The sequence below is a fragment of the Elaeis guineensis genome, chromosome 1, assembly GCF_000442705.2.
Source record: "Elaeis guineensis isolate ETL-2024a chromosome 1, EG11, whole genome shotgun sequence".
NCBI classification, from domain to species: domain Eukaryota; kingdom Viridiplantae; phylum Streptophyta; class Magnoliopsida; order Arecales; family Arecaceae; genus Elaeis; species Elaeis guineensis.
Genome location: NC_025993.2, coordinates 106,109,901 through 106,181,989, shown reverse-complemented (window position 1 = coordinate 106,181,989; position 72,089 = coordinate 106,109,901). Strand labels below are relative to the sequence as shown.

The 72,089-nt window shown below is 39.1% G+C and overlaps 6 protein-coding genes across 6 annotated transcripts; 5 read left to right on the top strand and 1 right to left on the bottom strand.

The window, feature by feature from the left end:
* The first annotated feature begins 4,778 nt into the window (after positions 1-4,778).
* Positions 4,779-6,709, top strand: LOC105038311 (uncharacterized). Its single transcript, XM_010914075.4, has 4 exons — positions 4,779-5,049; positions 5,133-5,300; positions 5,398-5,575; positions 6,139-6,709. Exons 1-4 carry the CDS (start codon positions 4,822-4,824, stop codon positions 6,261-6,263), a joined length of 699 nt encoding a protein of 232 aa, XP_010912377.1. The 5' UTR covers positions 4,779-4,821; the 3' UTR covers positions 6,264-6,709.
* An 8,527-nt stretch (positions 6,710-15,236) lies between these two features.
* On the bottom strand, positions 15,237-24,032 carry LOC105038310 (two-component response regulator-like APRR5). Its single transcript, XM_010914074.4, has 8 exons — positions 23,731-24,032; positions 23,470-23,631; positions 22,627-22,757; positions 22,376-22,489; positions 21,680-21,851; positions 21,155-21,587; positions 16,174-17,032; positions 15,237-15,548 (listed from the first exon to the last, which is right to left on the bottom strand). Exons 1-8 carry the CDS (start codon positions 23,963-23,965, stop codon positions 15,438-15,440), a joined length of 2,217 nt encoding a protein of 738 aa, XP_010912376.1. The 5' UTR covers positions 23,966-24,032; the 3' UTR covers positions 15,237-15,437.
* A 10,272-nt stretch (positions 24,033-34,304) lies between these two features.
* Positions 34,305-35,507, top strand: LOC105038309 (NDR1/HIN1-like protein 10). The gene has a single exon (XM_010914073.3). The coding sequence runs from the start codon at positions 34,478-34,480 to the stop codon at positions 35,330-35,332; it is 855 nt and encodes a 284-aa protein (XP_010912375.1). The 5' UTR covers positions 34,305-34,477; the 3' UTR covers positions 35,333-35,507.
* A 15,433-nt stretch (positions 35,508-50,940) lies between these two features.
* LOC105038308 (NDR1/HIN1-like protein 1) lies at positions 50,941-52,182 on the top strand. The gene has a single exon (XM_010914072.3). The coding sequence runs from the start codon at positions 51,101-51,103 to the stop codon at positions 51,740-51,742; it is 642 nt and encodes a 213-aa protein (XP_010912374.1). The 5' UTR covers positions 50,941-51,100; the 3' UTR covers positions 51,743-52,182.
* A 4,465-nt stretch (positions 52,183-56,647) lies between these two features.
* LOC105038307 (NDR1/HIN1-like protein 1) lies at positions 56,648-57,767 on the top strand. The gene has a single exon (XM_010914071.4). It carries the CDS (start codon positions 56,960-56,962, stop codon positions 57,614-57,616), a length of 657 nt encoding a protein of 218 aa, XP_010912373.1. The 5' UTR covers positions 56,648-56,959; the 3' UTR covers positions 57,617-57,767.
* A 3,916-nt stretch (positions 57,768-61,683) lies between these two features.
* LOC105038445 (NDR1/HIN1-like protein 12) lies at positions 61,684-62,635 on the top strand. The gene has a single exon (XM_010914258.3). It carries the CDS (start codon positions 61,874-61,876, stop codon positions 62,486-62,488), a length of 615 nt encoding a protein of 204 aa, XP_010912560.1. The 5' UTR covers positions 61,684-61,873; the 3' UTR covers positions 62,489-62,635.
* Positions 62,636-72,089: the final 9,454 nt, after the last annotated feature.

Genomic DNA, 72,089 nt, shown 5'->3' with positions numbered 1-72,089 from the left:
ACCCGGTAGGAGGCGAAGCCCGACTCGAGCATCTCCTCCTTGTACCGGTCGGAGGCCCGGAAGTCCTCAACCACACGATCGGCCGACTCCCTCGCCGACCGTACCTCGTCCTCAGTATGGGCCAGCTCCTCCCTCGCCAACTCCGCCTCGGCCCTGGCAATTTCGGCGTCGATTTGGGCGATGGACAAATCCTCTTCGGTTTCCGCGAGCTTCCCCAGGCTGGCCCGAAGTTGCTCGCGTTCCCCTTGGAGTTCGGAGGTGGCACTGTCCCGTTCGCGTCGAAGACGACGCACGACCCGACCTTTGTGCTTGGCCTCCTTCTTAGCCGACTTCAGTTCGGCCATAAGCCGGGAGACCTCGTCCGTCAACTTGGCCTCCCGGTCGACCGACTCCTGCAGTTGGTCGACCAGCATCGCTCTTTCGGCCTCGGCCGCCGCCGACCTTTCCTTGAAGGCTGCCCGAACGTCGCCGAACCTTCGGTATCCGGCCTCCAACTCGGACATGGTGAAGATCAACTGCCGACGGAAAAAAGCTTTGTCAGAATTATGTGGCAAGCGAAAATTCTTCTAAGGAAAAAGGTGACGCGAAGCTTACCTCCACCATCGACGGGTAGAACCGCGACAGCATCTCGGTCACCTGCCGAGACCGCAACGACTGAACGTCGGTAGGGAGGAGGATCCCCTGGCACAACCTCCTCGCAAGGTTGTGGTCGGCCAAGGCCGACGCACCCTCAGGGTAGTATGCGCTGGGGGGCATTGATCTCTCCTCCTCCGAGGGCTCCATCGGGGCTTTCCCCCGATCAGCTGCCCCGACCGACGGGGCTGGCAGCGATGGGACGCTGGAGTTCGACCCGGTGCCCCCCGTTGCGCCAGCGGACGCCTCCGGACGATGTTCGGCTTCCCGAACGACATCCGGCTCCACCCGCGGCGGCGAAACCGCCGACACTCCTTCGGCCACTTCCTCGGTCGGCCTCTCCTCGACTCGGACAGTCGGAGCCGCGAGGGCTATGATCGGCTCCGACCCCTCGGTCGCCGACGCCTCCACGGTCGGCGGGACTGGGGCTGGTCTCTTGGAAGGGCGCGAAGGGCCAGCCCCCGACGCTGGCCTCTTCCTCGCGGCGGCAAACTGACGAATTTCGGCGTCGGTCGGCCTCATCCTCGGCGGTGTCCCTGCAAAACCTACCAATGTCAAAGGCCGGACCAGAACTACCCTAAAGCCGAACAAAAAGAAAAGCTGGGGGATCGGGCGATACCTATTCGGGGGACCAAACTCAGGCCGGCATCATAGAGAGCTTGCTCGGTAACAAGCTCCCTCTGCTTCGGGACCGACATGTCTTTGAGTCGGTGGAAGTCCTCCCGGTCGTCCACGTCGACCCGACTGTTGTCGTTGGCCTCAGTTCGGGGTACACCCCAGCGAGAAGGAAAGCCCCAAGAGGAGGAAGAGGAAACAAAGAAGAACTGGTTCTTCCATCCATGAATGGACGATGGAAGACCGGTTATGAAGGCAAGACCCTTCCGGGGGTTGAAGAGCCACCACCCTCGGGCTTTAGGGTGGGGTCGGAGCACAAAGAAGGCCCGGAAGAGGGAAACGCGGGAGTCGGTCGGCAGGAGCTGACACAACAGCGCGAAAGAAATGATTAGCCGGACAGAGTTCGGCGCCAGTTGCGCCGGACAGAGTCCGTAGTAATCAAGCAGATTCCGGACGAACTCCGGAATCGGAAGTCGAAGACCCGCACGAAGGTCCTCAACATACAGCGCCAGGTCGCCGGGCGGAGGGTTGTTGACCCGACCGCCGGCCCCTAGAGCAGAGAGCCGAAACTGCTCCGGGATGCGATAGTGCTCCCGAAGCTGATCGACGTTCGGCCCCGAAAGCGAGGAGGCCTCATCTTCCGGAGCCGATCGGGTGTCGTCGGTCGGGTTCCCCGACCGAGCTCCCTGAGTCGGTTTCCTGGTCATTGTGCAGGAACCGAAAGAAGAGAAAGAAGAAAAGAAAGGAAGAAGGGGAAGGAGGACCACGAACCCGATGGACCCTCCGGAAGTAGAGAAGAGCTCTGCCCGCGACGACCGAGAAATCGCCCGGACAGAGTTTCCCCAGCAAATGGCAAATGTGGGTCAGGGTCCGGGAGGTCCTATATATATAGGGCCGACCGACGGCCGAGATGCTCCCGCGCCGACCAAAGTCCTCCAGATGCGCGACGCGTGGCGCCCGCCGGTTGGCTGAGGATTCGGCGCGCTTCGCCCCGGGACGCCCGCACCGCCCTTATTAAATGCCGGAGCGGACGCTGGCCAACCACCATGACACGCGGCGCGCAGGGGTTGGCTCCGCTGTCGGCCGCCCGCGCCGGTCCGCATCCCCGATGGGACACCTCACCCGCGATCGGCGCCGAATATCCGATCGACTGACGCCGTATCGTCCGGCGCCCGATCTTCTGACACCGACGTGACGACTGACGACGACAAGGCGTGGCGTCTGACACCTGACGCCGGCGCGACTTCTGGCATCGACTAGACGTTCGGATCACTTGGGATTCGTGAGATGTCTGACAACGGATCAGCCGGCGGTACGGTCGGATCTGCACATGCGACAAATCCACTCCCAGTCGCCCGGCCTTGCTACCCGAATGAAGGCATCGGCCAGCTCTCCACCCGACTTAGGAGTGGAGGGGGGCAACTGTTGGGGTATACCGACCGACGACCGACCGACTATCGGAGGCCCAACCGGCTGGCGGCCCGACCACCGACCGGCTGGCGGCCCGACCACCGACCGACCGACCGACTATCGGAGGGCCCGACCGGCTGGCGGCCCGACCGACTAACCGACGGCCCGACGAACGACTCTGACTGGCCGATCGTAAGTCGGGCGACAGGCCAACGGACGCCATCAGCGGCTAACTGCGGCCATTCCACGGTCCATTCCCGACCGACTAAACCCAGAGGTCCGGTAGCCGACCCACTTGAAGCTCGCCGACCGACGGAGGAGTCCGACGCCACTCTGCTGGCCACCGACCTTGGGTCGGCCGACTCCACCAACCGCCGTACGGCCGCCAGACGTTGTCAGCTCTGACACGGACATGCGGCACAGTTACCTAGGGGCATTGTCCCGCCGAGAGCCGGGTCAACCCTGGTGATTAGACGGCTACACGGCGACATGACGTTTTCACGGCGGCTCTGACAGCCTACAGTGAGTTGACAGTTCCTCACTTGTCCGCGCCATTAATGATGGCGCCATACCGCGCTCCACTATATATACCGGGGAAGGCAACAGTGCAAGGGGTCGATCCGTCCGTCTCTCCCACATACGCAGGCTCGCTCCTCTCTCTCTCTCCCTCTCCCTCTCAGAGCTCTCTGTCTGCATTTCACTGTTGCCCAGTCACCTCTCTGACTTGACCGTCGGAGGGTCCCCGCCGAAGCCGCCTCCGGTCAGTGCGGACTTCCTTTTGCAGGTGCACGCTTCTCGGCGATCGGGCGACGAGGCGATTGGCCGCAACAATATATATTTTCTTACGGTAGATTATCTCCTCACATAGACCCTAAGCAAAACTAATTCGTGATACCACACCGAGTTATTTATGTTTTACCAAAAAAAAAAACTAAGTTATTTATGCACGATTGTTGCATTCCAGGAGTCCTTAAATGTAAAAGAATTAAAGTAGGGCTTCGGGGCATTTAACCCGCCGGAACCTTTTACCCTTTTCCATCGGGAATTTCCTAAGGGCGACAAGCGTTACCCACCGAAAAAGGTGTACGAATTCGAAAAAGGACGAAAACGCCCTCACGCGGCTCCGAGGGCTTTTCCGTCATTTCATTCCGGCGACGCAACCGCCATTTAGGGTGTGGACTCGCAGACCGGACGTAGTTGTATCCTTCGCGCGAAAGGAGGAAGAACCTTCCTTCCCAACCATCGACTGTTGGATCATCCACCGCTTGCTTTGAGATCCATGCAGACTGATAATGATGGATAACGGACGCTTTGTGAGGTGTGCAACGGTTGATCCAACGGTGGATCTGCGCAAGGGAAGGTGAATCCTTCTTTCGTGCGAAGGAAACAACCGCGTTCCTCGCGAACCGAGGCGGAGACGGCGGACCCACAGGGGTCACGTGACCGTACGTCGACAGCAGACGACCCTTCCCTCCCACGCTTCTCCACTCCGGATCCGCCTGTAGCCCTAGGCTTTCCTCCCTCCCAACCGCATCAAAATCCGCGTCAAAAGCCTGAATACAAAATTTTTGGCTGCAAAAGGTGGGTACGTGTCCCAATATTAGCGCATTGTCGAACTATTTCGTATCATATGTGTAGTAGCAGCAGATAACCTAGAGAAACTTGTAACGGTGATTTTTCCCGCTATTACTGGCACTCAAAATTCAAACTATTTATCAGCAACGTTACCATTTTCTGTCCTCTGGCAGCGGGACCATGTCAAGGGAGTTCAAAACAGAGTCAAATTCTTAGGTCCCAAACCAACCGTTTTCGTACCCACGACTCGGCCACTCCTCCACCTCGCTTCCTGAGCGTCGAAAAGGCAAAATGTTTTGGGGCACCGGCCACATCCACACGAGGATTGTTGCCCGAACGCAGAAACGCCGGCTTTTAGCTTCGTGGAAAACATCTTGCGCCACACGGGCGCCCCGCAGCATTAGTACTCCAAAGAGGCCCCCAAAAGTGCACCTATATCCCTTTCCTGCCCCTAGTCTATTCCGAAATTACCAGACGAGTCCACTCCCCAAACTCCCCCACTCCGCCGCTATATTTACCCCCCTCTCGTCCCCTTCCCTACCCCCCACCATCTCCCTCGCTTCCTCCCGCTTTTTCTTGGTGGTTTCCATGGCGGAGTTTCCACCGAATCTTGACGACGGCGAGCTCTGGCTGCCGTCGGAGATCTTCCCGGACGTCGGTGTCTGCCACCACCGCCATCGCCAGCCCGTCGCCGCCGGCCTCCGCTCCGACCTTTCCTACGTGGACGACCTCGCCGAGAAGCTCGCTGCCTTCGGCCTCCTCGATCGCAGCAACCTTCTTCTCCCTGCCGTCCGACGCAACCCTCATCGCGCCGATGTCCGTTTCCATTCCCCATCTCCACTTCTTGATCGGCTAATCCTTGCTCTTTTTCATTCTTGTTTTCTATTTTTGGGTTGCAGCGGTTTCGGTTTGAGAGCGGACCCGCTACCCGTTTCGGACCGATGGCGGAGAGGGAGACAGGAGCGGGAATGGTGTACGACGGGTTCCGGCCACCAGCGGCGGCGGCGCGGCGAGTGGTCGCTGGGTGGCTGCCGGCGTTTCCGTTTTCTCCGGCGAAGCCGGCTCAGGTATTTAGGCGTTTTTTTTTTCTCTTTGTTATTTTTGGGGTTTTCCTTTTTCTTTATTTCTCGCTATTTTTTAGTGATGGTTTTGTTATTCTTTAAGGTGGAGATATTTGGGCCGGAGAGAACTGTGGTTCTGGCGAGGCAGCAGCAGGTGCCGGTCCAAGCCCCATTGGTTCCGGTCCGGACCGGCGGGTCGGGGAGAGAGTGCGGAGGGACCGGCGTCTTTCTACCTCGGGTGATCAGTAACGAAGTCACGGCTCCAATGAAGAAGAGATCTAGTAGGATTAAACCCTCTAGCTTTCCCCTTTCTTGTACTTATGTTCTTAACTTGGCCTCCTTTACCATGTAAATATATTTGTTGAGAAATAAGTTTCTATACGTGCTTTTTTTTTTCTTTCCAAAATTGACTTTTAAATTTTTTGCCGAGTTGATGTGTCGTGATTACTGCATTTTAGTTCCCTACGGTTGTTTGCTAAGAAATTCTTCCTGCTATACTTATTAGCTGAAGTTTTTCAAATTTTGGTGCTAAAGTTTTAAGTTTCTTGGATTTTTGGCTAGTAATTTTTTTCCTCAATGTACTTTTGCGAAGTACTGCTTTTTATACCAGCTTGCATCGTTCATCTTCTCTCTTATTGGTATTTTCAAAGTATTTGCCTGTTAATGTTCTTGTTTTATAATCTATTTTACTGCCTTTTCTCCAAACTTTTGGTATGGTTTCTACGTTTTTAATCATATCTCCTTTTCGCAATCCCGTAAAAATCTAATTTTTAAGTGCTTCAATTATAGTGTATGGTAAATAAATGTTTTGGCTGCCTGCTCATTGATTTGATGTGTTCCGTAGGCACCAAAGGTGGAGGAGAGCAGCGGAAGCAGCCCACAGGGATTGCGGCAATGGGGAAGCAAGGAATGGCGTTTCATCAGGCCCCCCCTCCTGAGATGGGTCTGCCTCAGGACTGGACCTACTGAGGGCTGAGGCCCAACCCCCGGACCCATCCCCTCTGTCAGTCACTGTGTAAAGGAAAAGACCCCTTGTTTTGTTGTTTTGTTGTCTTTTGAGGAATAAGTACAAGGAAAGCGGAAGAGGGGAGAGGGGAAAAACATTTAGGGGGAAGTTAAACAATAGAGAACAAAATGAAGTGGGAAATAACTAGCTGGATCTGCAGCAATGGAAGCATGTAATCAGAACCAAAGAAAGCTGCAAGTGAAGAAGGAAGCCATAGGATTGGATTTTTTCCTTTTTCCTCTCTTTTTTTTTTTTTTTTTTTAACTCTTCTTTCACTTTCTCTTTTGTATCCTTTTAGCCCTTTCTCCTGCTTTGTGTGACTTATCACTGTATACATATATATAAATAAATAATATAAAATTAGGTTGGATGTTTCAAGTTGAGAATAAACTAAATTTTGTAAGGCTAATGTAGTGTGTTGGGTTTTCTTGTCTCAACTCGGTACTCGGTATTCAATGCACACATAGTGGTGGCAGTCTGGCCCTCGAACTAATGGAGTTGCTTTTTCCTCCTTTTGGGGGTGTAGGATTAATGGTGACATGGAGAGAGAAATGGCAGGTATTGAATGCTCCCTCTTTGTGTACAGGGAAAGCGGCCAGTGCGCCTCGGTACCCTCCCAAACCTGGTCAAGGGCGTCCCTTGAGTTTTTTATTGTGGACCCATGCCCAAGACCTTAGAGTGGTGTTTTTTAGTTTAATTTAGTCTCTGAGACAAGTTAATGCATGGGGTACTGTGGATACTTGGATGCTAAATTAGTCTCAATGCTTTGTTTTCTTTTCGTTTGTATTAAAATAATAAAGATCAAAACTAAGAGCTGCTTGTTACGAGGGGAATGGAAGAAAAACTGTTTGCAAAGGGGTTGTTTTAGCAACTCAATATGATATTTCGGAGTCACTGGGATGGCTTGGCCTATTACCAGGATCATGTTTAAATTAGTGGCCAGGAATATGTTTAAATTAGTGGTATTTGTCTCCTAGGAATCGAGCTTTGTCTTTGTATTTGAAATGGCCCCAATGGTGGGGTTCCCAGTGAATTGGATGCATGTAAGGAGAGTCACATCAGTTGAGAAACAATTTTGACCGCCATTTGTGGCTGGTGATGCTGGAAGGCTGCAAAGGACGTGTGTTGCATTGGTCGTAGCTTTCGATTAGGAAGTACTGTTATGGTCAAAAGATAAGCATGAATGATTAGCTGATATCACCCACGAATTTGGGTCACTTTCAGGAACCTTTTAGATCCACTTGAATCACAAATGGTGCATTAAGGGGTGGTTTTGAGTAAATTTTCATTTGCTAGCAGGGTTCATGCTTCTGGAAATCACACTCAGCAAAGAAAATGGTATGCATTGTGATCATAGTGTGAGGGTCCATGTGAACATATATTTAATCTCATATTAGTTTTGTACGGATAAAGCTTGGATGCATATACAGGGCCAGAGGAATATAAATAACATGTGCCTAGCTTTTTCGGATAAATTTTTGAGTTATAAAAGAGTAACAGAGTGGATCTAATCCATGATCCATATAAACTAGGAGATAGTGTAACAGAGGTGCAACTAGATTGATCGTGAATCGATTGTAATATTTGTGATTGAATTTAAATGATTTTGAATCTTTAGTTAACAAGTATATCAAAATTTAAATAATAAAAATATATGAATAAGAAAAGTACATGAGGATGCATATAAATATTTTTTGTTTGATACTTGTACAAGACGAAGAAATCAAGTAACATCTTCTAACTAGTCTTTTTAGGTAAGATCATAATTGTTATACTTGAAGATTGCCTTGTACGCTGATTGGACCAAGGCACCAATAATGTTGAAACCTTGATAAGTACAACTAATGTTGAAATCTTGGTCGATAACCAAGATATTGACTTGTTTTGCGGGTTTATTTATTAGTTTCCTTACAACATGAGAAGCATTATAACAACATGCGTGATGGAGAACAATGGTTAATGATAACAAAAATATTAGCATTATCCCACAAAAACACGAGCCATAGGTGAATGGTGGCATTTCTCTTTCCAATTAATCCTATATATATTTTCAATAATATTATATAAATATAATCTAATTTATAAATATTGGAAGCATAAGAAGATACCTATTATTTATATCAAAACCACCACAGCGATGATCAGTTGGAAGAGTCTGCTCTCATCTAAGTGTATGTATAAAAAAATGAAGCAAAATTTTGCATTTCCTCGATGTCCTCTCTCTCTCTCTCTCTCTCTCTCTCTATATATATATATATATATATATATATATATATATATATATATATAGAGTCAGGATAGAATTAGGTTGATCGGATATGAACTCAAATCCGGTCAAAACAAAATTCTATAATAAAAATCTTACATCAATAATTCAAGCCGTTAAATATGATCTACTATCTCAAAACTGCTTGCATATAAAAAATCATATAATTTAGAGACTCCTGGCTTATGCATCACGTTGTCAAAAATGAGACAACCTAAATAAAATTGAATTAGGTTTATTTTTTGATCACTTGATGCATAGGTTGGGGGTCTTTAAATCATATAATTTTTTATGTACAAATAGTTTTGAGGTAGAAAATCACATCCAATAGCTTGGATCATCATTGTAGGACCTCCACTGTCCAATTTTGATCTGATCAATTTTGAGTCCAAATTCGATCGATCTTATCCAAGTCTACCCTCTATATATATATATATATGTATGTATAGAGAGAGCCAAATTAGAATCAGATCGATCGGACTTGGACTCAGATCTGATCAGATCAAAACTCTATAATATGGGTTCTACAGCAATGATCCAAACCGTTGAATATAATCTATTATTTCAAAATTATTTGCATAAAAAAATCATATGATTCAGAGACTTTTAGTCTATGCATCAAGTAGTCAAAAATTGAACAGTCCAAATAAAATTGAATTAAATATATTTTTTAATCACTTAATATATAGACTAAGAATTTTCAAATCATATAATTTTTTTTTACGTATGAGCAATTTTGAGATAGTAGATTACATTCAATAATTTAAATCATTATTGTAAAATTTTTATTATCTAATTTTAATCTGATCTGATCTAAAATTAAATCTCATCGATTATATCTGATTTTGATTTAAACTTAAATCTTATCGGCCGTATCCAAAACTATATATATATATATATATATATATATATATATATATATATATATATATCAGTGCAGCGCATTTCAATCTAGTTAAGAGTACCGATATTGATATCGATTGCTGGCCATAATCACTTTTCAAGTGCACCACGGAACATCATTACATGTGTCATGTACGAGACATGCATATTAATGTTCGAGGAGTACAATGGAAGATCTATTGGCACAATTAATTTCTTCTGCGGAGTATCAGACGTAACGCTCGTCCATTTTTTAAAAGCATATTGAAGTCTATTGTGCCTTTGAAATGGTACCATGGCTCGCTTTTTAGCGTAATGGAGCTAACGCTCGTGTACATAAGATATAGGTAAATGGAGTCCGGCACTTCGACAGAGCTGCTTAGAAAACGTGTCTCCCGGTGAGTTTCTCCCCGCAGTGAGTTCTTTGCCAATTGTTGGGTTTGGAACTTGAAATTGTACCTTGTACATGGTGCTCTTGTGTTTCCATCTTGATTGGGGTGTAAGTCATGTACTTCTTTCACTTATGCCTACGCTCCCAAAGTTTTAGGATATGTTTTTTCTTTTTTTTTTTAGTAAAAAAGTTATAAGATATGTTTGGTTCACATCCGAAATTAAAATCAAAATTGAAATAAAAAATAAAATCAAAATATTTTTAAATAAATTTATGAAAAATCAATTAAATAGAGAGTTACCTTTTAAGAATCAATTTTTTTATAAAAAAATATATCTGATGAAATGGGATAGAAACAAAGGGACTTCAGATTAGATTTTAAGAAATTGAGATATGTTATTTTTTTTTGAAATAAAAATAAGAATGGGACTTTCTTAAACAAAAATTTTGAACAGGAGCTAGTCGCTCGTTCTCATTCTCATTTTAAAATCTAATTCTTTCTGACCAAGTATGCTGTTGATTACTTAAGCACCGGGTTACTTCTTTGGTCCTCCGGCAACAGTGTGCATTGTATGCCATGAGCTCCAGTAATACTTCTCATGCATTTTGATATACAAAATGAACAAATGTGAGAAAGGCTAAGAAAGATATATATCTAATAAGCTGGTGTTTGTTGGATTGACAAAGGAGATTATCAAGCATCTTCAATATGGATTATAAGGGCTTACAAACAGATAAAAGTCAGTGTAGTCCTAAGTCGGGTTTGTATTCGAATACCATTAAACTGGACATGATTTACTAGGCATCGAATCTGATCCAAAGACCCAGCTGATGGCTGTTAATTCACGACAACTTGCAAAAAAAAAAAAAAAAAAAACGCATCCTTTTACATCAAAAGATTCCAACCAGCATGATACATATCAAACGAGCACAAGGGTGCCAGCTGCTTGAGTTGGTCGAGTCACTAGGCATTGGATGATACTGACCCAAATTCAATTTTCTCCTTACGGATTTCAAACAAGGTTCCTTCCATTGATCTTTTACACACAACAAAAACAGGAAATTTTGAACCATCATAATGTAATGTTCAATGGAGTTTAAAATCAAATCATCATCATCATTATTATTTTTGAATGAATCTAGTGATTATGCAACTCTTTGTTGTTCATAATCTTTCTTTGGTTTGTGAAGCATTCCAGTAAGTATGCATTTTTCTCTCGAGGCTCTATTTTACGTGTGAATTTATTTTTCTTAAAAATGAAAAGAGCATGACAACATTGTGCTTGATTCATTCTAAAAGTCGTAGAAGTGTTGCTACTGCTTTCTCCAACATATTAGATCATTAGAGTAGATCCACACAAAATCTCTTATCTATCAGATACTTTACACTTATTTAGATGGTTCGAAGTTTTGAAGGCTAAGGACCCTTTGATGCAAACATATGGGCCATCCAGTGTCTTGGACCCATAACAACAATCAATGCCAGTTTTGTTATTATTTTTTTGGAAGTAAAGAACACAGTGGTACTGAGGGTGAATCTACTTTACCGGTACTTGATAATTAGGGCAAGAAAAAAAAGCCATGAAGACAGACAAAATATTGGAGGGAGAGAAAGCATCCATCACTACAATGGCATCCAAGGTAAAAAGTGATGTTAGCTTCTAAGCATCCCCCACTGGATTAAAATTCTTTAGTTCTTCCTTTACATATGTGATAGACGTGTCAAGTCTTGTTTCAGGGGAGGTAACATTGTGTCAGAAGTAATTATATGAGATAATTGATCATTAATTACTTCAATGGACATGCTTTGCTCTAACTTGGCTTTGGCCCGAGCTTTTTGGTTTTATCTTGTTGTTGATGTGTATGTTGCTGAAATTAAAACAAGAGGAAGGTGAGATGAAGTGATCAGCTCATTTTACAGACTTTCATTAATCAAGAACAGTCATGATTGGACATGCCTCATGCAATACATGAGACAGCGCCTCTCATGATATTGCATGGACTCCACCCTATCATGGTTATTATTGGGATCCCAGAACAATCCTCATTGTGTAGCACAAAGTTGAAAATGGGCTTCATCTGCTAGTGAAGATATGAAATCAGTCACTTTCCCACATGTTTTAGTTTTTCCTATTAAACTTAATGGGAATAAAAATCAATATTGAATATTATCATTTTTTTTATTTTTTTATTTTTTTTTTTGGTTGATGAAGATGCAGCATCGGAACTATCCACGAGGTCATCCATTCTAGTATTACTTTCATCTAAGCACACTTAACTATAGAGTTCTAATGAAATTTGGTGCATTAGTTTCAGTATGATTGCATCTAGAGATTATCGTTTTTGGACAGAATAATCGAGAAAGGAGTTTGGAAATGGCAATTGTAATGGATCTCCAACAATTGAAGGGATCTTAGGGATGCAAATGGCGAAACTAGATCTCCAAAGATTGGATTGGTGCCATCTCCGCCTTTCCCTTTCGAGCTCTCATTACTTGACCACCTTATCTTATCACATGCCAACACAAAAGGACATGAATCAACATGTCTTGTCTGGCTAACTTTTTTGTATGTTGGCGAGACAGTTCCATCGGACTTTTGCTACGCTGTTCCTTCAATAACTATCATGCCACATCATCAGCCAAGACCATGCATGAATGCTGCATGCATATTATATCAACAACAAATCATCATAATGTCTCGAACATACAGCAAAATAAGAAAGAAAGGTACGTAAATCATTTATGAATTGAAGTGGGACCTATTCTAACTTTAGGATGGAGATTCGAGCATGATTCATATTCGAGGACGAAAATGAGAGAAGTGTGGTCTGAGCTATTACGTAGCTTGGTTGAAACGTAGTGCAACGGGACAACGCCTGCAGTCAGAATAGGTCTTTGGTCCAGAGTCTCCATGACCAGTCTCCTTAGGTTTTTTGGGGCAAACGTCCAAGGGTTATTCAATTAGCGATACCGTACGAGCTAGAACGTTAAATATGTTGTGGTACGACCAGTTCCTCCGGTCAAAAGGTCTACGGACCTAACGATCCTCACGGTCACTTTAGCGTGGGGTTTTTGTCCCATATTTTTACCCCTGGTAGTATTCGCAAGTAAATTTTTTTTTTTGGTGCCAATCGCCTATGACACGTGGCAGATTATAAAGTACACGATTTTAAATTACAGCTATATTTGCTTTTTACACGATTTAACTCTCAGTTTTTATACTTTTCAAAAAAAAAAAAAAAAAAACAGCTACAGTATTTTTCCACGTACCCTACTCGAACCAATGCTTTGACCGTTATGTTGGCGTTTGCTTGCTCTGAGGGATTTGAAATTATTTAATTGTAAAAGAATTGACTTATGACAGCTGTTGTCACATTATTGTAGCAGAAAATAATGAGTAATATAAAAGAATTGATAAAAAATATTTTTAGGTAGCATAGATCTTTTGATGATAATATTGGTACGAGAATTTAAATTTTAAGAAAATAATAAGTATAGTTTTTGCAAATATTAACCATTTTCCAGTATCAGAAACCTTTATAACGGGACAATAATCAAACAGTAATTGTTATTTAGATACCCGTCATTAATATGTAGAATGCAATGAAGGGTGCTGTTCTGTTGATAAAATCACCTCAGCTGAAATCCAATGACCCAGTTTTAATATTCTCTTGATCACAATTTCGACTAGGTTTCCTTCATATTATAGAGTGTCTTGTATTTAGAGGATATTGTTGCTAAAAAGGCCTCCCTGCCCACTCTTGGCCCGAGTGATTGAGCCCACTACCGGGACCATCTTTTTTGGGGTTTTGGGGACTATTTTTTTGTTTGTTTACGCTTTCGAGTATTGACGAGATTAAAAATTTTGCAAGGAAAATTTTCCTGCTATTTTGTCCTCTTCCACCCTTATTGAGCTATTCTCTTGATCGTCTCTGCACTTTAATGTAGGCTGTAGAATGAACCATGTATATCCTCGCCTCTTTGTATTTTCCGATTGATTTGCTAAACCTGGATAAATAATATAATGCAATTGACTAAAAATAACCTTATTGCAATGGTCGTTTGTTAAATCACATATCATTCGTACTATATCAAATCAAAATCCAACAAATTTTATCAGCCACACTCGCCTCAATTTAAATGCCACACAGGGTCACAAGTCCATGCAATGCAGCATGTGCTGTTGCCCGGTAGCAGGAAGGTTAATCGAGTTACAAACCACACATGCCCAAATCTAGCTACATATACGATAACACCAGTGCCCAGCCATATGTTGTTTGTACATTTCAGTAGCAACATCTGAGAGTGGGTTGGTATAATATGCTTGATGGTCCAGCACAAATTTAACCTTTAAGATGTAAAATAGCAGAACTAACTGGGTCAAATCTTTTATCAACCAGAATATAAAGAACAACCACAATTCACAAGTGAGTTGATTTGTAAGACGGAATCTCTCGAGTGTTGAAAACCGTAAGTAAACATGCTGAAGCCATTGGGGACTGGTAATATGAATAGATCCATATCAGCATGAGCTTGTAGAATGTCGAAGCCCATTGAGGATGCCAGGTTCTTGAGCAGATTTGCTTGATACCTTAGATCTGATGCTGCACTACATTAGTCAGTTCAATGTGCAAATATAATATAGGTGCATCAAACTAAGTTTAAAGGGTGTGTTCGGGTGAGAGGTGACAAGCCAAACAAGCGGCTAGCCAATGACATCCTGCAAACAAGTCACTGATGAAGAGAGGTGCGTGCACAAGATTCTGTTCAACATGCGTACAGCAAATAAGTGCAGCAGTTTATGCAGGAAAATCTTTAAAACTACTGTTCTTTAGGTTCAAGGAATCCACAGGCACATCTCCTACGGCATTGTTCGAAAAGATTGTCCATCAGGAAGATAAATTTCTAACAAAAGCAAACTCAAAATGACTACTGAAATTGTTTCAGAATGGATGACCCAAATAAATATAGAATATATGTTGCTTACGCCATGTTACAAGCATGTCAATTTTAGCACACCACAGCACCAGTGATCGTGACAGCTCTGCCTGACAAGGTGATCATAAACTGAAATAGACTCTAGAAGGAGCACTAACATCTCATGCTGATCATTTTGATGGCCGGTATATGAAGATGAAGAAGAATGTACATTGTTTGAGGAAGAAAAGTACATCAGAAATCTTCAAAATGCACACCAAATGCAAACACATAAAACGCCACATTCTTTCCCAGATAGATTTGAATGATATTCTTTGTAAGGTAACTGATGTGTGGACATGTTAAATTGAACTATAACCAGCATTTAGATTATGAAAGTGACTTCCAACTAATACCTGCACTGCAAGGGTCTCAAAACAGAGGATGCATGTCATAGAAGTGAAGCTGTACAACTATCATTGGATCTTAAAATTTTTATTCTATAGTTCTCTTTGAATGCATGTTCACAAGAAGCCCCCCGTACATAACAAACTCATGAAGTGAGCTTGGTTTATGTCAGACACAAAAGTGGTACATGGACAACAGGAAAAAGTTCCAGCAAAAGCCGCTTGCCCAGGAAACCAAGCCTCAAAAGAAATTTACAATTAAACCACTTGGAGTCAGTTTTCTGCTTCCGTTGTTGGAGTGTAGTCAGAAACTTTTTGACGCACAAACTGCCCTCTTACTCTTGGCCGTTGCTCGGCAAGCATTTTCCTACTATGATATCTGACCTGTCAAACAGAACAATAAGGTTACATATCGAAATTCTAGCTCTCAAGGAAAAAGTTCTTCGAACTACCATGAAATCATCATGGTCTAAAATTTTCTCCAAAATGAAGTGCTTAAATTTAGGAGCATTCAAATCAAAATCAGTTGATGACACAGATATTTACTGGTTTTGGTCTGGTCTGTCCAGTTTCAGACGGAATTGGACTGTTTTCTATATCACCCTTTTGATTAACAGCACTTTGTCACCTAACTACAATTTCTCATAGTTACAAGAGATGGAGATTAGGACTTTTATAGTTAGTTGACCGTCAAAAAAAAAGCCCACATATTGTACTGCATGTTTATGTATCCTATTGGTGATTTATATTTGCATCTGAGAATAGGTTCATAACTAAATCACACAATATTCATCTGCTACAGTCTAGCAGTTCAGGCTTCCTAAAAAATAAATTCAGCAAAAACTTCAGAATCTCAGTTATTTTCACATCATGTTCAATATGTTTTCTAGGAAAAAACTTTTCAGCTTCAGAGATCAATAGATATTCTAAATTCAAAGTCCAGGCTGGCATGGAAGCTAGCCAAGAAACAAGCACTACTACAAAGGTATGGCTACTATTTATCCATTACCTTCTTCTCGAAGCATCTGTCTTTCCGTTTCATGCGGAATTTGATCAAGGCAGCCTCACGGCGAGAATGGTCACTGTCCAACCCTTTCCTGCTGCAGTTCTGGACGCCACTTTCATTCCCACTCTCCAAAGCAGTTCCAGCATTTACAGCTGCATCTGTTGTTTCACCACAACAATTGCTTCCGCTGCCTTTGAGAATGTCCTGGCTACAGCTGGCACTTTGGTTGGCTGGTTCCACAGCAGTACATGACAAATCACTTGAATCTCCTGGTTTCATATCGATATACTGTCTCCAGTGATGGAACTGATGATTTTCTTCATGGTGGTGAAATTCAATGCTTTGGGGATGATTGATAAGATGATGTTCATGATGACCAGACTGATCAGAAGTAGTTTTAAATGTTGCCTTCTCAGCTGCTGCTGATCTAAGAGGCTGTAAGGAAGTCTCAGGATGGAACACTGGTTGAAAGAGAGCACCATACCCTGCACATAAGCTCGGGTATGGTATTGCTCCAACAGGAATTGGCAGTGAAATAAACCCAAACTGAGGATGTTGAAAAACCATATCCTCTCCTTTGGAGGAATGACCAGCTTGGTCCTCTCTTGATGGAGATGGACAAGGCACAAGGCCAGCATCCTCTCTGTTGCTTTCAGAAGATGCCTGAAAGTACATTGTAGCTTCACCTGCATTCCCTTGATGGGATACCATCCCTTTAGGAGAGAGGGAAATATTCCTGTCATTGTTAGAGCCATGACTACTGACATGCGATGGAAGTTTATCAATATACTCTATTGTTCTAACACACACATCTGAAGAGACCGGCTTTTCACAGGAAGGATGAGTCTTTTTATCACCATACCTGCAAAAAAAAGAAAAATGAAAAACCAAAGCTTGCCCTCATAAGGATTGGAGCTAAGCAAAAAGATACTGTTAAATGCAAACAAGAACAACATACAGCACTAAATTTAGCCAGATGACAATATTACCACTAAAGGATAAATGAGTGCCAGACTTACAACTCCTTTAGACTACCAGCTATGGGATCAATAGTGATGATTACTATGGATATTCGATCATCAAATTACATTTTTTAGGTTTTGCCACTATTTGCAGCTACTTATATTTTTATGCTATTAACCAAGGTCCATAGCACCGGAACCGGCACCCATGTCGGTAGGCTAGTGGTATGGTATGGTACGCTTCTGTGTTGTGCTATTCTGGTGTGAACCGACAGGAAAATCAGCAAGGGAGGGGGAGAGCAAGAGGGAGGATAGAGAGAGAGAGAGAGGGAAGAAAGCGGGAGAGCACGACAGAGAGGGAGAGAGAAACAGAGGAAAGGGGAGAGGGAGAAGAGAGAGAGAGAGGGCATCAACAAGAGGTGCTGCAGGAACAAGGCGATGGGCAACATTTTTGACTTTATATTAAAAAAAATTCAAAAAAAGAAAATAATAAGTGAACTGTCAACTTCACTTAAAAAACCAAAATAAAAAAAAGAAACAGGCCGAAGCCCATTTTCGAAACAAAACAATGGCTCCGCCCCTGTTTCGATGGATGGGTAGAGAGGGCTTCGAAAGCCCTCTCTACCCTTTCCCTCGGCCCTGTTCCAGCTGGTGCCACTCATTGCTGCCCTCTCTTTCCCTCTTCCTCTCTCTCTCCCCCCCTCCCTCTACCACCCTCCCTCCCTCTATTTCCTTCTCCCTCTCTCACTGCTCATCAGTTTCTCGATTTTATTGCCAGAACCGTTCCAATCCGCCGCCAGTACAGCTTGACATGCCCCGAACTAAGCGGTTCCAGATAGTTCCGCCTTTCTTACTGTTAACCATATGTATAACAACATCTCTTCTAATAAGAAATTCGAAAAACATAAACAAAAAGTCAAAGAAAGAACATGGCCCATTGTTACTATGGGCTAGAGGCAACATTCCAATGTTAGAAGCAACTGAATAAGTGCCATCACAATGCCTCAACCGATATACAAGTTTTTAAGAAACTCTAGGAGATATCCAATAACACATAAGAGCACCTTAAAATACTGAAAATTCAATGATTATTTTATTGCCACTCTTACCACATATCCAGATGTTCATCTCATGTCATCACATTGATATTGTCAAATTGATATAATTGATCTTATCTCCTGATGTAGAACAAAAGACACTACAAATAGATTTTAGTAGCCAGTGAACAATATCTACATTTTATAATCATTATCTATTCATGGGCTTACTTATGTTAATCAGTTAATGGTATCAGTTTATTTAGTTAAGAATTCCCCCCTTTTAACAAGCTACAGGACTAGGAATATGTCAGAGGAAAACAGGGAGACTATCATCTTGCAACATCCTGAAATAGTAAGCTTATTTTTCATCCCTATTCAGCATTTTGTTCCACCAGCATGTTTTCTTTGATTCATGGGATCATCATCCATCAACCAATCTGAGGACCACTGATAATATGGCAAGTTCTAGGTTAACAAAGCCATTGGACAGTCAATCTCCAGTTAATACAAGAATTACTTTTGCCTCCTCAGAGTGAAATACGTTCTGATAAGCCTCTTCCCTCAATGACTAGTTCTCTTTACAAGCATCATTGCAGATTTTTTTCCATTTCACTTATGTAAGAATACCTATCACAATTACTTCACATGTTACACGCATCTTTACTTTACAAGGTTTGAACATTGAATTCTATAAAAATGTATGGCTGGCACTTGCAAATATATCATGCCCAAGTTTGGCGACACTGTACTTGCAAAGTACTGATGTACAAACCGCTGATTAACAGTAAAAAGAGTATGAAGATTAAAGAATAAAAAAATCTAAATTTTTAGCTGTTGTTTTACAAGAGTCATGATGCAAGAAGAAGAAGAATGGTTGTTGAGAAGAAGAAAGAAGCGATGCATGGAGGTCGAGTTGTGGTTTGGGGAGTGGGGGGTTGGGCATGGGGTTAGTGGGTGGTAGAAAGGAGTGTTTGAATGGACAGGGAAAAACAAAAATATGAAGAATAAGCGCAAAACAATCAAGCCGACCAAGAGAGAGTTTCAGGTTGCACATATATACATGTGTCTATCATCTAAAAACGTCTTTTAAGTACTCTTCCACACCAGAAGCCCTAGCCAATGGATGTTCCTCTTCTTAATGCTCCATCACAATAATATTTTTTTTTTGTCACAACTTGATTCATCTAGTTGCTAGCTTGAGTATACACATCGACAACCTAATTGCTACCGTATCTATTGAGTGATGCCTACACCCATAAATTATGTTACTTCCTTAAAGCCATTCAATGTTCTTGATTGCTAACTTGAGCATACACATCAACAACCTAATTGTTATGGTATCTTTTGCATGACTCCTCCCATAAATTATGTTACTTCCTGAAAGCCATTCAATGTTCTTGATTACAAGCCTCTCTACGAGGTTGCTTTTTTTTTGACAAAACTAAAGTTTGCATTGCTACCGCAAGGATGGATAATGCAAATCTAAAAATGGTAATAAAGTATGTCAGTTAATTGTACAAAAGATGAAAAGAAAAAAGGAATAAAAAGGGGGCAGTTTATGGATAAATCCATAAATTAATCTAGATTTTTGGCTTTCACAACCTCGGTTTTTAACCATAAAGCATATGAACAGATTTATGGATGCATAAAATTAATCTAGATTTCAGTGTTTTGCATTCTTCACATTTGACCGAAAGCATATGAATATCACTAAACAAGCGGAGAGACAAAAGCAAGGTCAGGTATGGAACCTGGAGAAATTACGGATTAAAAAATAATGAAATCATTTTGATGATGTTCATAAGACTCCGCAAATTATTTTAGTATACACATAATCATTTACAGATAATCAACAGACACACACAAACATGTGTGTGCATGGAGTGGTGAACAGAGTGCACACCATGTGATAGGCCTAGCAAAGATGAGGATGCAGTGGAACATGTAAGGAAACTAGGATGAGCATAAGTGTAGCGAGTCCATTGAAGAATCATAAGAGGAAATCCAATAGAGCACAAATTATAAACTACTCGAGTTACTTTGGACAAGTATGACTAAAGATAAGATGGTATAATTTTGGAATGGCTCTTGTAATTAGGCTGAAGTTTTTCGAAAAGAGATGGTGAGGGTGAGAATGATCTACTTGGAGACTGGTAGTGTGACATAATTTAAGAATCCCTATTTTCAAAAATCTTTAGCCCATATAACTTCAAGAGCAAGAATAATTCTTAAAGCCAACCCCAAATAATTTAAGAAAATATATTTCTTAAATTTGTCAATAGCTAACATCTCACTTATGATTTCAAAATGATTTCTTAAAAATTACAATTTTTGCTTCCACAACCTCATTTTGACTTGTAAAATCTACCTTAGAGATAAACACATTTTTCCTAAACCTAATCTTGACTTTTGCTAGAAAATTTAACATAAAAATCGAGAAAAACCTCTCTGCTCACTAAATGGCCATGAGGGTTCCATGGTAAGCACCTCTTGTCAAAAGATGATTGAACCATAAAATCATTACAAATTCAAAGGGGTGATGTCAGGTTGTGAACCAATCATAAAACTTTCTCAAACATTGACAAATTATATTCATCATTAAAGCCAACCCCAATAATAGATAGAGCATTTTTTTGGGCAATAGTCAAGGTGGAACATACATGTTTCAATAAATGGTGAAAAAGCTGATACATGATATGCCTATTGGCACTGGAATAGCTAAAGTGAGGTGTGTACCATATGTCACTGCATTACCAATACCAAAAGGCACACTGGCACTGGCATGGTATGGTACAATTGCTCCTTCAATCCTTAGTAATGTAAGCAGTTGTTGCTCATTTTATGCATAAGACTGGATATCCAGATCACAAAATTCGATATGTCTGACCATTAAACCATAGATATCTAACATCTTAAAATCAACAAGCAGCTCTGCTAAGTTGCATAAGAGGGGACTGTATATTAAAAAGGACTATAAGTTACCTTGAGAAGGCTGACGCATTTGAATGATTTAATACACTCTTTTGTTTAAAATCTTGATTCACACATCCATTGAGCTGTGACCTTCTCAAAGAAAGTTCCAGATGTAGTGAGGAACCAAATTCTGATGTATTATTTGCATAAGGAGATGTTGAGGCTTCACCTAATGCATCCTCCCTGAAAGCATACTTCTCCAAAACAGCAGAATTGCATTTGTTAGCTACCGGCTCAATAAAATCTTTCACATTGTTTGGAGCATTATTTTGACAGTATGTATTTGGATCAACATGGTCACCCTCTTTAGATCCCACAAAATCCTTGTCTTCCTCCTCATACCAGGATAAATGATAAGAATAATTCTTCTTTTGGTTTTTTTCAACTAAAGAAGCCTCTTGAATCGATAGATTTACTTTATTTGCAGCCCCTACAGATTTATCTGCAAGAATAAAGTTTTACCAATATCAGAAGCATAAAGTAAATTTTGTAATGATGGGAAAGTGTCAAACATAGAATTCTGACAACCTCTACCTTCCCCATCATCATCATCCAATTTCAATGCATTTCCAATTACTGGTGTGCCAATATCAGGTTGCCCTGGTCTTGCCTCCAACTCCCTAGAAGAACTCCCCCCTTCAGCAAGATGAGTCCCCCCACATTCCTTGTCACTCTCAATTTCCATCTCCAGCTTATTATCAGAGCTCTGCTCAAATGTCACATGATCCAGTCAAATATGTCATTAATTTAAGATGTCACAAATGTAGAAACACAAGCCAGACTTCCATATCCTTAAGGGTCTATATGGACGCCTGGCTATTATTCATCTTATATCCTCCCACAGAATTGGGAGTTGGCTTAGGAGAACAAACAGAATTCTTCAACCCCAAGGTTTTCAGCATATAACATGTAATAGTTTAAATAGGCTTCAGAAAATATCCACAGACAGCAAAATAAATGGTCATTGCAGACCCTCTCAATAGTGCTATCCTCTGCCACCTCCAATGTGCCAATTCCCATGCATGTTTGAGATAGATGTAACCATGCAACCAGATAGATCCTAAGAGCTTTTAAATCACAATGGCTGTTATGACGATCAAGAGCACAAAACTTTTGCCCTTCTAAAAAGTTGCTCAAGTTGTTTCAAAAAGAACAAGAATTCACTTTCCATGCCATACCATGCAGAGCAAAATTAATCCAATGCAACAGTAGTGGGTTACTGATGCTCACCTGAGTTTCACTACCTTGATTGCTGTTTTCCCCAGTCTTGGATCCATCTCCAACATTTGCGCTTATGTGATTACTTGCAGCATTATTTTCAGATGCATTTGCATAGCTACTTGACTGCAAGAATAGTGTAGTTAGCCAACACCTTCAGTGATACTCCTGGCACTAAGCCAAACAAGGATTGATTGAAGATATGCTTTGAAAAGATAGAGACAAATAAAAACTTGCTGATTCAATAAACACCGATAACATACACAATGTCTCCTCCAGACATGGTGCCATAGGTTGCACAACTCGTTCTTCCTTACTGGTTTCACAAGAAAATCCACAGCACCTTTTAGCATGCATTTAAGCACTACACCGATTGCATCGTGAGAAGACATCACTGTCAGACAATACACCATATTAGATGGAGCCAGAGTGAGCAAAATATCGAAGATTGCGACAAGAATTTGATTTTTTTTATAAGTTCTCTATTATTCGACCATATCAAAAGACAACAGTCCAAGATGTAAGAAGTGAAGTCCATAACGGGATGCGATGAGCTTTGATTTTGGTGTTTATATCATCAAGTAACCAACTTTGCAACCTAATCATAATAAGTAAATAAAATTATAAACGTTATGTTATATATTTTTTTTAAGTGACTTCTAGTCTCACAGAACTTAGCTTTGGATGGAAACCACTTAAGTTTGTGTTCTAGTTTGTTCGAAGAATAATTGGTGAATATCTTTGAGCTCCCTGGTACAATAAGAGATGGAGCCACAGAGATAAGTTTATCAACAAAATTATCCAAGGGTCTGTTTCCCGTGTTATCTTTTATCCGGCTTTATCAAAGAACTCTGCACCTAAGTTGTTTAGATATGAAGTAAAATTCATTAAGCCCCCGAAAATAATTAGGCCTTCGATTTCAGCTGTTATACAATAAACTAGCTAATTACAAAACCATCTTAACACAAATATATATATTAAATATCATACTCTTGACATTAGATTCTTCCAAAATCACTCTCCCTTTCAGGCTTATCTTCTAATAGGAGGCAGTTGCAACGTGGATGAAATAAAGCTTGCTCTATTAAATCAGTTCGACAACTTACTGATGACCGGAATGTTCTTGCACTCCTCCGTGCCCACAATCTTGGAGAGAAGGCCGATCCCCGAAAGCGAAGGCATCGCGACTTCGGTCAGCACAAGATCGAAGCTGTAGTGCTTCTCCTTCAAAACATCCCATGCCTTGAGCCCATCTGCCACTGCCACCACTGCGCCCAACCCAACAATAAAAACGACCTCAAATTTCTTCTCTATCGAACCAAATAAGAAGAGGGAAAGAAAAAGGAGAAGCGGCAGTGGAGGGTTACCGTGGTAGCTGCATTTCCGGAGGAGCGCGGCGACGATGTGGCGAGTGGAGTCGTCGTGCTCGACGAGGAGGACCCGGATGGATCTTCTCGGGAGGAAGCTCTCCCACCGGATCACCTGCCGCTCGGAGCTCGGGTTCGCCGGCCGCCGCCGCGGTCCCCTGCCGGAGGCCGATCCCCCGCCGCCATGGCCGGCCGGCGCCACGGTCTCCGCCCCGTCCGTCGCCCCGGTCTCCATCGAAGAAGAAGAAGAAGAAGAAGAAGAAGAAGAAGATAGAAGGGGATTTGGTGGTCGAAATGGTGGGAGACTTAAAGGGAAAGGAGAGGGGTGCGGGGGTTGGAAATATCTTGGAACGGTGCCACGTCAGCGAGGGGAAATCAAATCGAAAGCCTCGTAGCGCGGGGTGGGATGTGGGCTACATGGCCGCTCCCGAAGCCACTACTTGCTGCCTCACTAGATATTTTTGCTTCCGGCGTTTTCTAACATTCTTCCTTCTCGACTCGACCGCTCATTTGATTCTTCTCTTTTTCTATTTATTATTATTTTATTTATTGTTTTATTTTCTAGGGAGGAGCAGCAACGGCAATGGACCGCCACAGGTTCAAGCTGCTGGGCTCCCACCTATCTCGATCAGATTTTTGCACGTGAGCTGCACGTGCTCCCTTTCTCTTGCTTTTGTAGATGCTAGGCCGATTTTCTTTCAAGACTAATTGATTTTGTTTCATGATGTTGATCATTAAATCATAATCTGCATGGATCGCAAGATACTTCAAACTTATTCATCTTGTATAACCATTGCACGATCCAACGGTGAATTCTCACTAAGGAAATCTTTTGCCTACGTAAGTATTCTCGCTAAGGAAATCTTTTGCCTATGTAAGTTGCCCTTGAAAAATACAATGATAGCTTGGATATCTTGCTCAAACGTATCACTCGTGGGAAGCTTTCTTCTTGCTCGTTTTGGGTTAATATTGTGTAGCATGTTGTACAATAAAGTAATGAACAAGGTCCGTGGGTATTAAAGGTTTCTTTTTTAAACTGAAATAAGATTTTTGAATAATCTTTTCTTTGCATGTGAAGTTTGTGGAACTGCACTACAATCCTGTTGCGGTCCCATCCACATCAGAGATATTGTCCGTTTTAGATGTTTCCATGTGGTTCCCACATGACTGTATCTTCAGGACTGCATTGCGCGGGCCAAAAGGTGCCTCTTAAAGGACTGAAAAGTTTCGAAGCCTTAGAAGATAAGATGGTCTGACTGAACAATCAATGTGGGACTAAAGTCTCCACTCCATCGACAACAATGGCTCCCCTCTCTGATCAAAAGATCTTGCTTATTAGGAAGAGACCTACATGGGCTATCAGTATTACGGTTCGATCAGCCAAGCTCATAAGGTTGGATCGATTTTTGGGATGCACACATAGCTATATAGGTGTAAGACAGCCTCATCTGTATGGAAGGTATTGTCTGCTTTGGATGTCTCCACGGAGTCTCTGCACGGTTTTGACTTTTGAGACTACATTGTGTGGGCTAAAAGATGCCTCTCAAGAGACTGAAGGGTTTCGAAGTCTTAAAGATAAAGTGGTCTGATTGAACAACCAATGTAAGACTAAAGTCTCCACTTCCTTCACAATAATTCTCATTATATGAGAGAATATTATTTCTTGATTTTCTTTATGTGCTTGATCCCTATTGATGTTAGATATCACATGGATGACCAAGCAAGGTTAAAGTTGCAAGCAAGAAGTCGTGCTTGGAAGGGTTTGGTAAATCAATCATGAGAAATCTTTTTGTTTAGTTGAGCTTTTTTTTTTTCTTAGTAATTATTTATAATCATTAGTAAAATATTTCAAAGAAAAAAAAAAAAAATCTCTTTTGGCGTGTTTCGCAAGCATTGACTTTGCTAATTATTGCTTGCAAACTTGGTGTGGTGGGCACTTCATAAATCATGCCCACGATACCTCAAAGTTGTGGGCCACTACGTTGAAAAACGCAAGGTCTTGTGCCTCTATGGAAGAATAAACCTTCGTCACCAATTGCCTCTCCAAGTCATTAGCAGGTGGGCATCAATGGCATTCAGAGAAAGCATAAAATCTCGCCTTGAGTATGAGTAAGAATGCTGATCATCACCCATATGAGCTAATTTGACAGTGATGTATTTGTGGATGTAATAAGTATGGATTACGTTTGTATCCGTGGTATTCCATGGATGCTATTGAAACCTGGTGGTGCTTCAATATGTATGTTTCCATTCAAACAACATTAGCTCACAGTCTACACTACTTCAGAGCTCATACATCTTCTGGGATACACCATCATTGTTTATAGTCTTCCATATCATGGTATTACATTTGTACACTGTTCTTTTTCCTTTTGTTAGTTGTTTATCGACTTCTCTCTATGTTTTAGTTTGTTGTTCTTTGTTGTAAACGAATCTTCTCTTCTCTTTAATACAGCTTGTATGTCAAGTTTTGCCCAAAAAAAAAAAAAGAAAAAAAAAAAAAAAAAGCCCTCTAATTCTATTAGCTTTCGCAAACCGCATGTGAAGATATCTGCTTTGTTCACAACACGCACATCTCAAAATGCCATGGCTGTTATTCCAATGGATACTCGATTTATATTACCAAATAAATGTATTTGTCTTCTCATCCAGAAAATTTATGTTATATCCAAAAGTAGACTCAGAATTTAGCCATTTTAGTCCAAGCCCGATTCATAAAAGATTTAGATTAATTGGAGCAGCTAGTTAACATGCGTCCATAACATGTGGCAACTAAACCATCTCATGACATATTTTTCAATTGGATTAAATCCCTTCTACATGTTATCTGTTGCAATCAAGGGCTTATAGCTCTGATAGCACAATGCCTCACAATTTTATTCTTCAAAAGATGTCTCACAAAAAAGAGAAGGTTCCATCCTATATAAGCTGAAGTTTTTTTTGACTTACAACTAATATAGGACTAATAATGCTCTCCCTCCTATACCACAATATTGCTCCCCAGTCAAAAAGGATTATGAGCAAGGTTGTGGAAGGTGCACCATAGTCTGTAGGAGGTACATTGACTCTTTCTTTAACGTCAATATTACGGTCAAGGGCTTATGGCTTAGATGGGTCGATCTTCGCTCCCGCATATGTCAGATATTATTTGCTTCGATTCTGCCATTCAAAAAGCATCTTATGGAGGAAAGAAGATACCATCTCATATAAGCTAGAGTCCTCCTCAACTCACAACCAATGTAAGATTAATGATGTCCTTCATCCTATGACATAATATTATCAAAATATTTTTTTGGTCCAAGGATATTATCCTTATTTACAAATCTTCCATATGTAAATTTCATAGCAGAATTGAAATATCCGGCCATGTTTCTACATAAAAATATTCAATTTACTTGGGTAAAAATATTATTCTCAAGTTTTAAGTTTATGCTTAGTTGACATGCTAAACTAGTTGATAGGATGGTTTTATAGAATATTAGTTTTACCATTCTCCATAAAATTTCTGTGCATTTAAAAGATAGCACTTTTCTTATATAAAAAGGAGAAAAATCGTATGCAAACTTTTTGACATTATCTGCTTGATAAATTTTATTAAATAAATTTATAAAAATAATAGTTTAGTTATTTTTATAATTAAATTTATTGTATTAAAACTAATAATCATAAAATTTGAAAATGTGATTTATGAAAACCAAGTCCTCCTTTGTTTTTCATAAAGTATGTTTTACTGAAATCAAGTTTTATAATTATCTGTTTTAAAAAAACTCATAGGCAATTTAATTATTTCTTTGATGTCAATCAAATATATTCTACTCCAAAAAATGATTCAATTGATCTGCTTTTGGATTTTCACATAATTCCGAGGCATGGAGACTTAATTGCAATACCTATGTATCTTATAAGAGATTATGTATAAATAACTGTTTATACCAAAAAGTGACTGGCAGTGGTGTTCAGACATTAGATCAAATTCAACATAAGCATTGTTACATAAAACTCCTAAAATTTTAAAAATTAGAAATTTATTTGCAATATTTGCTATAAGGGGTTATACATAAATCTTTGTAGGCCAATTAAATGAAGAATCAGCAAAAATGACCATTGATTTTAATTTGGATATGCGCAAAAAATATCATATATAACTCCACATTGAATATTAATATATCACCACATTATTACGTATGTAATATATATGCATATACTATATAAATTTTAGATCAAACCAAATTGAGGAGTGATAAGTTTTCAATTACACAGATGGATGATAAAAAATAGCTATGTTAGTACATATCTAGCATCCTGCTCATTTGTTTGAGGATGATAAGGTACATGCTAGCACTAACAGTTATCTTGAACCTATTGATAATGAAGTTAGACTTGTCATGAGTCAGACAACCCACCCAGCTCGCTTGACTCTAAAACTTTTTGGATAGACTTGGACCTAAATTATAATCCTAGTAAGTTGGGCTAAACTTGAACATGAGCCTACTTGTTAAAACAGACTGGACTCAGGTTTAACTTGCCTTGAGCTTGGTGCTGGCATTATTTATAACCTATCCAGATGAGCATAAAAAAACTCGATATCCTGAGGAACTTAGTTGGCTAGCGGAGAAAGGTGATGAATCTTAAATGGCAAAGAAGTTGGTTTGTAGAGACATGCCGCCAACATCTAATCAGTTGAAAGATGGCTATAGAAATCAAAGAGAGTATAGAATATTGAATATAGCACGGTTTTAGATATCTTGATCTTCAAAGACTTTTGTTATTGTCACATTATTATTCAAAAAATGGAAAAGAGATGTATCACTGGACTAAGATAGAAAAGTATAGTATTAGGCCATGTTAGAAGATTGTAATGCTGGATTATGATTAAAGTATAGTATTGGGCTACAGTATGTAATACTGAACTATGATAGGATTGTAGTACTGAGCTACAGTAAGGATATAATACTGGATTACTATAGAAATCTAATATCAAAATAGGAGGTAGATTAAAACTAAAATAGAAGATAAAGATTCATTAGATTGATTGGTGAAGGGTGTTCATATAGAGTATAATTATATTATTTATACTATAATAAAAATGATTGACACTCTATTAGTTGCATCCATGTCTGGCCATAAAAGATAGATTAAAACTAAATAGAAGATAAAGATTCATTTTCTTGATTGCTGAAGGATCTTTATACAAAGTAGAATTTCATTATTTATAGTACAATAAAAATGCCTGCCTACTCTACTAATTGTCATCCATGTTTGTCTTTCATTCTTAGCGATTCCAGTAACCGATGTTGGTTATCTTCCACTATGCATATTTGATTGTATAGTTACTCTATATTAACTATCAGACTAATAATTACATACTATTGGTCATAAATCATATCGGTTATATCTTTCAGTTTAGTTTATGATATAGACTATAGTCTCCTGCACTTGGGAATCTCCAAGATCGATTCAATCACCTGAGCCCTCTATCAGCCATCTTTATATGGTTTGTAGTCAATTATGATCAAAGTGCAATCCGTTAGTCTACTTATCCACATAATGGCCGAAGTATCCTTCTTCAATATATGCTTCCACACTTGGTACTTATCGTAACCACACTCCATGAAACTCGACAAGAATCAGATGACTTCCATCTATTTTCGACCGAATTAATTGATCCATATGGTATGTCTGATCGCAACTAATTTCTGAGCTATTGAGATATGACGCAAACACTGACTTAGCTCAAGTCTTATAGAATATATAATTTATACTTTTTCTTAGTAATTTGGTTTTGATGATCAAAAAAATATTAATAGCTCTCTTCCATATGCCAACACTTCTTATGAACAATCATAAATACAAGTCCATGAGCTTTACAGATTCTTTTCAAATATTTAATTTTATATATTTTTATATATTTTTAAATTGAGAAAGAAAAGTTCAAAAATCTAAGGCCCAACTTGAAGCTTGAAGTTCAATTAAGTACCAAGATTAGACTTAAAAAGTAAGCCCCAAGGATGAGTTGGGATGGGTTCAAGCCTAACTAATTTCAATTCTATCTTTTGTCAAACCCGACAAGGATAGAACCTGACCAACTTGTTAAATAGGTCTAGATATGACGTAACCGTCATTGGCCCTTTGATCAATATGCCTGATATGATGGTTTGGAAGACTAGCTGTGACTCCAAAATCAATTCCAATGATTTGTATAAAATATTTATATAAGGTCCTATCATATAAATGATTGTACTTGAATTTGAAAGGTTGATGTGTATATAAGAGTGATCCTTTTGCTATGTAAGATGGTACAAGATCGGATAACATGCCGAGGAGTGCTTGCCAGAAAATATTTTGAATTGAAATATCCAGCCATGTTTCTACCTAAAAATATTCAATTCAACTAGATAAAAAATTATTCTCAGGTGCCAAGTTTATGCTTAGTTGACATGCTAAACTAGTTGATAAGATAGTTCTATAGAATATTAGTTTTATCATTCTCCATAGAATTTTTGTATATTTAAAAGATAGCACTTTTTTTATATTAGAAGGAGAAAAATCATATGCAAACTTTTTGGCATTGTTTGCTTGATAAGTTTTATTAAACAAATTTATAAAAATAATAGTTTAGTTATTTTTGTAAATCTATTTTATCAAAATTAATAATCATAAAATTTGAAAATGTGATTTATGAAAATCAAGTCTCCTTTTGTTTTGCATAAAATATGTTTTACTGAAATCATATTTTATAATTATTTGTTTTGGAAAAACTCATAGGCAACCAAATTATTCCTTTGATGTCAATCAAATATATATATTCTACTCCAAAAAATGATTCAATGAAACTTCAGTCACTCTGCTCTTAGATTTTCACATAATTCTGAGGCATGGAGACTTAATTGCAATATCCATGTATCTTATAAGGGGTTATGTATAAATGACTGTGCATACCAAAAAGCGACTGGCAATGGTGTTAGATGAAATTCAACATAAGCATTGTTACATATAACTCCTAAAATTTTAAAAATTAAAAATTTATTTGCAATATTTGCTATAAGGGGTTATGCATAAATCTCTGTAGGCTAATTTAATTAGGGATCAGCAAAAATGACTATTGATTTCAATTCGGATATATGCATATACTATATAAATTTTAGATCAGGCAAAGTTGAGGAGTGGCAACTTTTTAATTACACAAGTAGGTCACAAAAAATAGCTATGCCAGTATATATCCAGCATCTTACTTATTTTATTTGAGAATGATAAGGTACACGCTAGTACTAATACTTATCTTGAACCTACCAATATGAAGTTAGACTTATCACGGCACAAATGGCCAACCCAGCTCACTTGATGCCAAAATTTTTTGGATAGACTTAGACCTAAATTTTAATCCGAGCAAGTTGGGCTAGACTTGAAACATAAGTCTATTTGTTGAAACAGACTGTACTCAAGTTCAACTTGGCCCGAGCTTGGTGCCGACATTATATGTACCCTATCCAGGTGAGCATAAAAAAACTCGGGATCCTAGAGAACTTACTTGGCTAGTGGAGAAAGATGATGAGTCTTGAATGGTAAAGAAGTTGGTCTACACAGGCATGCCACCAACATCTAATCAATCAAAAAGATAGCTATAAAAATCAAATGGAGGATAAAATATAGCATGGCTTCATGGGTTCAGATATCTCCATCTTCAAAGACTTTCGTTATTGTCCTATTATTATTTAAAAATGAAAAAAGAGGTATATCATTGGGCTAAGATAGAAGAGCATAGTATTAGAGTATTTTAGAAGATTGTAACTTTGGATTATGATCAGAGTATAGTGTTGGACTACAGTATATAATGCTGGACTATAATAGGGATGTAGTACTGAGCTACAGTAAGTATGTAACTACTATAGAAATCTAAGAGCAAAATAGGAGGTAAATTAACACTAAAATAGAAGATAAAGATTTATTAGATTAATTGATGAAAGGTGTTCATATAGAGTATAATTACGTTATTTATATTATAATAAAAATGATTGACACTCTACTAGTTGCATCTATATCTAGCCATAGAAGGTTGATTAAAACTAAATAGAAGATAAAGATTCATTTTCTTAATTACTGAAGGATCTTCATACAAAATATAATTCTATTATTTATAGTATAATACAAATACTTGCCTACTCTACTAATTGCCATCCATGTTTGGCCTCCACTCTTGGCAATTTCAGTAACCGATATCAGTTATCTTCCACTATGCATGTTTGATTATACAATCACTCTATATTAACTGTCAGACTAATAATTACTTATTATTGATCATAAATCATATTAATCATATCTTTTAGCTTAGTTTATAATATAGACTATAGTCTCCTATACTTTGAAATCTTTAAGATCGATTCAATCACCAGAGTCCTCTACTAACCATCTTCATATAATTGATAGTCAATTACGGCCAAAGCTCAATCTTTTGGTCTACTTATCCACGTAATGGCCGAAGTATCCTCCTTAGACATGTGCTTCCATACTTAGTAAGTACTTATCATAGCCAAACTCTACTAAACTCTGCAAGAATTAGATGACTTTCATCTTTTTTCAACCAAATTGATCCACATGATGTGTTCGATCCTAGCTACTCTCTGAGTTATTGAGATATGGCGCAAACACTAACTTAGCCCATGTCTTATAGAATATATAATGTATACTTATGTCTTAGTAATCTGGTTTCGATGATCAAAAAAATATTAATAGCTCTCTTCCTTATGCCAATACTTCTTATGAACAATCATAAATACAAGTTCATGAGCTTTACCAATTCTTTTCAAATATTTACCTTTATAATTTTTTTATACATTTTTAAATTGAGAAAAATAAATTTGAAAATCTGAGGCCCAACTCGAAGCCTGAAGTTCAACTAAATACCAAGATTAGACTTAAGAAGTAAGCCCCAAGGTTGAGTTGGATTAGGTTCGAGCTTAACTAATTTCAATTCTATCTTTTGTCGAGCCCAACAAGAATAAGATCTGATTCACTTGTTAAATAAGTCTAGATATGACACAATCATCATTGACCCTTTGATCAATATGCCTGACATGATGGTTTGGAAGACTAGCTGTGGCTCCAAAATTAATTTCAATGATTTGTATAAAATATTTAGATAAGGTCCTATGATATGAATGATGGTGCTTAGATTTGGAAGGTTGATGTGCATACAAGAGTGACCCTTTGCTATGGAAGATGGTACAAGATCGGATAACATGCAAAGGAGTGCTTGCTAGAAAAGGGGTATAGATTCTCTTATATTATGACCATTGTTTAGATGTGGAGGAGACTATCTCTCGTATTCTTTCCTAGTGCCCAAAGGTTTGAGAGGTATGGACTCTATTTGATATCCCTACTATATTATTCATGGATCAGTCTCCTATAGAGGCGTTTAGCAGAGATAAATTTTTAAGAAGAGGAATCTGCATTAGGGCTTCATACATTGCGTATCGTATTTGGCTTGCAAGAAACAATAGGGTATTTGAGAATATATTGCTTCGGCCAAGATTTATTTTGGGAAGGATTGTTATACAATCAAATGAGTTTATGGACCATTCTCCTATTACGAAAACCTTGACAAGGAATACTTGAGACTCTTTTTTAGCTTATACTGCAACTCAGATGGTATTCATTACCTAGGAGTGCTTACCTCAAAGCTTTCTTACAGTTAATTTTGATGGTGGTGTGGTGGACAGGAGAGATAGAGATGGTACTATTTTTATGATTAGAGGATCTGCTTTAGAATTTACAGCTACTGGTGGATCGCTCAATTGTTCCATATCTCTATACTTAATACTGAGTTGCAAGGAACATGGAAACGATTATTTGGTTGCGATTGGTTTAGATATTAAGAAAATCTAGCAATTTTACTTATTAAGCCCTAGTTATTGATATATAGAGATTAATCTGGGAGCATGCTTCGTTATGCAATATTTATGTATTAGAAAGTAAATAGCATGGTGGACTAGATTAAGTTTTTACGTTTTAGCAGGATGAAGGATTTTCTGACTGTCTCATTTTATTTTTATGAAAAAATAGAATTGTAATGGGTTCGAGACTCCAAAATTTATCCATATATATAAAGAGAGAAGAAAAAAGAGAAAAAAAATGAAAAATAAAGAAAGAAAAAAATAAAAATAAAAAAATAAAAAAAAATAAAAGAAGATAGAGGAAAAAAATAAAAAAAAATAAAAAAAAGAAAAAAAAGAAGGTACAAGATAATGAGATATCTAATTTTTTGAAGAAATTCAGACATCTTTGTTTCATGAGATTTAAAATATCGGATCAGATGATATTATTTATTGTGATTGGCAGAGTTTGGTTGGATATTTTTGGTATCTTGATATAATCTGATGGTATTTGATTTTGATTCTGATGAATCATTGTGAGTGGGCATGTTTATTTAAAAGAAAAGAAAAGAAAAGAGAAGAAAAGAGAAAGAGAAAGAAACATATCTTCCAAAAAAAAATGACTCACTTTTTTTTTTTTTTTTTTTTTTTTTTTTTTTTTTTTTTTTTTTTTTTTTTTTTTTTTTTTTTTTTTTTGGGGTAGAACACCCCCTCCCTTTTAGGGAAGCAATAGGTCTTCCACGCGCTTTCCTCATCGCCATACGCGATCCTTCTCTATATATCTACTGCAAAACGCGGCGCTGCTCCTCCTCCTCCGCCCCCCTTTCGATTCCTCTCTGTTCTAACGCGATCCAATACCCTTCTCTCTCGAGCGAGCTATGAGTTCGGCGAGCGATCCCAAACCGGTTGTCACCGGCTATCCCGCCGCACACCCGCCACCCGCAGGTGGCGCCGCCTACGCCGCCGCCGGCACCGCCTATCCCTACTCCACCCAACCGCCTCCCTCCAGCGGCGCTGCCTACCCCACCGCTGGCACCGCCTACCCCTACCCCGCACCGCCGCCCCACGCCGCCCCCTACTATCCTTCCCACTACCCCAACGGGGCGGCACCGCCACCGCCCCCCTTCGGCGCCCGTATCCTCCCCCACACCCGCTTCCTCCGCCGCCTCCTCGCCATCGCCGTCGCCTTCTTCCTCCTCATGGGCCTCGCTACCCTCATCATCTGGCTGGTCCTCCGCCCCCGCCTCCCCGCCTTCGCTGTCTCCTCCGCCTCAGTCTCCGCCTTCAATTTCTCTGCCCCCCAGCAGCTTCTCTCCTCCGACTTCGACATCTCTCTCTCCGTCCAGAACCCTAACCACAAGATGGGCATCTACTACGATAGCGTCGAAGCTGCCGTCTTATACGGATCCGACAACATCGCCGATACCTCGCTTCCGCCGTTTTACCAGGCCAAAGGGAACGCCACCACCGTCCGGGCGCACCTCGTTGCTGCGGCGGAGTATGTCGAGGACGACGTCGCTAAGGGGATCGCCGCCGATCGAGGCCGCAACGATGGCGTCGTCAACTTCCATGTTAGCGTTTGGGCCTGGGTTAGGTTCAATGCCGGGGCGTGGAGGACGAGGCGGCACCTGATGAGAGTCTACTGCGAAGACGTCTCCATCGGGTTCAAGAACGGGACGGCGACCGTCGGATCTCTGGTGGGCTCGCCAAAGCGGTGCGAAGTTGATCTCTGAGTACGTATGTTGATATTCCCTTCCTTTCTCAAATCATCTTGAGAGTGGTAATGGTATAGGGAGTGGAAATGATATTGTAATTATCTGTGGTGTCGATGCTGACAGAGTCTGACATTTGGTATCCTTTAAACTAGATTTTAACGTGGATAATGCTCACCAGGAGATAGATTCAATATGGTTATTGGCATGTAGGCCATCTTGAGGACTGTTTTTTTTTTTCCCTGACCCTCTTATTTTCCTTTAAACATTTTTCATACGACACGTTTTCTCGTCTGTGAATTAGTTGGTCTAGTGTGAGTGAGATTTTATTTTACCTTAGCATGTCCTTGAATCGTGCATTTCACTCTCATTCGTGGTTTTTGTTGTGTATCCATAATTCATAATTGATTGTGATGTTTCCTATTAATGAGAAAGGTCATCACTTTTGAGACATTGAGGAATGAGGTTTTACAGCAACAATTGAAATTTGATAGGGCATTGTTGCTGAGGGTCATGATTTTAGGATTCATATATCATATATGGTGTGGCATTGAGTGGGCTGAAAATATCAGGTTTTAGCCAGATATCCGGTGTGCAGGAATGTCCATAGTTGCCATTAACTTTCCAAAACATCAAGTGGTGCATGATCAAAACTCTTGTCATTTGCCTTGCCATATTAGAATCACGGTAGTTCAACTTACTAGGACTCTGATGGCTTTTTTAGGTGAGAAAATATTCAATGCTACATAGAGGAATCCCATTGTTGATGCAGAATTTTGCAACTTTTGGGTAAACTCTCAGGTAATAGGGGCCCTATCGCATCTATTAAAGCGCATAATCTGCTCCAATTGTAAGAACTTGAGTTGTTTCAACTTCTAAATGAAGTTGGACTTGTTTTTTGAATACTCCACAGCATTCACAAAGCCAAAAGTAGAGAATAAGGTTGCTGATGCTGCCATTAGATGGTTGATAATCTTTGTTTTGGAAGGTGGCTTCCTTACATGGTTTGCAATCACCTGAAACTATTATTTAAAGGTTGCAACCAATCTCTATAAAACTTTTTGGACATTGATGGGTACAAAAAGCTTATGTTTCCTACTTCATTTTATCATCAAATTAACAATTTAGCAAAGGTGGTCAACCAAAGTCTAGAATATCTTTTATGATGCTTGTTTGACACAACAGCTCTGCACACCAACTAGCATTATTGAGAAATCTACATTCTAGAGGCAAGGGCATAACCGAGAAGCGGGCTGGGGTCCATTTGATTGGAAAGCACATAAAATCCTCTTAGAAATATCTTGTGGACCCCCAATGAAGTCTATATAGGCATTCACTCCTGCAGTCTCTATTATATACTGAATTATAGCAATATGTGATTTTTTGAATCTCTTCAATCCAATATGTGATTCCTTGAATCTCTTCAATTGAATATGTGATTCGTATTGTAACTCCATTTTCTCCAAAATTGTTTCTTTTATAACTAATCTCTTCCTTCCTTTCTAGTCCTATCCATATGTAAACATTCAAAACTGTTGATCCCACTATTGCTGAAAGAGAGAAAGTTGATGTATAATACAACTATTAATAGCCTTTTATGTTAATTGGGTTTTCTCCAATAAATTGGAGGAATGCATCATAGATCATATGATGTAAGTATGGTTTATCTAGAAAATAGATGATAGATTTTGGCTTGATAGTTGTTTGGGCGAAATAGGCTGAGAATAATTTGACGACTTGATTCATGTTAAGTTTTCTGCAAAAACTCCATTAATGTTCACTAAAATTTCAATAAGTGTGAACAACCAAAAAGAAAATTAAAAGCACACACGAAGACAGAAAGATCTCATGGTATCTCTTCTTCAAATACCTTTGCTGCAAAGAAATTTCATGGTCATATTACTTCTTTGCTTCTTTCTTATTGCCCTATTTTGGTATTTGGCCATGACTTTTTAGGACCAGTGAGGTGTGAGGTGCCATTTCACGTCCACCACCATTGTTGCTCTTACCTGGTTAATTAAAGAGATTGTTTTTTCAGTACTGCTAAATGATCTGTGAGCCTTGATTCTTAAACATTATTCAGATAAGGTAGGCACAAAATTGATTTTGAGGGTAAAGGTTTTCAGATTTCAATTGCTAAGGCAAAACGATCATCACCTAAACTTCAGTTTGTGTAGCAATCAGCAAAGCCATGCCTGGTTTTGGGGATATTCAACATGTGGTGAAAGAGGGGGACATTATGGATGACACGTTCAGGTCCTAATAGTTGCCTTTCAAGAGGTATTACCACATGGTGCAAGAACAAAGTGGACAGTAGTAAACATCAGGAAAAGGTGGACGATTGGAGAAGTACTTATATAAAATATCACTTAGCTCAAGAATGTACCAAGACTAAGGGAATGCATTCATTTTGTTTTGCATGACTATGCTCTTGGTTGTGAAGGAACCTACAAGAGTCTCCTTTTGTGCTGGAGAAGTTTGGATTATTACACCTGATCTTCAAAAAATTGTCAGCAACATTTAGGGCTTGTGGATGAATAAATGATGACAATTTTGCATGCGTAGAGAGGTGATTTTGAATAGCACTTCTTGTAACATCTTGTGGGAGTTTATGATGACATCTCACTAAACTAGAAAGCACATCATCTAATTAAGTTAAAGAAATTTGGCAGATCTTTTATTAGAGATTGACATGAAGCTTTTGATAGTCTACTTACATGCAGCTATGAATTGCCTCAATTTTGTGACTTGTAAGGTGTAAAAAGTGCTTTAAGAAAATGACCTGAATAAGGTTATTGCATATTAGATTTGTTTTCATTGAGGAGGTTGGTTGATTATGAGTCCCTTGATTTTCAGTTAATAGAGGATCAAGGTAAAAAGTATTCATAGCCTTCAAATGCCATTATAAAACATACTAAGGTCATTCCTACTAGAATTTTGTGAAGAAAACTGATCGGGCCACATAGGGCTAATATGTTAGAAATATAGATTTTAAGTTAAACTTGTAGAAATTTTAGGATGGCATGGTATTGCCAAAGATGATGTGATTTTTATAACTCTAATGACGACCATTATAGTCATGCAAAGGTGATTATTTGGTTGGCTTTTGAATAACTTTTTCTCCAAATTTATTGGACCTCTTTGGTGTTGGCTTAGGAAGACCATCTTTCATTTAGGTACAAAAATAGGGTGTCCAGTATAAGATCTTAGTAGCATTTATTTTATCACATTCAGCTCCATAATTTGTTACTTATGTGGTTATCTTTAAACAAATGTATGGTAAATCTTCAACTAATTCCAATCTATTGACACTTCTCTAGTATTGTATTGGGGGAACCTTGTTCAAGAGCCTAATTTTTCATTGGAGAAATTTTGACTTGTTAACATTTGTGGGCAAATATTGGGAGACTTATTATGCTTGGACAAGAATTCATTGATGTGCAAGGGCTCTTTAGGATAGGAGTGAGTGGGAAGATATATTTCCCAATCATCTTTTAGATCATGAGAATGCCCTAGCAAGGACCACCTAACTAATACCGGATGCTATATCAGTTGGCAACTGGTTCACTATGCTATTAGTTTGGTGTTTTACCAATATGTGGTATGCAGTGGTGTCCCTATTATGGATACACCGTTTTCCTTTATTTTATTTGTTTTTTCATTTTTATTGCTTCATTTTTTAAGTTTTTAATGTTTGTTTTAATGATTGTGGTTGTTTAATTTGGGATTTGTTTTGATGGCTTTTATGTTGGATAGGTCTCGATGATCAACAAAGCTGCTATACGTGATATATTAATGTAATTGTACCATAATTGAATGCATGATTAGTATATAATTAAATATACATACAATATAGCAAGTGGATTTTAAGTATATTTAATTTTTATAGAATACCTATGTTCCTCATAGATGTTGGGATCTTGGTTATAGTTTGGGCTAGGTATATTACTCCAACTTTTCGGATAATTTGTTATCCAACCATGTGGTCAATAAGCTCCACCTCCCGGAGCCACCTTGATAGTGTTGATTTTTTGCCTAATACTGGATTGGCTATCCAAATATTGAGGTAGCGAATCTGACCTGAGGCTGTGGAAAGTAGTAGCACTTGAATACAATACCTCAGATGAAGGATATCCATGTAGATTGTAGCCTCGTTGTGTGGAATAGAGTCTGATTTATGATTCGGATCTAAGATATATCTTAGGATCCTACTTTACATACAAGATCATTTGCAGCGTAGCATTATGTTACGAACGACCTTGAGAAGCCCTTCTTCTATATGCAATCGTATCTCCACGGGCTATACTAGGTCATGCATCGTGATTCATATGCAGTGTGACATGAGTGAACTGCTACTCATCGATGAATTGAATACCATGGGCCTATGAGTCATATGCACCCGTGCTATGTCCATTGCTAGCTTGCTGTCCATTAGATGCATCATTTCTTGAACAATCATTATTACCACCACATGTATTGTGAGATGATCTAAGCAACCAATCATCTTAGAGCTTGTTGATCTTGAAATTAAAGTGAGTAGACTTTTCATCCATTGTCCACAGTTTTAAGTGTAGTTTCCTTTCTTTTTTTTGCTGATCTAAGGAGTAGTTTTTTTTCTGTGGATGCCCTTACCTACTTGGCTTTGCTGAGTGGTTCGATTGGGCCCACCACCTTGAGTGGTCCTTCTTGTTTGGCTAGATTAGGTACCATGGTGGCCTTTTCTTAGCATCTCTATCAAAGCGTTGGGAGGACATTTGGGATATGGAGCCCTATGATGATGATCGGCTTCCCCTGCTTCCCCTGGCCTCTGTGTTTGCTTGGTTGGATGTGAGTGTGGCATATATCGTTGTGCCCATTGTTCTACATCCATAGTAGCCTCTCTTACTATGTGTTTACACCACATCTTGATGCCTCAAGAGTATTGTACATGTGGTGGCATTAAGATAGAATCTAAAAAGGGATTCTAAATCTTGAGTCAGGGCATAAAGCTTTCAAGGGCATCAAAAGGATCGGTGAAAGGAAAGGTTGCTAGAGAGATTGAGGTGAACAGATGTGGTGTAGAGGGGGTTGATTGAATCAATTTGAACTTTGAAGGGTCATGTTGTTGGCCAAATAAGGAGAGATGGCCGAGATGAACAACTATAAAACATGCCAAATAGAGGTCGGCTACGACAACATAGGTATGGGGGACAGTTAGCATCATGTGCCAGAAGCATCAAAAGTAGAGGTCAAACATGGATTGTTGCCGTTGAGTGGGCAATTACAATATTGCTTGTTTTCTAGCATAAATAAATGGATGTAAGTCTAATTACAAGGACCTTTCGCCACATCAATGAATGCAGTTTATCTTTGCCTATCTTTTTCTTTACTTTATCTCACTCTTAGATCACTAGTAAGACTATCTTTAGGAGTAGCAATAATAGTAAATTACTTCAACCGTCGTCCTGACTACATTCTATCCTATCCATCTTTTTTTGAACGAGCAATATGACGGCAGCAAAAGCCATTGAAGGCCAAGGCACCTGAACATATGCTACTTTCATCATCTTACTTCAATCATCCTCTTCTCCAACTGATCCGACATCGATGGCACACCTGTGCATCCATCACAACCTAGCTATTAGGCTTATTCCCTTCTTGCTTGTCTTCCAAAGGAAAAAGGCGGCAACTTTATAAAACTAGCCAATCAAGGAGGTATTTCTGGTTCATCAAGCTTAACTGCTATTGTTGGCCCTGAAGCCAATCAATCATTAGATCCTCATCATATATGAAATTATTGTGAAGTGGATCAAAATTGCTGAATTACTTCACAAAATAATTCTACATTATCTATACATAATACTAGTTTTTTATTTTTATTTTTTTAATATTTATTTTAAGTAATAAATTAATATTAAATTATAAATATCTAGAAAATTAATTTTAATTTGGATTAGTGTAGTGACCTACTAAGGGTAATGTATACATATTTTTTTAAACCATGAATTTGTGTATTTCAAATTTAAATAAATTGCTACCAAATTGAGGTAGCAAGTAGCATACACACCCCTAAACATGCTATCGATTTGGTAGATTTTTTTTATTATTTTTAATTCAAAAATATTTTGAGTATAAAAAGTATGTGATTAATGAAAAATCATGATTTTCTTTGATATGCATAGATCATCCTTAGATCTATAACATATCATAAAATTATGTTGAAGTTTGGCATGGCCTTTCATAATTTTTCCTATTTTGGGCTATATTGGGCCTCAACACACACACACACACATACATACAGAGCAAGAGGGAAGGAGAGAGGGATCTTGTCTCGATTTTGGCCTGAATGCAGCAAGAATTTGCTATTTTCTGACTTGTGATTTTTTTTAAAAAAAATAGAGGAAGAATAAAGAAGGCACAAAAGGCCTTCCCTGCCTCCCTCTTTATTATTGAGACAAAATGGCTGGCCAAACTGTCTAAACCATCTTGAATCAAGTTAAACCAAACAGTTTAGCTTGGTTCGGGTCAGTTCATGCCAGTTCGGGCCCTAAACCAAGTCAAAGGCTTGTTTCGTGCTGGTCTCAACCCAACACGAGTTGGTATGCCCCAACCTTGGCTGTTCGAAGATTGTCTTCGATTGATTGCTTGAAGCTTTTGTCATTTCACTTAGCTGCAATTAGGGGTGTTCTAATGCGATGTAGCACCAATAACATGCTTGCAATGGCTTAGGGAGGTGTTAGATGAATGTTTTTTCATTTGTTCATGTTAGACAATACAATGAATGTGTTCATGATCATAATATCATAAATCTTTTTTAACTCCAAATGTATCAAGCTATATAATCTTCAATCGCTTCTGCAATTATTTTGGCCCTTAATCATACTATTGTTTACACATCTAGACCGACAATTGTAATCCATAGATCGATCACAGAAAATCTTGGAAGGTCATGCAAGATAGGCCAAGTAGTAGTGGGTCTTTCAAAGAGACATCTTATGTAGACCTAATAAGAAGAGGTTCTACGAAAGGATACCAAGATGCAGGCTAGAGCAAGTGAACTACTAGGGATGCTGGCCAACTTCACATGGCTTTTTAAGTCTCAAGTAGGGGTGGCGATGCTTGACCTTTTAACCCGTTTAACTTAATTCAGTCCATTGTAGATTGGGTTAGGTTGTCTGTTTAATAAGATGGTCAGGTTTGGATGTAAATTTTTTGTCCATTTAGTGAACATGATGGATTCAGGTTGACAGATTTTTTATCTGTCTTGTATCTGACCAACTCTTATATGGTCCGACCTGACCTAATTGCCACCCTTAGTCTCATGTACATTTTGGATATGCTAGATATAGGTCCTGACCTTTTCCCACTTGATGCGCATGGAAGGTCATTACAAATCTCTCAAGTTTGGCAAGATTGCATGCATGGTTGTAGTGGCCTTCCCAGCAAGGTGCGGAGAGGTTCCTCCACTTTCTTTTATGAGGTGAAATGAAATTGTTTAATGTTCCATCTAAGATCAGCTTTTTATTGACAAGAGCAGGAAGTGGGGTTGTTGGATGATAGCGTTAAAAAAGCTGTATTCACCTATTCATGTGGTAGTAAAGAATATATATTTGCTATTTCACTACAAATTTTGGGTCTATGGTATATTCTGACTTTTCACAAGACAAAATTGCGGGATGTCAGGCTTACAAATTTTAGATATTGGGTTGAAAAGTTGAAGGGTATAATAATCTGGTTTTGTACCCCATGACCTCCTAGATCCTATATGTTTTAGAAATGGTAGTTGTGGGCTTTAGAGGGTCTAGTTCCAGAAAGTGCACGCCTAGTGGATTATGGTTTAAATTTGGAACAGATGGACATGTGGCTATAGGATAAAAAATGGGGGATGGTGATCCTTCAGCAACCTTCAACTTTTATTTTTAAGGTGAAACTCGTGAGTATATGCTCTAAAAACAGATCTTGGTTAATGTCTTTATTGGAAGCAAGCATTTGTGAATGTATCTTCACCTAGTCAACCATAAGAGGTGGTGGGATCTCAAAGAGATGATTGTTAGATGTCATCTATGCAGTACATATTTAAGGTTGCCATGATAACGTACTTGGCTGCAATGAGATCCAACTTCTGTTCATATGCTTCAATAAATAATAAAAAATGGAGAAAGAAGGGAGGGAAAGGGTAATAAGGACTAAGGGCTTCTTAGATAGTGTTTGATGTTGGGTGAAACAGCTTAGATAGTTTAGTTGTAAAGTAATCTTTGAATGTTTTTTTTTTAAAAAATACTGATCTTAATATATGCATTTTCAGATGTTACTGGTGTATCTACTCTTCTAGATATTGTCTTTGAGGTGGGGGGAGGGGCTTTAGATTATTAAATGATTTTAATGGATGATGGTTATTTAGTGAATAATGTTTCATTGGCTGCAGTACCAGTTGCTTAGTAGCAGGATTTGAGAACAGTGACATGTGCCTTTGTAAAATTGATTTGTCCTAATAAAGCTCTCAGTCTATGGGTGTCCAACTTCTTCATAAATCATGTGGTCAGGCTTCTTGTTTGTATTGAAGGAACCTAAGAAGAGGAGCTCTGGTTGTTATCATTAGGTGCAACTTTTGACTATATACTCAGGAGACAGATATTGTTTCTGAGGTAGAGTAGCGCACTCTGTCTTGGGATAGTAGTAGAGGTTCAGGGAACTTTTAAACATTTCCTTGGAGAACAGAAGATGTTTATGTATCAGCATTTTGGAAGTCAGCATTGACAAACATTCTATGCATCTAGTCAACCACCTATATTGTGATAGGATGTCTGAGGGACCCACTTGTTGGATTTCTTTGTAGGTATTATTTACATTTGCTGCCACAACATAGTTGTGGTGGGAAGATATGAAAAATCTATTCTCGATGTTTTAGAAATGACACATGTTATCCTTGTTATTTCTGAAGGATTTGTTATTCGATACTCTCAAATCTTAAGTCATTTTCTTATCAATCATATGGAAAGCTTCTTGGCATAGATAAAACACTACAAAGGGAGCCTCTTAATTTTCTTGATGACATACGTCATGTTAAGTTCCATGAATTGATGTGCATATAGGCATTGCTCAGAATGATTCACATGCCAGTTCCATGCTGGCCAACAGGAATTGATACCCAGCGCTCCCTCAAGATCAATTTGTGTGGGAACTAGTCCTGGATCGGTCTATTACATCTGGGTCCCAAGCATAAGAGGTGTTTTTATTTCTGCCTTGCTTTTATTATTTTCAACTGTTCCAGCCAGTAACCTGTGTAGGTATGTGGTGCACTGCAGCAGCTAGTAGGTCCTTACCTTGATTTTTGATACTGAGGTTCAAATAAACATGTTAACTAAAGTTTTGATGGAATTTTGTTGTCACAGTTAAGGAGGAACACACAATTGAAAATCAAGTATATTGTGAAGAACCAAGAATATGAACGTGGATTTCATGTTTTTTGTGTCTCTTTTGTTGTCTGTCGGACATATTCTAACTTGCTGTATGGTATGATATTTGAGTTCAAACATCAATTTATTGGTGAAATTGATGATTGCTGGCTTGGGGGGATACCATTTCACTTGGCATCATACTAGCCAGGTCATGCTAGGACTCAAGAAAGATGAAAATTTCCATTTAGTTTGATGGTCTATGTGGTTCGTGCTTCTTTAGTCATCCATCTTCTTTAAAGAACACTGGACCATGCTGCTTGCTGTATTCTTAGAAAAGAAGCTCCTTTCTCTTAGGCTGGGTAGGTTCTAGATGTCCTACTTGTGATAATTTCACTTGGGTTACAAGAGGTAGCGGGCAGAATGGCATGTCAATTTTTCTCTCTTGCAGGAAATTGTGATAGGGTGGTTAGCAAGGATATTCTTTGGGTTTACTGGTCTATCATGGATTTCTATTCATAAGCATAAATTTTGGCTGGGATTTTCATACTAGCACACAGCCCCATCTTTATGCCAGGAAATACTTCAGGATGCCCATCTTCTTGACAACCAGGGAAAGTGGAAAACTGGATGGGGCTTTTTAGGTACTAGAAATCTTAATAGATCATGGGTGATGAAGCACCAATGGCAAGAAGTTTATACCCTGCAAAACCCCACCTCTCCCAGAACTAACAGCTACAATAGGGACACTTGTCACAAGGTAGGGGTCGTGGGTTAGTGATGTATTGATTCTTTATTCTGGCAAATGATGTATTTTCTCTTCAAGCTTTGCCCTACTTTTCTTAGATCATGCCTTTTATTTTACAGATGGAGGCCCAGTTGAATAAGGTATAATTATACTTGGAGTTTAAAAATCAACAATAGGAGTAAACAACAGTAGTAGAATATTTCTACTCACCGATTTCAGATGCAACAGATTGTGGTATCAATAGAGTTTCATTTTTTTTTTAAAAAAAAAAATTGCTGTCAATAAAGTTCAAGTTTTGATGGAGTGGTATTGTAAGATGATTTTCATAAATGTTGTTTGCTGTGATCTGATGGTTACAACATCTGAGATGTGAGGTTTAATTGGTCGGCGATGTTGTTATGGGAAATCTACTGACTACCAGTAACCTCTGATAGGGTCGAGGATTATGAAGTCCACTGAGATGGCTGGTCCTTGTACAGATAAGACCAAGTAGCCTTTATTGAAAAAAGTTATGAAAGTAGGCTGCTTCAAATTGCTTGATTTGATAGTAGTACAGTGCCAAAGCAACCAACGTGATCCACCTTCCAATGAAAAGATATGCTCAACTTATTCCCTGTTTTATATTGTAGCAATGTCTTGGTAACACATGAAATGAATGATGCGTGGAAGGTGTTCAGAGTTTCAGAGAATCCCTTCTCTCGCATTCTTCCATGTATGGCATTACAACTGTCCGGTGACTAGGTTGAAGCTGATCCCTGGAAATAATACCTTGGAAGAAGAAAAGGGTGCTTGGTTGGTGCGCTTCTTTGTTTGGATGCGGAGGTTGGGAAGCATCCAAAAATAAAGCAAGCTTGTACGGATGAGGATTCATATTACGTGGTCGAGTCACATTCTTTCTGTGGGGGAGGATGTGATGCCAATCTCTTCTGATTGATGAGTGACGACATCCATTCCATGGACTCAGCTGGTGGATCCTTTTGGTAACCTATTCTAGGTGGTCATAAGTTTGTAGTCTCTCAGACTTGGCATGACTACCACCACTGCATGTTAGGCCTTTGCCTCCTCTGAGCCAGTGTTTAAGATTTTGTCCAAACTGATGATCATCTAATGTGCATTCCTGTCCTAGAATATCATGATTACAGAGATCGGTGGAAGCTTTGCTTGGACCGTAATCTTTATCTAGGACCATGTCATGATGTGTGAGGTTGTCGGCTGATTTGTTTTCTATCATACTGCTCCGCTGCCCTCTCTTTGTGAGGTAGAATATTGCTAACACTGCTATTGGTGCTGCAAGTTGTTATTTTACCCCCCCTTCTTTGATTAGGACCACAGAGTTAATATCTAATGGTACCTGTAGCACCCGTGTCTGGTGCGTCTCAGAAAATAATAATGCCATGATTTGTGGTCCCTGCTAAAGGGGTAGGAAATGCGTATGGGAAAAGCAATGGATCAAACAAAGGATATGGCTGTTGGAAAAATGTATACCACCAGACAATTATTTGCAATAGAACAATTCGCTCTAACACTAGACACTTTGGATTGGAACCAGCAGACTTCCCCCTTGCACCCTAAAAGAAAAGCTTCACACAATCATTCCTTACAAGGGAGGGGGGGGGGGGGGGGGGGGGGAAGGCACCATACAATCATACACATTGTTTTTTGCCCCTCTTTGCATTTCTTAGAAGCTGCTGCTTTGTACACAAGGTCAAGATTGGACCCTTGTAGCAAAGACAGCTCATGGTATGGTAGGTTGCTGATAGATAATTTTTCATTGTTCCTCCTCGTCCATCTGATAAGGATGAAGTCACCTAACATGTGTCTGCCTTGGCCTCTTTGGTTGACTGATTTGAATTAACCGGCCTGTAGACCTTGGCATAATTTTTTTTAAAAAAAAAATTAGACAGATGATCATAGAGTTGGCCATGGAATTAGGAACGCCACAGGAAGCAGGTCGGCTGTCTGTCTTTCTTCATGAGATTCATGTGTTGCTTCTTTCCTATTTGTACTTAACCCTGTCAGAAACAGTGCGGAATGCCGAATGGTGCATACAGCGAGGGACCACTGTGGTCGATCAGATTGTCTGAAGGCGTGCCCAGTGGCTGATGGTGTACGTGAACCGGTGAACTAGTCGAGCACAGTTCTCCTTCTATGTGAAGTCCACATTGTCAGTCCAAGTATCTGTCGTAACCTGGCTTCTTTTCCGCATAAATAGAGATTAACTTGGCGATACCGAACTGCTATCCAGTACTGCTAGGAGTTCCAAAGTGGGGCATACGTTTCAATTTCATGTTCCGAATTATTCGATGAGCCATTGGGGCCCACAACTTTATGGGATGCTTCCATTGCTTGCGTGGGTTACCTTAATTATGCTAACATTGCTTGCGTGCGTCGCTTCCATCAACAGAAAAGTTACTTTATTTCGGGAAAGAATGAAAACTTTATTCCATATATGATCCAATAAAAAATCTACATAGATAGGTGACTCCTCTTGACCTCTTATTTCAAAGCAAGATTATTTATTTATTTTTTTAAGGTTCGCAAATAAATTTCATATTAATTTCTACAAATTTCATATTTATATATATTAATACTTGCAATCCCTTAACTTTTTGAAGGTTGGATCTTTTGGTCAGCTTAAGCAAAACTAAAATTCTAGCTATATCTGGGTGGCTAGGTGGAGGGTAACCTCTTCCTTTTCTCAAAAAAAAAAAAAAAACCCAGTGTTTTTATGTTAGATAGATATATCCTCTCAAAAGAGAGCTATCAAAATTTTTTGATCATTTTAAAATTATGTAAAAAATTAGATAATTATAAATATCATGGTTCCATATCTCTCCGGTGGTACTGTTATATGTATTTGATTGTGGTAAATATACTATGTTGGTGGCAAAATTGGCCAATTTGACACGTATAGATTCTATCCAATCTCTTATTCAGGGATTTATATGCATACCAAGTCAGGCTAAACCAACATGTGGTGCTTGGTCTGCAATTAGTCCTTGATTTTCCTCTTTATCTATATTTCTAGGTACCTTTTTTTTAAATTTTTAATTTTATTCATTTTGGCAATGATTTCCGGTTGTTATTTACTTTTTTTTTTTTATTAGTACTATCCCTTTGGCCAAACATCACTTCTTAAGCATAACTTTTACATCTGTCGTGGCTTACAGAAACCAACGAGGGCATGAGTCAGTTTTTGTCAGCCTAGAAAAGTAAATGCTTTTTAGGTTCTTCTAGTGCCAGCCTCCACCACCACCGTCAGTCGAAGAATATCCTAAGCCTTGCAAGTTGCGAACCCCTTCCAGTGTAGCTGCTGGCTGAACCTTTCAACAAAACGAAATGATTGATCCGGTGACCGGAAATGCTTAAAGTTTATTTAAGCGTTCAAAGCTCGGATCCTCAGATTTCGGTTAAGAGGTACTGCTCCTCCACCTTCTATTATTATTATTATTCAATAAATTTAAATTTATTAAATCAATCTAGTGAAAATATATTTAGAGATATTTAGTTCATGATCGAAATCGAAATCAAAATGGATGGAAATAAAAATTGAAATGGTCGAATCTTTTGAAGTATTTGATTCATGTCCGAAATCGAAATGATAATTTAAATTCATAGAGAAAAGTGGGAATTGAGTTTAGATAGATTAAATTATTTTCATTTCATTCCGAAATTAAAATTGAAATGGGACACCTTTCAACCAAGTGGCTGGAAGGAGAGCCACCCATTTCGACTTTCATTTGAGACATCCATTTCCTCTAATCAAACACCTTCTTATATGAATTAAAAAAAATCTTTGATATAACGGTCCAGGAAGTAATTGATATATGATTAGGTCTATATGCCGCTATCTGGCCAGCTGCATTATTACTAACTCCCCAGACGTGTTTAACGTCCTCATAAAATAGAAGAGAGACAGTCTTTCTCCAATCATCTTGCAGAAATGGATAAGGATCACTCTCAGTAGCTAGAGTGACAGGTGTTATTATTTTAGATGACTATGGGACTATGGTCGTGCTGATGAGTGGCTAAACCAACCTAGCTTTAGTGGGTTGGTATTATATGGAGAGTAGTGGACGTCGGTGGAGCATACGGAAGATAGCCGAAGGGAAGAAGGAGGTGGTGCGGTGAGCGCGTGGATTCTATGGAGACAAAGGTAGGTAGCATGTCCAAATGGTGGGGGTTAGAATAGGGACATTGCTTTCGCAAAGTTCACTGTTCAGCGGTCCCCACCTGTACCAACCATTCCAGGCCAAAGCCGGTGCCCAAGCCCTGGACTCTTATGCCTATTGCTCATTCTATTCCATCCAAACTTTTACCAGCTTTCATTGATTTGTATATTTTAAGGTTTTTATTGAGTGCACGAGGCTTTTAGGGTTGTTTATACTCCCCAACATGTCTTCTTTTATGTATCTTTCCACCACTTTTATATTGCATTGGTTCTTGGAGCTGTGCTGCAAGCCCTAGCTTGATGGTTTATTTGATTGCCAGATATTCTAGAATCAAGCAAGTTGGCTGGCCCATGGCGGCTTTGTCGCGCCCACCGGCCAGATTCTTGCAGCCTTAGAACTCTCACCCAGCATTTTGATTTGGTTGTCTCCAAATGCATGTCATGGTTGGTAACCTTTAGCCATAGATCCCAAAATCTTTACCTAGTTTTGGCCTTTTATTCTTTCTCATGGTGGTGTTGCTACTAATTTGGGATCCAATTGAATCATTCATCGTTCATCTATTAGTGAAAAATGCGTAACAGTAGAGAATACAACGCGGTGATGATTGAATAGGATCGGATCCTCTGTAACAGGACTCCCTTTTCTTGGCACATCCCAATTTCAAAGTAACTTTTAAACCTCTCGTACCTCTCACGAAATAACGCGGCCATGCGCAACGGTCAAATTGAACGAATTCGTGGCGTCTTCGGAAGCACTGATTGGCATGTGATCCGCTCTCGTCTAGTCTAAGATTGGATTGATTCCACTTTAAAATCTCTCGTCGCTGCCGTCCATTTATTCCGAGGGACGTTGAGTAGGGTCCACTTCTTTTGACGACGGGCGGACCATCGCTTGCCAATGGACGCTCCTGATAGCGACTACTGACCAAATCTTTGGATGCCCCTCTTTAATCTGCATCAGTCTTTCCACCAAAGATCCAATGGCTGTGATCAAAAGGCCCACTCCTTCTCACATGAGCGGCGTGGACTGGTTGACCTAGCATGCCGTACAATTAACTTTGTAACTAGTCAATTTTAGCTGTAAATAAATAAATATGAGAAAATAACTGTTCCCAACCCCGAAATGGAGATTCTAGTCTTTCTTTTTTTTTTTTTACATTATTATATCACCGTTGGATCACCCACCCACAAATCTAAAAGCGCTCCAAACTTCGGCATTCATCCGCCTGCACAAATCTCAAAGCATCCTTCCCCCCCCCCCGGGGTATCCCTCGATCCAAAATATTTTATATCCTCCAACCTCATAGCCAGGTCCACCACGCTCTCCCTAAGAGTGAGGCATGTGGGTGGTGGAAGCGAGACACCATTATAAATGCGCATAGACGATATGGTTCTATAGACGAAGCACCACCGTTGCCATCGATCCCATCTCATCTCCCCTGCATTAGTTTTCTCTTCCATCTCTCTCGCCGCGCCCCACGAGCTCGAGCAGCAGCATGACGTCGTCGTGCAAGGTGAGCGGCTGCTGCGACGACGACTGCTGCAAGCGGCGCAGGCTCTACCGCGTCATCTTCGCCTGGATCCTGGCCTTCATCATCCTCATCCTCCTCATCATCCTCATCATCTGGCTCGTCCTCCGCCCCACCAAGCCCAAATTCTACCTCCAGGACGCCTCCGTCTACGCCTTCAACGTCTCCTCCCCGGACAACCTCCTCTCCTCCACCATCCAGGTCACCATCTCCACCCGCAACCCCAACGACCGCGTCGGCATCTACTACGACCGCATCGACGTCTTCGCCTCCTACAAATACCAGCAGATCACCCCCGCCACCGCCGTCCCTCCCTTTTACCAGGGTCACAACGACGTCGACCTCTGGTCACCGTACCTCTGCGGCGTCTCCGTCCCCGTCGCGCCTTACCTCGCCGAGGCTATCTCCCAGGACCAGTCCTCTGGTTTCATCCTCGTCCACGTCAAGATCGACGGCCGGATCCGGTGGAAGGTGGGCTCCTGGGTCTCCGGTCACTACCACCTCTTCGTCACCTGCCCGGCCTTTCTTTCTTTCGAGTCGGGGAAGGGCGTCGGCGACCCGCCGGTCATCAAGTTCCAGCAGATCTCCACCTGCAGCGTCGACGTCTGATAATATCTATATATCTTCGACGCCGGTGAGCGGTCCCCGGGTCCTTCTCTTATTTCTGAAACGGTGGAATTTCCGGGGTTGGATGAGGAGAGAAGAGGGTTAGATTTTTCTTTTTTCACGTGTATTCATGTAATTGCAAGTTAATTGTGAATTACGCAATCATGTTAGATTGGAGCTTTGTAAAAGTAGTTCATTAAGGTCATGGGGATCGTCTATTTACAGGGGAGGGGACACCCCATATATATGTGGGTCTAGTTCTCTTTTGGACTTTGTTATGATTTACTGAACGCATTCTTATTTCAATAAAAAGGGGAACTAATGTACAAACAAAATAAAGGAGGAACTATGTGGTTCCTCCATTTTCGGTTAATTAAAAAAAAAAAAAATTCTGGACGCACATGCAGCATCCCGGAGTGGTTGCTTCATGTTCGGGTTGTATCTTTTGTTGGAAAAGAGGTTTTCTTTTCTTTTCTTTTTTTTTTTTTCTTTTTGTTGTTGTTGTTCTGATGTCAACCAGGTGGATTGCGTAATGACCATTTCAAGATCCATAGAGGTGGATGAAAAAACTCAGAATGCTTTGAGATATGTGTGATCCATATTGTGAAAGGACACCAATCATTCTTTCATTTGCAATATGCAATCTGAATTTAATTATTGTACAAGTTTGGAAGTATCTTTTATGCCCAAGAATGATTCATCTTTTCCGCAATATGCATCATTTGATCGCACAACAATTACTACAATATCTACGCAATAAAAGAGAGAGTTTGGTGTGCTTTAAGAGCTGTATAAGATACAATAGAATGGTTGATGTCATGAAGAGAAGAAAGGTCAATCATTCTCTCATGCCGAAGATACGACCCATGCCCGTTTATAGCGACCAATTTGGATCGGTGTTCAAAGGCTATCCGAAGACACCGAAAAATTGAGTGCAAATTGAATGAGGCCTACTTTTTTTCTGACCAGAGGCAGACCATCGCTTGCCAACTAACGATCCAGATAGTGACTCCTAACCAAATTTTTTGATGCCTTTGTGTGATCTACATCTGTCCATCCATGAAATTAAGATCCAATGGTTGTGATCAAAAGACCCAGTCATTCTCGAATGAGCATGCCTACAGTGCAATGGGGACATTATTGGAAACGGATCGGATTGGATTGGGCCACACTTCTATTCGAGCCTGATCCAAAATATTTTTTCAGATTTCAGACTGGGTTTAAGCTTGAAAATATTATAAAATTTAAGATCCAAACCTGAGCCTGAGATTTGGCCCAAATCCTCTCCCTCTCTGTTTCTCTCTCCTTTCTTTCTCCCTCTCTTAAAATTTCCATACCTCTTTTGAGCGACTCCTGCTCCCGAGCACTCCCACTCCCTCTTCCTCTCTCTCTCTCTCTCTCGTGCTCCCTGAACCTGTCACACTTCCTATCCCTCTCCCGATTATGATCCCTCTCCTTTCCGTTCCTCTCAACTTGCTCGCTGTCTCCTACTTCTACGCCAGTTTCATTCATGTGTATTACATGTTAGTTTTGGGGATTTTCCTGTAGCTGTCGCAACTCGAGGTGATTCCTCTAGTTGAGCTCCAAGTATCACTCGCCCCATGCGTTGATCAAGATTGAGGTGGCACCCTCACCCTAGCAATCCTCGCGGCAGATGCCGTTGCCGCCGCCGTCGCCAAAGGATCACTGGATGGGGAGGGCCAAAGTTAGGGTGTGCTGGGGAGGGGCAGCAACGGTGACAGGCTCGATAGTGACGCGACCATTGAAGTGGGAGGTGGCAGTGGCGGTAGAGGAGGGTGGCGATAGAGAAGGGTGCCACTACAGAGATGGGGGTGTGTCAGCAGCGACAGTGGTAGGGATTGGGATTGTGATGGTGACTTGGACTGAGACTCGGAGCGGACGTCATCATTGTCTTCCATGAAAAAGGGGAGGTTAGGGTTTAGAGGAAGAGGACGAAGATCTTACTTTTGGGAAAAAAGAGCTGCTATTTATTAAGCCAAGGATGAGCTATGGATGGAGAGAGTCTGGAGTCTTGAGTCTAATTTGAGTTAGATGGCCAAGCTCAGCCATCATTTATATAATAAAAGATTATATTTGAACCTTGGGCTTGAGCTTGAATTTCGGGCTAAGATCAGACTAGTAGACGGGCTCGACCCCGGGCTGAGCCCAAACTAGACTAATGATAGACCCAAGCTCAGTCCGAAAATGAAATAGAGTTCATATCCAAGTCCAGATCTGATCTGATTTTATTCTGGTCAAGTCTGAAATTTGATGTGCAGCCGGGCCAGAGCCCATTTTCAACCTTAAATGCAGCAGATCTGATTTACCGCTCTGGCTTATTGACCTCAACATACCGTACAATAAATTTTACAGCTAGTCAACGTTAGGTGTAACTAAATAAATAAATTAGTTCCCATTCTCGAAGTAGGGATATCTTTTCAAACTAGACTTTCTTCTTCCTATATAATATTATATTTTGGGGACCGGGTTGCATCTTTCGCGTGAAAGAAGGATTCAACCTCCCTCGCACGAACCAACCGTTGGATTACCCACCAGCAGACCTGAAAGCACTCCAAATTTCATGATTCATCAACCTGTATTAATCTCAAAGTGATTCATATTGGCCGTAGACAAAGCGAATAAAAAGAATACTACAGCAGTACTGTGATAGCCCAAAACCTAGAAACAAGCCCAAAAAAAAAAAAAAAAAATATAGGATAAAAACTGGGAAGAAGACTCCCGGTAGGAGTCTTCTTCTCCGGTGAAACCCATGCGCATTAGGAGTCCTAGGATCTCTCGGAATCTTAGGACCCTCTATAAGAAGGTCTTCCCTCTCTTTAGAATCGATCCATAGGTCTCCTCCCTCTCTCCTTCTCTCCGATTTCCTCGAATTAGAGCCACGGACACCGTCCGATTTCTCGCCGTAATTGCTCGCCGGCGAGGTCTCCGGAGGCTGAGGTAAGTTTCCCTCTTCCTCCCCTCTTTCTTCTCCTTCCTCCCCGTGCATTGTGCGCGCTGCCGGCGACGAGAGTCGCCGATTTCCGGTCGGGGAAAGAGACCTCTGTTTCGGTCTCTTTCCCGTGGATTTTTCCGGCACCGGCGATCGAAATCGATCGCCGGCCACGCTTCTCCTTGATCAGGGGAGTGGCCCCCGTCGGCCGCCGGCCTCCGCCGCGGCGGCCGTGGCTTGAACGGCCCGACCAAGGATGGGCCACACCGTCCTCTGTTCCGGCACGGGAAGAACCAAGAAAAGAAGAAAAGAAGAAAAAGAAGAAAAAAAGAAAAAGAAGAAAAAGAAAAGAGAAAGAAGGAAAAAGAAAAAAAAAAAAGAAAAAGAAAAGAAAAGAAAAGAAAATAATAATAATAAAAATAATAATAATAAAAAAAATATATATATATTTATATATATATATATAAACAAATAAGTAAGTAAATAAATAAATAAATAAAATTTGAAATTGATGAGAGAGAGAGTTTCTCTCTCTTCTCTCTCTTCTTTCAGACTGAACCCTAATTTTTTCTCTCTGGAATTGGACTTTCTCTCTCTACTTTCTCTCTCTAGAATTTTCTCTCTCTAGGTTGTTTCTCTCTCTTGATGGATTTCTCTCTCTCTAAAGTTATTCCTCTAGGATTAGCGTAGTGGAAGGCTTCATCTGATGATTTTGATCGAGTTTAGGGAAGAGTCTGATTTTAAGTGAGATTTTGATTTTGGGATTTGTTAGATTTAATTTTAAATTAAATTAATGTAAAAATATAATTTTGGATAATAGGCGTGGAAGAATCTACTAGAAGTTAGTCGATCTATTCGTTCAGTGCTCCGTGAAAGGTAAGTAATAAATCATCTTCTCGAGATATTCCATATTTATTCTGAAAATAAATAATTATTCTCTGAAAATTATGCATGATTTATGAAATTATATTTTGAAAGAAAAGTACTTTTGAAATATTATGGTACATCGAATTATGCACATATTCAGTGAAAAATTATGATATATTATGATTCAAAGTGTTTTGATACAGATCGGATTTATGCTCTCAGCCTAACTATGTTTCAGTGGACCCCGCCAATGGGGATTATACGTTGGTACTCAGTGGACCCTGCCAGTGGGGGTTGTGCACTGGTGTTTGTGGACCCTGCCAGTGAGGGTTGTGCGCTGATATTTGTGGACCCTGCCAGTGGGGGTTGTGCGCTGGTATTCTGTGGACCCCGCTAATGGGGGTTAAATGTTGGTCATAGTCGAGGCTGTTGAGTTACGAGTGTTTTGAATCGAATCAGATTTATGATTATATTATATGTGAATATTTGAAAATAATTGATTTGTATTAAATCAGCATGAAATATATTCCTATGTTTATTTACAGCATTATTCTTGAAAATTATATAATATCTGAATTATCTAGTTGAGATATTTGTTACTTACTGGGCTGTCTAGCTCATTACCTTTCCTTCTATTTTTCAGATTCAGATAATTAATTTCGAGCGTGAGAAAAAATATTGGGACAGAACTTTAGAGGCGAGATTTAACGTTGTCAACTTCAATTGAACTTAGATCTATTGTTTTATTGTTAGTGAAAAAATTTTATTGGATGTAAGACATTTGATTTAATTATTTGAATTACAGTTGAATAATAATTACTTGAATTTATTTCGTTGTGATGTATTGATATCGTGATGAGATGTCTTGCATGTTTATGGAGAGAGTTCTTTATGAATATGCGGCGGTTGTCGCGACTCTCGATTCTCGATCTCGGATCGGATGTGTGATAAGTACTATTTTGAATTGAAAAATTTTGCAATCACCGGAGGTTTATGCTGAGGCCGTTGCAGCTCAAAATGTTGATGTGATATTTTTTTATTTATTTTATCCATCAAAGAATTCCTTTGTAACATCCTTCTTCTTGCGCCCACAGCCTATATTTTGTCCCCGAAGGTGTGCTGCCGCTTGCTGTGCACTTACAGCCTTCCCTGAAAGCGTCCAATCCCCATAAACTTATCATCCCCTTGTATCCCTCAATCCAAAATATTTTATATCCTCCAACCTGCTAGCCATGATATCTACTGCCCCTCTTCCTAAGGGAAGGCATGTGGTTGGTAGAAACGAGACACCATTATAAATACACATAGACCAAGCATCGCCGTGGCCATCCCATCTCCCCTGCATTAGTTTCTCTTGCGTCTCTCCCACTCCAGTTCCTCGCCCCACGAGCTCAAACAGCAGCATGTCGTGGTGGAACTTGAAGTGCGACTGCGGCCACCACGGCGGGTGCTGCCACGACGACTGTTGCAAGCGACGCAAGCGCTGCCGCATCTTGGCCTGGATCCTGGTCTTCATCATACTGAACCTCCTCATCATCCTCATCATCTGGCTCGCCCTCCGCCCCACCAAGCCCAAGTTCGACCTCCAGGACGCCTCCGTCTACGCCTTCAACGTCTCCTCCCCGAACAACCTCCTCTCCACCACCATCCAGGTAACCATCACCACCCGCAACCCCAACGCCCGCGTCGGCATCTACTACGACCGCGTCGACGTCTTCGCCTCCTATAAGTACCAGCAGATCACACCCGCCACCGCCGTCCCTCCGTTTTACCAGGGCCAGAACGACGTCGACGTCTGGTCACCGTACCTCTACGGCGTCTCCGTCCCGGTGGCGCCCTACCTCGCCGAGGCTATCTCCCAGGACCAGTCCTCCGGCTTCCTCCTCGTCCGCGTCAAGATCGAGGGCCGGATCCGTTGGAAGACGGGCTTCTGGGTCTCCGGTCACTACGACCTCTTCGTCACCTGCCCGGCCTTTCTTTCCTGCCAGTCCGGGAACGGCGTCGGCGACCCGACGGTCATCAAGTTCCAGCAGATCTCCACGTGTAACGTTGACGTCTGACAATATATATTTATACATCTCGTTTTCTAAAATCGGAACTTCGTAAAAAGTAGTTCATGGGGAATTTCTCCCATGCATGGGTGTAGTTCTCTGGTGGACTTTGGTTTGACTTCCTCTACGCATTCTTATTTCAATGAAAAATGGAAACTAATGCACCATTAAAAAAAAAAAAAAAAATTCTTGCATGCCCATGCAACATCCTCAACGTGATTGCGTCATTGCTATGAAAGAACATCAATTATTCTTTCACCCTAAAGATACAACCCCAATCAAATTGCTATACTTCGTTTATAGCGACCAATTTAGATCGGCCTTTTAGAACTATCTAAAGATGCCTAAAAATTGAGTGCAAATTATCTATATTATAATCGGACAATTTTTCATAGCCCACGCTTGTGCTACCTTTTCTCCTTTTTTTTTTTTTTTGGAGGGGAGGGGGGGGGGGGGGTGGGTTTGGGGTGGGTGGTGGGCGGTGTGCGTGTAAAACAAAGGAGCCAGAGGCGAGAAGAATATAAGAGTATACGTAGAGGTAGATGTAGGAGAGTATACAAATGGAACATGCAGCAACCTGTGGTAGATACAAAACTAGGTGTGCTGAACCATTAACTGCAAAGATGAATGAAGCCAAAATATGATAACAAAACACAAAATAAGGTTTAGTAGCTTTGTTCGGCACATTCTTACGGAGAATGGCTGAGGAGTACTTGATATACTGCAATTGGTGTATAAAGAGGCCATGGCAATAAGCTCCTTCTCGCTCGACCCCTTGGGGGTCTTTTGCTCTTGAAAACAACTACCATTCAACTATGGTAGTTGGGAATAAGAACCTTAACAAGGTCTGATTCCAACCATGGTCCTGGTCAATGAGGCCCTGCACATAGAAATCCCGATAATATTCATTCATATTTAGAGAAGAGGCCACAGTAAAAAAGGGATAGATGATAGCCAACGGTCCTTCAACACCTTTATGCTAGAGCCATTCCCCACAGCCCAAATAAAATGAGGTTGAACCAGTGGTCCACACATGGGAGAGCATCTTCGTGGTCATCTATGGCTATACCAATCACTTGAGAATTTATATTTAGCATGCATCAACTTCACCCATAATGAATTTGGATTAAGAATCACTTGGGCAGCAAGCTTACAAAGAAAAAAAAAAATGTAAACAGGGAGGTTGATTTAAGATGTTTCTATCAAAATTTACCATGTGCTTAAGCTATATGAGCTTGCAAAAATAAAAATTTCTTTGTCCTAAAAGAGGTTTGGTCTACTTTCCAAACTTAAGTAAAAAAAACCATATAAGGTCGGCCAGCTCTGTCTTGCCCATGCTATTTCAATGCTAATGAGGGCTGATACCTAGATAAGAGATCCTAAGACCAAGATTTCGAAACACATGTATAAAAGACGCCTATCTTTTTGAAATGGAATTGCATCAGAAAGGCGAGGACCGAAGGGTATATGCATCCAGCCACCAGTCATCTCAAGCAATAAAGGCTAAAGAATGTCTACAAAAAGGAGGAAGCAAAAAAAAAAAAAAAAAAAAAAGAAGAAGAGGAGGAGAAAGCACCGAGTAGGAGCTTATCTTTATCAAAGTGGTGACTATGGATGCAATTATGACTCCAAATGGTCTATAAGATACTCTTGAGATGCAAAAGACACAAAATAAATTAAAGAAAAAAATTACAGCAATACCTCTTGAATTTTCATCCATTTGCATTGGGATCCCAAAAATTTAAAAATTTCAAATAGACCCTAAAAATTTTAAAAAAATTGTAAAGAGGCATAATCATCCGACTTTACAACATTAATAGAAAAGATAAAATAATTAAAATACCCTTAGTTCACATATATCAACTAATTTTTAATGAGTTTGTAAAAAAAGTGACTTGACCAACTTGTTAAAAAATCCAAAACAAGTTCCCAGATCATGCACACGTCACAATCTTGCACCGTACTCTATATTCCATGCCCCACAATCTATCTGGATTTAACTAAAGATAATTAACAAGATAGAAAGGGGATAACTCATACAGTAGAAGTGGAGTGCAAGAGGATTTTGATTCGATGGTATAGGTGGGAACGTGATCACAATCAACATCTCTGGCTTAATGATGCTTCATCTCATGTTTCATATCACTTGATAGCAGCAATAATCATGGCAACAATTCTATGTTTTCAGATTTGACAAGATCTGTTCGCAGGCTTGGCATGAAGGCTTAAGCAGGTTTGCTTTCTGGTTAGGTCAGTGTGCATAGGGCCAAATGGGTACTTGATTGGTTGGTTTTATTTAGGCATAATAGCCCATACATGGGCCAAAGTTGCACAATATGGACAGTACTCTCTCTCGTTGGTTTCTGATCAAAGGTTTTGTGTGCACCATTTGTGGCACTAAACTTGTACCAAAATGAGAAGTCTGTTTGTGCTATTTTTGTGGTATATAAATGATTGAACTGAGTTTAAATCTCCTTGTTCTATGTAATTTTCTATATTCATTCCTTATCTCATGAAATGAAGTTATGGGGAACACATTTTTGTCTAAAAAAAAGGTATCATCATTAGAATACATGACACATTCTTTGAGGAGGACCTATAACCAAGTAAACCATAAAAGCAAAAACCTTGTATAAAAAAAGGCTTTTAATATTTATTTATATGATTTTCCATCAATGCAAGAATCAGCTAGCTCACTTTTAATAGACTTCCTTGACTTGCTATAGAACAAAGGAATAAATTATGTGTAAGTAATTATTTCATTCGTTGGCATGCTTGGTGGTCCAATACTACTCCATAATTTGCAACTATCCTTTGATTAAAGAAGATATCATTTGATTAAGTAAAAAGATACAAACTTACATCAAAAAAAGTAAAGAAAAAAAAAAAAAACTAGATATACACACAAGCTTATACTCGTAGATTTAAAAAGATCTATTAAATATCAACCAAGATGAATAAAAGGAAGAACTGAAGTGGGCTCTAGAAAGTTTCATATTAGAAAAATTATCTTATTTTAAAAAATATACGGTTATCTACTTGTTAGAAATATAAATTTGTCAAAAAACATTTACTTAGAATTTTTATTATTATAATGCAAAAGACCTTGTGGAAGGATGCATAGCTTTTTCGAGCAAATTACTTCATTGTTGAAAGCTTATTGAGAAGGTTGATGAAGGCCTCGGTCATTTCAGTATGTTACATAAGCAACGACCTAGGCCCATATGGTCCCCTTTTGCTTACCTAAAACGAATCGCATGACCACTTCTTGGGGTCCGATATTTTGATCTTCTGAAGAAACAAAAAGGCCAAAGCCCAACAATGCTAATTGTCATGCTGGGCTACCATCATACCCGCAAGCATCTCTCATGCGAAAGATACAATCCGAGCCCGATTGCAAAACTTCGTTTGGAGCGATCAATTTGGATGGGTCTCCTAAGGCTATCCGTGGACGCCTAAAAGTTGAGTGCAAATTGACCTCTCGTCGATCTACATCAGTCAAAGATCCAATTAACTTGTTGACCTTCACATGCCGTACAATTAACATTGTAACTAGTCAATATTAGCTGTAAATAAATAAATAAGTTAGTTCCCATTCCCAAAATTGAGTTATCTTTTCAAACTAGCCTTTCTTCTTCGTACATTATATTATATTATATTTTGGGAGCAGGGTTGCATCTTTCGCATGAAAAAAAGGATTCACCTTCCTTCGCACGAACCGGCTGTTGGATCACCCATTCCAGATTTCATGATTCATCGATCTACATAAATCTCAAAGTAATTCATTGCGGCCGTCGGTAAAAAAAAATTTTTAAAAAAAATATTATATCAATATTTTGAATTTAAAAATTTTACAAATGCTGAGGCGGTTGCAGCTCAAAATATTAATGTGACATTGGTTTTATCCATCAAAGAAATTCTTTGGAACATCCTTCTTCTTGGGCGCACACGCAGCCTATATTTTGTCCCCCAACATGAGCTGCCGCTCGCTGTGCGCTCACAGCCTTCCCTGAAAGCATCCAATCCCCATAAACTTATCGTACATCCCCCGGGTATCCCTCAATCCAAAATATTTTATATCCTCCAACCTGCTAGCCATGATCCACTGTCCCTCTTCCTAAGAGAAGGCATGTGGTTAGTAGAAACGAGATACCATTATAAATACACCAAGCATCACCGTTGCCATCCCAACTCCCCTGCTGCATTACTTTCTCTTGCATCCATCTCTCCTCTCCCACTCCCATTCCCACGAGCTCAAACAGCAGCATGTCGTTGGCGACGGACTGCGGCCAGCACGGAGGGTGCAAGCGACGTCGCAAGGTCTACCTCATCTCGGCCGGGATCCTGGCCTTCATCATACTGAACCTCCTCATCATCCTCATCATCTGGCTCGCCCTCCGCCCCACCAAGCCCAAGTTCTACCTCCAGGACGCCTCCGTCTACGCCTTCAACGTCTCCTCCCCGGACAACCTCCTCTCCACCACCATCCGAGTAACCATCTCCACCCGCAACCCCAACGCCCGCGTCGGCATCTACTACGACCGCGTCGACGTCTTCACCTCCTATAAGTACCAGCAGATCACCCCCGCCACCGCCATCCCTCCCTTTTACCAGGGCCAGAACGACGTCGACCTCTGGTCACCGTTCCTCTACGCCGTCTGCGTCCCGGTGGCGCCCCACCTCGCCGAGGCTATCGCCCAGGACCAGTCGTCCGGCTTCCTCCTAGTCCACGTCAAGATCGAGGGCCGGATCCGGTGGAAGATGGGTTTCTGGGTCTCCGGTCACCACGACCTCTTCGTCACGTGCCCGGCCTTTCTTTCTCGCGAGTCCGGGAAGGGCATCAAGTTCCAGCAGATCTCCACGTGCAGCGTCGACGTCTGATAATATATATTTACATGTATCTCCTTTTCTGAAATCGGAACTTTGTAAAAGTAGCTCATTATGGTCATCAAGGTCCCGGGGAATTTCTCCCATATGCGGGTGTAGTTCTCTTTTGGACTTTAATATGATTTCCTGACGCATTCTTATTTCAATAAAAAAAAAAAAAAAAAGAGAGAACTAATGTACCGAACAAAAAAAAAAAAAAAAAAAAAAAATCCTGCATGCACATGCAAAATCCTCAATGCGAATGAGAAAGACAGATCCACCTTATTTCGTGATGTCAATTATTAGATCACACAATAGCTAGCTACTTCAAGCATTGCATAAGTGGATGAAAAAAATTCAGAGCACCGTAAGATCTATGTGAGGTGATTTCATAAAAAAAAAGAGATCTATGCGATCTACGAAGGAACAATATCAATTATTCTTTCATCCGAAAGATACAACCTGAATCAAATTGCTGCACTTCGCTTATAGCTACTAATTTGGATGGACCTCCTAGAACTATCTAAAGATGCCTAAAAATTGAGTGCAAATTATCTGCATTATAACCGGACAATTTTTCACAGCCCTCACCTGCGCTGCCTAATTGCTCCAAATCCAGGGAGGTTGGTTTAAAATGTAAACAGATTCTCTATCAAGTTCTTTTGGGTCTATTAAAATTTACCATGTGCTTAAGCTACATGAGCTGGCAACAACTTGGAAATAAAAAGTTTCTTTGTCCTAAGAGAGGTTTGGTCCATTTGCCAAACTAATGTAAAAAAAGCCACGTAAGGTCGGCCAGCTCCGTCCTGCCCATGCTATTTCAGTGCTAATGAGGGCTGATAGCTGGATAAGAGATCATGAGACCAAGATTTCGAAACACATGAAGGACGCCTATCATTTTTGAAATGGAATTGCATCAGAAAGGCGAGGAGCTAGGAGTATATGCATCCATCTACCGGCCAAGCAATAAAGGCTAAAGAATGTCTGCAAAATGGGAGAAGAAAAAAAAAAAATACCGATCCCTCGATTGATGCCGCTATAACAAAAACTCTCTATTGATCAAAACTGTAGCTCTCGGTCCCACTTACCGTGCCTTAATAATTTTGATACGAGATGGCTTTAAATAATACCCTTTCAAATCCCAAACCCCATCAGACAGTCAAAAAAAAAAAAAAGAAGACAAGACGAAGAAAGACTCCCAATTGGTGCTGCATCCGAACCCTATCTTCTCCCCTCCTTGGCCCGCCTTCCCATTCCCGACGACTGCCCGCGATGGCCTCCCCTCACAAGCCCGTGATGTGATGGCCCTCCTCCCCTTCCAGGTGCTCGAAATCCCTCTTCCCCTCTCCAACGACCGACTGTGACGGACTCTCTCCTCGCCTACGATGGCCCCCCCTCCTCGACGACCGCCCGCGATGGCCTTCTTCGTCGGCCCACGATGCGACGGCCCCCCTCCCTAATGCTCGAACCCCTCTTTCCCTCTTCAGCAACCGCCCGCGATGGCCTCCATTCGCCGTGCTCTCCGTTGTCACCGGCATCAGCCTTTGTCGGTCCACAGAGAGGATCATGAAACATGAGAAACGGACTGGAAACGCCCTTCGATCCATGCCTCGCTCCACGGATCGAATGAGATTTTATTTTAAATAATAAAATATATAAAAAAATTAAAAATATAATAAATAATAAAAATATATAATATATAAAAAATAATATAAAAAAATAAAAAAATATTTTCAATAATAAAAAAAAAATATAACAAATAAAAATAATATAATAAAAAAATAATATAAGCATAAGAAAAATATAAAATAAAAATTTGATTGGTTTTGCAATCGATTTTGAAAAATTAAAATATTATAAAAATAAATTGCATCTGATTTTGCGATCGATTTTTTAATTAAAAAATTAAAAAATAATTAGCTACTGATTTTACAATCGATTTTATTAATAAAAAAATATTTTAACAAAATTAGCAATCGATATTATGACCAATAAATTAATTTAAAAATTAAGAATAATTATTGATCGATTTTGTGATCAATTTTATTAGTAAAAAATTTAAAAATAATTAGTAATTATTTTTACGATCGATTTATTAAAAAAATATTTTAATAAATTTAGCAATCGATTATATTATCGATTTTAATGATCGATTTTGCAATCGATTTTTATAAAATAAAATATTATAAAATTTAAATTATTCTTTATAGTCACTTGTTCACCAGATGAAACGATCGTTAAATTAACATAATGCATAGTTAACTAATTATGATACACAGTTTAATTAATATGGTGCATAGTAAATGAACACTGTACACAGTTAAATTAATACAGTATACAGTTAACTAAATATGATATACAATTAAATTAACATAGTGCATAATTAGTTAAATATAGTACACAGTTAAATGAATACTATACACAGTTAAATTAATATAGTATATAGTTAACTAAATATGATACACAGTTAAATTAATATGGGACACAGTAAATGAATACTGTACACAGTTAAATGAACACGATACATAGTTAATTTAATAATATACACAGTTAATTTAATATTACATATAATTAAATAAATTTTGCACATAGTTAAGTTAACATTATACACAGTTACTTTAACATTGCACATAGTTAATTTAATACTATACATAATTAAATGAATCATGTATATAGTTAATTTAACACTGCACACAGTCAATTTGGTACTGCATATAGTTAAATGAACCCTGTACATAGTTAATTTAACATTACACACAGTTAAATCAATTGTGTGCAGTGTTAAATTAACTATGTATAGGGTTCATTTAACTATATACAGTGTTAAATTAACTGTATACAGTGTTAAATTGACTGTGTACATTGTTAAATTAAGTGTGTGCAGGGTTTATTTAACCGTATACAGTATTAAATTAACTGTGTGTAGTGTTAAATTAACTATATACTATATTTATTTAACTATGTATAATATTTATTTAATGTATACCGTATTAATTTAACTATATACCATATTTAGTTACTATGTACCGTGTTAATTTAACTGTGTATAGTATTTATTTAACTATATACCATGTTTAATTAACTGTGTATTGTGTTAATTTAACTATGTACTATATTTAGTTAACTATGTACCGTATTAATTTAACTGTATATAGTATTCATTTATCATATACCATATTAATTAAACTGTATATCATAGCTAGTTAATTTAATCCAGAACACAGTTAATTTAATACTGCATATAATTAATTTGACACTGCATATAGTTAAATGAATTCTTTACATAGTTAATTTAACACTGCACATAGTTAAATAAATCTTGCACACGGTTAATTTAATGTTGTATATAGTTAATTTAATACTACACATAGTTAAATAAATCTTGCATCTAGTTAATTTAATACTGCACATAATTAAATGAATCCTGTACACAGTTAATTTAATACTGTACACAATTCGATAACTATGTGTAAGGTTCATTTAACTGTGTGTAGTATTAAATTAACTATATGCAGTGTTAAATTAACTATGTGCAGGATTTATTTAACTATATATATCATTAAATTAATTGTATGCAGTATTAAATTAATTATGTATAGTGTTCATTTACTGTATATCATATTAATTTAACTATATACCATATTTAGTTAACTATGTATCGTATTAATTTAACTATGTATAGTATTCATTTAACTTATACCGTATTTAATAACTGTGTACTATGTTAATTAAACTGTGTACCATGTTTAGTTAACTGTATACCGTATCAATTTAATTGTATACAGTATTTATTTACTATGTACCATATTAATTAAACTGTATATCATAATTAGTTTATTTAATTCTGTACATAATTAATTTGATACTGCACACAGTTAAATTAACTTTGTACATAATTAATTTAATATTGCACACAGTTAAATGAACCATACACATAATTAATTTAATTAACATTGCATACAGTTAATTTAACACTGCACATAGTTAAATGAACCCTGCACAAAGTTAATTTAACATTACATATAGTTAATTTAACACTGTACATAGTTAAATAAATCATACACACACTTGATTTAACACTGCACATAGTTAAATCAACTGTGTGCAGTGTTAAATTAACTATGTGTAGGATTCATTTAATTAACACAGCACACCATTAATTTAACACTGCACATAGTTAATTTATTATTATTTTTAAAAATAATTTTAAAAAAATAATTTTTATTTATTATTGAAATCATCGAGGGAGCAAACTCAGACTTTGGCACTGGAGGAGGGTTGTGGGTGTTTGACACAGAGCCACGGGAGCACACTCAAACTCATCATGGACTAAGGTACATGATGTATTTATACCTCTTCTATATGACATCAACTCCTCATCAAATTGACTAAATTAAAATTATGGTAAAAATTATAGTCAAAAAAATTAATTTAAAAAATAATTTTAAAAGCATAGGCCATCGCTCTCTAGTGCTCCCCACATATTTTTCAAAATTATTTTTTTTAAAAAAATAATATTTTATATTATTTTAAAAATCTAATTATTTTTATTACAAAAAATAATTTATTTTTAAATAATTTATTTTATTTTATTATTTTATTTTTTATTTTTAGTTATTTAAAAATTATTTTTAAAAAGAAGTATTTTTAGAAATTATTTTTAAAACTATTTTTTGAAAAAAATTATTTATTAATAAATTATTAATTTTAAAAAATATAAATAAATAAATAAATAAAATATATAAAATATTTTTTTGAAAGGATGACTCACTAGAAATATTATAAAAATATAAATAAAGAAATAAATAAAATATGATTATTATTGTTTAATATTTATTTTTATTATTGTATTATTTTTATTTTTATTTTTTATTTTTTTCCTTCCTTCTCGTTCCCTCGCACGCCACAGACTTCCCCCTCCCCCCTCCCACGGCCTCAAGCTCCTTTGCGTACGTCACACCTCATCGCACCTTCGGTACCACATGGTGACCCTCTGTGGCCCCTGGTGCTACCCCCTGGCCACCCGCACCGCCCGTCTGCGTTGCCCCTGGCAACCTGCATCGCCCTCCTACTGTTGCTCCGTGCCACGGGTACCATATCTCGATCGTCTAGCTGCCCGCACCACCTCCGGCCACCCCCTCCATTCGTCCCAAAATAAAAAGAATATGAAATCGTCGGCCCAAATGGTGAGAGGAGGCTATCGCGGGCGATTGCCTGGGAGGTGAGGGGGGTCATCACGAGCGATCGCTGGGGAGGAGAAGAGGAGATTCAGGCACCAGGAAGAGGGTGCTGAGCGCCATTGCTGTGCTCTCCCCGAGGCTTTTATCGAGAAGAAAAAAACTGAAAAGAAGCCACGGAACAGGAGTATTCAATTTGATAGCATTTTGGTCTTATTAAGAGACTTAAAGTTAAAGCTTCATTTGTAATGGACTGAAAGTTATAAGTTGGATCAATAGAGACTAAAAATTGAACTTTGGTCCATAAATAGATCGGATATTATTTTTTTTTTAAAAAAAATAAAGGAGAAAGCACCAAGTAGTGGCTTACCTTTGTCAATGTGGTGTCTATGGATGCGATTATGACTCCAAAAAGTCCTTGAGATGCTCTTGAGACGAAAGAGACACACAATAAATTAAAAAAAAATTATAATAACACCTCTTGAATTTTTATCCCTTTATGTTTGGATACTAAAAGTTTAAAAATTTCAAATTGATGTAAAAATATAAAAAAAATTATAAAAAAATTCAACCCTCTATCTTCGACTTAACAACATAAGCAAAAAGATGAAATAACTAAGATACCTAAGTTCATACATATTAATTAATTTTTAATGAGTTGATTAAAATAAATAACTTGACCAATTTGTTAAAAAATGCACATGAAATCCCTAGATCATACACATGCAACCATCTTGCATCGTGTTCTATATTCCATGCCCCACAATCCATCCAGATTTAATTGAAGATAATTAATAAGATAAGAATGGGATGGCTTACATGGAAGAAATGGAGTGCAAGGGGATTTTGATTTGATGGTATAAGTAGGAACGTGATCAAAACCAACATCTATGGCTTAACGATGCTTCATCTCATGTTTGATGTCACTTGATAGCACCAATAATCATGGCAACAATGCTATCTTTTCAGATTTGACAAGAATTGTTCTAGATTTAAAAAGAACTGAAATAGGCCCGAGATAGTTTCATATTAGAAAAACTATTTTTATTTTTAAAAAAATATAGTTATCTACTTGTTATGAATATAAATTGTCAAAAAATATTTACTTTGAATTTCTATTATTATAATTCAAAAGACCTTGTGGAAGGATGCGTTGCTTTCTCGAGCAAATTACTGCAATGTTGAAAGCCTGTTGAAAAAGTTGACGAAGGCCTTTGTGATTTCAGTACGTTACATAAGTAACGATCTAGGCCCATATTATTAGAAAACAAGCTGATTCACATGCATAAATCGTTACGATCATAGTAACCACGGTGAAAGCAGATTTTAAAAATTTTAATCTGATCTAAACATGCTAATTCTAAATCATAATCAATCTTAGGATCATCTAAAATGTATAAATAAATTTATGAATACAGATTTGAAATCATAAATAGCAAGAAGATAGTGTATCTGATCACTTTTTTCTCTTCCTTCTTCGGATTGGATCCTACGGATATTTGAATTTCTATCGTAGCCATGCAAGCGCCCGGCTTTTATTGATATCCATATAGAGATATCCCGATCAAAACTCCTAAACTCTCGAGGTGCTAGCTCTCATGCAGGCTTCATTCTTCGACTTAAATCAGACCACTTTACTTGATATCACTTGAAGCAACCCTATATAAGATCCTGAGGATTGATCCTAACCATCAAGAAAAATCAAGAAATCTTTTCTTGCTTTTCTTTCTCTCTCTCTCTCTCTCAAAGGCTATCTCTCAGATCTCTATCTGATGTGGAATAGGGGTGCCGAAGAGAAGGGATGAGAGGTGGTTGGCATGGAGGAGGAAGGGGGCGTGAGGTAGTTATTGGCGCACACAAAGAAGGGATCGCTGCCTCACGCAAAAACCAATCCCTTCTTATAATTTTGCCGTGCAAAACTTTTAATATTTCGCACCAAAAATCAGATAGGGATTAGATCGGTTAGTTAGGCTTTATCTCTTATCTAGATAAGAGTCCTAACTAATCAAGAAACATCAAGAAACCATCTCTCCACACCCCTTCATGCGTGCCAAAGAAAATCAGCAAGAATTTTCATCGCCTCATCCTATTTTTGATCGGCCAAATGGAGACAGAAGCCCAGAGAACTGGGTTTTAAGGGTTAGGATCAATTTGATTCAAATTGGATCCAAATCAAGTACCAATTGAGTCCGAATCGAATCGAATTCGAAAAGCTGTCAAACTTGATCCAATCAGGATCAAAATCCAAATCTGATTTGGATAATTGAACCCAATTAGCATTAAATTAAATCAAATCTAATTAAAATAAATCTAATTTAAATTAATTAAGATTTGATTCATAATTTAATCTATCTTAATTAAATTATAATATTTATAATTAAATTTCTATACTAAAAATTAGTAGTTACTAAATTTATAACATTTACAAATTAGCAGTTTTCAAATTCAAATCATCTATCAAATTGATAATTCAAATTTGATCCAAACTGTTGATCAGATTAAACTCTTTTTGTGTGTGATCCCTCAGGTTCTATTCTATCTGATAGTAATACATATCGTGATTTCTATCACAGTATCATCAAAACTTCTTTCGATGGACCAGAATAATTTCAGCTCAACCCAACAAGGATCGTTGATTCAAAAATAATCTAAGTGAGTTCTCACAATCCACTAGTGATGCCTAGCAGCATGTAGTGGCAACCCAGTAGAATAAAAAAATTTGAACCCCTAAGTGCAGTTATTGTGTGATTCAATCCCTCTATTATGAATCCCGACTTGACAGAGATCATGGAGAACTCATCAAATCTTATTGTCAGTCATATGTCAGATTGGTTCAACTTGAATTCACTTGTGAATCATGTGGAAACTCTTTTCCAGTATTCACATTTACTTTGATCAAAGACTTTCTGAACTCAGTCTTGCTAATCGCATAGGACTACTCCTTTTCTATCGAAGTCGATAGATTCCATCAAAGTGCATCATACTCTAATAGTGAATCTGAACCTACTGTAGCTAACATACACAGTAAGGATCCAAATGACTAGGGACCAAGAAAATGTGCAGTCAAACTTAATAGCCTCGCTGTGAATAACCGATGACACTACAGGTCAAAAGATCACTCACACCACTGCAGCATCTAGAAGACCACTGACGAGTGAGTATACATTCAAATAGTTTCTCATATTGGTCACGCTCAGTGTAAGTTGTTCTCTAACAACCACCTGCACTCTCATCTAGTGTCACCACACCATAGACTCAAGACTCATCTGTCTGAAAGGGAAGTGATCCATATATCAATCTTAAATGGATTGATCACTATCCTCCGTGATGATCCTATGATCAAAAGTATTTAGAAACTAACCACTAATAATTATGTCTCAAATTCTCAATACCTTGAGAATATACAAAATTATTTTCATTAATTTTTAGGATAAATCATGGACACATAAATATGATTGAAAATAAAAATATCTTTTTATTAATACTAAAATTTTACAAGTACAAGAGTAGGCCCTGAAAATATAAATATGTCAACCAACAATTGACTTCTAGGACACACATCTAACAAACTTTCACTTGACATAAAGCCAATTGACCATATACCTAAGATTTATCTTCTCAAGGTGAGCTTCGATCTTTTGCAGGCTAAGAGACTTCGTCAGCAGGTCTGTCATGTTCTGTATGGAGTCGACTCTCTGCACTTCGACGAACTTCTTCTCGAGGTAGTCGCGTATGATATAGAACCACTATTCTATATACTTGGACTTCTAGTGAGACTTGATCTTCTTAGCGAGTGCTATGGCACCATTGTTATCATAGTGCAGTGAAATGGCATCCGATGGTATCACACCCAGCTCTGCAACGAACTTCTTATGCCAGTATGCTTCCTTAGCAGCTTTAGAGGCGGCGATGTATTCGGCTTTCATGGTCGAATCAGTAATGACCGACTGTTTGAAACTCTTTCAACTAATCAATCCATCATTACATAAAAAAATACACTCCGATATAGACTTTCTATCATCGATATTAGACATAAAGCTTGAATCGATGTATCCTTCAACTTTCAGCTCCGATCCTCCATCAAAAATCAAGAATAAATTCTTCGTCCTTCTCAAGTACTTAAGAATGTTATTAATTGCAATCCAGTGCTCCTCACCTAAATTCGACTGATATCTGCTCGTGACATTCACGACAAGTGCTATATCAGGTTGAGTACACAGCATGACATACATGAAGCTCCCTATTGTCGAAGCATAAAAGATTTTGCTTATGCGTTGGATCTCCTTAGGTGTATCAGGACATATCTTTTTAGAGAGATAAATGCCATGCCTAAAGGCAAGAAACTCCTCTTAGAATTTTTCATGCTGAACCTCTTCAGCACCTCCTCTATGTATATTTTTTAAGAAAGTCCTATCATTCTCTTAGATCTATCCCTATAG

What these genes read in the sequence shown, in the direction of transcription:
- LOC105038311 (XM_010914075.4), top strand. Translation starts at nt 4,822, where the DNA reads ATGGCGGAGTTTCCACCGAATCTTGACGACGGCGAGCTCTGGCTGCCG. An exon ending in GCAACCCTCATCGCGCCGAT is followed by an intron (nt 5,050 to 5,132) that starts GTCCGTTTCCAT and finishes TTTGGGTTGCAG; the next exon opens with CGGTTTCGGTTTGAGAGCGG. An exon ending in CTCCGGCGAAGCCGGCTCAG is followed by an intron (nt 5,301 to 5,397) that starts GTATTTAGGCGT and finishes TTATTCTTTAAG; the next exon opens with GTGGAGATATTTGGGCCGGA.
- LOC105038310 (XM_010914074.4), bottom strand. Translation starts at nt 23,965, where the DNA reads ATGGAGACCGGGGCGACGGACGGGGCGGAGACCGTGGCGCCGGCCGGC. An exon ending in CCGGAAATGCAGCTACCACG is followed by an intron (nt 23,632 to 23,730) that starts GTAACCCTCCAC and finishes GGTTGGGCGCAG; the next exon opens with TGGTGGCAGTGGCAGATGGG. An exon ending in ATGTCTGGAGGAGACATTGT is followed by an intron (nt 22,490 to 22,626) that starts GTATGTTATCGG and finishes CTATTCTTGCAG; the next exon opens with TCAAGTAGCTATGCAAATGC.
- LOC105038309 (XM_010914073.3), top strand. Translation starts at nt 34,478, where the DNA reads ATGAGTTCGGCGAGCGATCCCAAACCGGTTGTCACCGGCTATCCCGCC.
- LOC105038308 (XM_010914072.3), top strand. Translation starts at nt 51,101, where the DNA reads ATGACGTCGTCGTGCAAGGTGAGCGGCTGCTGCGACGACGACTGCTGC.
- LOC105038307 (XM_010914071.4), top strand. Translation starts at nt 56,960, where the DNA reads ATGTCGTGGTGGAACTTGAAGTGCGACTGCGGCCACCACGGCGGGTGC.
- LOC105038445 (XM_010914258.3), top strand. Translation starts at nt 61,874, where the DNA reads ATGTCGTTGGCGACGGACTGCGGCCAGCACGGAGGGTGCAAGCGACGT.